The 72,089-nt window shown below is 38.4% G+C and overlaps 1 pseudogene; it reads left to right on the top strand.

Moving 5' to 3' along the window:
* The first annotated feature begins 35,608 nt into the window (after positions 1 to 35,608).
* Positions 35,609 to 40,844, top strand: LOC115986164 (annotated as a pseudogene).
* The last annotated feature ends 31,245 nt before the right edge of the window (positions 40,845 to 72,089 follow it).

Here is a 72,089-nt window from a genome sequence, read left to right as displayed (position 1 = left end):
GAATGGATTTGGTCCGATGGCTCCAGTGATGTTTTTTTCTGAATGGGTTTGCTCCGGTGGCTCCGGTGATGATGTTTTTTGAATGGGTTTGCTCTCTCATCTCTGCTCTCCATCTTCTCTCTCGTCTCTGCTCTCTCATCTCTCTCATTTTTTTGAATGGATTTTCTCCGATGGCTTTGGTGATGATTTTATTGGATGGGTTTGCTCCGGTGGCTCCGGTGATGATGTTTTTTTGTATAGGTTTGAATGGGTTTGCTCCGGTAATTATTTTATTTGAATGGGTTTGCTCCGGTGATGATGTTTTTTGAATGGGTTTGCTCCGGTGACGATTTTTTTTAATGGGTTTGCTTCGGTTTTTGATCAGTGGCTTGGGTTTCAAATCGGCGGTGTGGATTGGTTGATCGGCGGCGTGGATCGGTGGCCTGGCCTGGGTTTTTGATCGGTGGCCCGGTTTTTGAATGGGTTTGTGTTTGTGTGTGTGGCTTGGCTTTGTTGTTGGGTTGTGTTTGTGTGTGGCTTTGTTGCTGGGTTGTATTTGTGCGTGGCTTTGTTGCTAGTTTGATGTTTGTGTTTGTGTGTGTGTGGGTGTGGTGATGGGTTTGGATAGGTTGATCGTTGTATAATGGGTGTGTGTTGTGTGTTGAACCGGTGTTGGGAGAGAGGAATAAAAATGGCTGTTGAAAAGCCCAGGAAATAAGCTGAACGGTTGGGAATGGGAAGAAATAATAAAGAATGGGTTAAAAAATAATATTTTAATAAAAATAGAATTTTGGGATGTAGAGGAATTGTAAAATGGTATGGTATATTGATAAAGTGGTGTTTTAGAATGGTAAAATAGAATAGCATTGGAATTTTCCAATGCTAATGCTCTAATAACCTTGATTCAGCTGGGTGTTCTAATACACCTTTCTCCTTTCAAGCTCAAACAGAAACACACACACCGCACCCTCCTTCTACCTCTACCACAAACCAACTCTTTACTTCCTTCCCATCTGAACCTTGCCCACAGAATGTCGTGGGCCATATGGCACAAGAACAAAGCTGTAGAGCTGGGGGACTCCATGATCAACAATATAAGATAGGACCCATTAATGATCTACGGATGGACAAGCAAAGAGCTGCTGGAAGCTTAGAGCTTCATCTTTCCACTAACAGAGAAGAGCATGCAAGATGGGTGCCTTCCTCTGACCGATCCAACATGGCATTACATGCCCAATCTGTGGTAGAGATTCACATTGGACAAGCCGCCACTCCTGCCCTTAGGTCTAAGGACCTCCAACAACTCAAAATGTCTCTTGGAGAACGACCTCTCCGAAGCATCGCTCGATCTAATGGAGTGAGAGATAGTGCCACTAGAGATATGTCAGAGGAAATTCTTGATCGGGGAGTCAACAGGAGTACTGATTCAGGGCATTCTACTTCAGCTGAAACTAATCCACACATTGGTTGCAACAGCTAGCTTCCCCATAGGCACCCTGACCAAGCAAACTGAACCTTCTAGAGCATGCTATCACTTTGATGTTGGGAACCCATATGGACAGGGAGAACTTGCGACATGTGGGATGGAATTGGATGACCTCCAGGAGGGCTTTCGCCATAGAATGTGAGTCCTTTGAACCCCATCTATCTCCCAAAATGAATATTTTAGTCTAGAATTGTAGGGGGGGCCATGAAACCCTCCTTTAGAAGCTCTATTTGTGATCTAACCAAGTTTCATGTTCCTAATATTGTGGTTGTTACTGAGACCCGTATTAGCAGATCTAGAGCTAGAGAGATCCTCCGAACCCTTCATTATAATGGTATCCATACTACTGATCCTATTGGATATGCTAGGGGTATCTGGCTCCTATGACGTGAAGACATGGTTGATCTTGAAGTCCTTGCGGCCACTAAACGGGGAGATTCATGCCATATATATATATATATATATATATATATATTTATATATATGAATAAATCTTTAATAGTCAGTACATGATCTCATTAAGTTGCCTACAAACTTCAAGATTATAACTTTTAATTTTAAAGGTGGCTCTATATCCTTACGCTTTCAATGAGAATGTTAAATCTAAGGTCTAGAATATTTCGGCCACTGCTTCTCTAATGGTAATACGAGATTTGACCCAATGCAAGGAAGCATTATTGGCCTAGAATATCAATTGTGGTTATAGAGATTTGTTTGAACTCCTTTAGTACAGATTAGTTTTGGGGATATATTGTTGCGGTGGGACTTTGATAAGGAATAATAAATTGCTTAATCCAATGGTATATATGAAAGTAGTTTTCATACCTGATTCCTGTAGGATAGTAGGAAAGAAAAGGTTCGTAAGGATTAGATTTCATGCTTACTAATTAAAGCATTCTTTTGTTTAGAGCTTACGGAAGATTAAAGTGTTCAACTGTGTTCAGAAGTATTAGCAAGAGAGGTAAGTAATTATGCAAATTATGCACAAGTTTTGTCATTTAGGTCCTTAGATGTCAAGGTTTTTCAAAAGTCATATTTTTAAGTTAAAGTTTCCTAAAGTTTATTGAAAGCATTTTTATTATCATTAAAAGAGAAATTTCGAATTTTAATTAATGTTTTGAATGTCCGAATCTCATTTAAAAGATGATTTCTAAACTAAACTCTTTTTAGAAAATAATTGAGTTTCAATGTAAGTTTCCAAAATGGTGATTGTTCTTTAAATTTGTTAAAACCAAGTGATTTCAAGGTTATATTCCTATTCTCCAAATGGTATTTAAAATGTTTCTTTTAGCAAATTTAATTTTCATATTTACTCAAGAATTGTAATATATTTACATAAACTCCTCAGTCGCTATTCGTTTCCCAAGAGAGTCAAGCATCCTTTGATTTATATTCTATTCAATAATGTGATCTTTGATATGCCTCTGTATTTGAAAAGAAATTGTTAATATCAAGTAAATTATTTTATTTTGTATAAACTTTGCTTTGTGATATGTGACTTAAAATAAGTGTTTTTAGAATTGATCAGATATATCAAATATGTGTGTAAATCCGCTCACAGGATTGTATGTGAGAATATGTGTTAATCCCTCACCAACAGGGGTTAGGTGTTGGTATTCGCTTACAGGATTGTATGTGAGAATATGTAATGTGTATATGTGACACTGTGCTCTAATCAATTATCTGTATGTGTTTTCGAATAACTTTACGATTTGATCATATACATGTGTTTAGTGGTTCTTTATATGTTTGGAAAACTACATCAAATATTTTGAGTTAAATTGTGAAATCAAACTCGTGCTTTGCTTGAATCTATTCTATTGTATATTGTGTATAATTGCTTACTGGATGTGTGGTTCACCCCATCAATTACAATTTTTCATATTAAAGTTTAGTTGGGGAACAGAACCTTTGGATTGCTTCGTAAGGTGCAAGGTAGAGCGTGGGAGTTTTAGGTGAAGTCATTAATACTAGAAGTCTTAAAAGATTATTAGTTATATTTTTTTTATTCCGCTTTAGATTTCACTGTATTTTGGAGATTATTCTAAATTTGTGGAGTTTAGATTTTTTTTGTAAGAAGTTTTATTTTAGAGTATTGTTTCTTTGGAGATTTGATTTATATTGGATTAATTATGTTTATGGAATTATATAAGTTTAGCAGGTTAATCATGGATTTGGGTCGTGACATGTAGGGGGGCCATGAAACCCTCCTTTAGAAGCTCTATTTGTGATCTAACCAAGTTTCATGTTCCTAATATTGTGGTTGTTACTGAGACCGTATTAGCGGATCCAGAGCTAGAGAGATCCTCCGAACCCTTCATTATAATGGTATCCATACTATTATTCCTATTGGATATGCTAGGGGTATCTGGCTCCTATGACGTGAAGACATGGTTGATCTTGAAGTCCTTGCGGCCACTAAATGGGGAGATTCATGCCATCGTTAAGGTAAACAATTCTGACCCTCCCTAGCTCCTCTCTTCTGTTTATGGCAGCCCTAGGGTTGCTGAGCGTAAAATTCTTTGGGAAAATTTATGCTCTGTTTCTGTTCTCCATAATCTTCCTTGGGCCATAGTGGGAGACTTTAATGATGTCCTTAATGATTCTGAAAAATTAGGAGGCAATAGAGTTAACATGGCCAGAGCCACAGCCTATAGTGATTGCATGAGTTTTTGCAACATGATTGACCTTGGGTTTTCTAGGCCCATCTTCACTTGGACCAACTGTAGGGATGTCAATGGGCTTATCCAAACTAGAATTGATCGATGCTAGGCTAACCCTTCTTGGACTATTGCTTACCCTGAAGCAAATGTAACCCACCTTCCCAAGCTTAGCTCTGATGATTGCCCACTCCTTCTAAGCTTATCTAGGATGGATCACAACAAGCTACAACGGCCTTTCAGATTCGAAAAAAATGTGGCTCTCCTATCCAGGCTTTCCTACCATTGTTGAAAAGGCCTGGGATCAAGCTTCTTCCCTCGACTAAGCCGTCTCCTCTTTCATCACCCTTGCCATTACATGGAATAAAGAGGTCTTTGGCAAGCTCTTTGCTAGAAAGAAGAAAATATTGGCTCGGCTCAATGGGGTACAGAATGCTATTGCAACTAGACCATTTACTTTTCTTCTTTCTCGTGACCGGGAACTATCACAGGAATTTACAGAAATCTTAAACCATGAAGAGGATTTTTGGGCACTCAAATCCCATCTAGATTGGCAAATTCATGAGGATCGGAACACAGCCTTCTTTCATGTAAAAACCATCACTCGCAGGAGGTACAATATAATTGATCGCATGAAAAACCCCCTTAGTGATTGGCTGACCAATGAGCAACAAGTGATTGAGCACATTCTTAAAGGATTCCAAGAGCTTTATAAATCCCAATACACTGCCTCTGTTACTCATTCTGACTTTGAAATAGACTGGGCTATTGTACTTTCTAAAGAGGAATCCTCCCTTCTCTCCTCTGATGTCTCCTCCTTAGAAATTAAGAGTGCCATCTTCTCCCTAAAGCCCTTTAAAGCCCCAAGAATTGATGGCCTACATGCGGGGTTTTTTCAACACTTCTGGCCAACTCTTGATTATTCTGTCACTAAGGAAGTTAAGAACATCTTCTCTACTGGCAAGATGCCACACTACCTTAATCAGACCCTTGTTGCCCTCATCCCTAAGAGGACTAGTCCTAAGCTCCTGGGGCATTTTAGACCAATCAGCTTGTGCACAACTGTTTACAAAGCTGTCACAAAAATTATTGTCAATAGAATCAGGCCTTTCATGCATTAGCTGATTTCCCCCTTCCAGATAGCCTTCATCCCTGGTAGGAAAGGCCTTGACAACATGATAATGACCTAAGAAATCCTTCACTCCATGGGAAAGCAAAAGGGTCGCACTGGTGTTATGGCACTTAAGATTGATCTCGAAAAGGCTTTTGACAGATTGGAATGGAGTTTTATCCGAGAAGTTCTAATCCATTTCAACTTTCCCCCAAATCTTATTACTATAATCATGGAGTGCATCTCATCCACTTCTACTACGATTCTCTTCATTGGAGGCAAGCTAGAACCTTTTCTTCCATCGTGAGGGATTCACCAAGGTGACCCCATTTCACCATACATATTCATCCTATGCCTTGAATACCTTGGACTTCTCATCCATGAAAAGACTACTTGCAAGACTTGGAAAGCTGTCAAGGCTTCTAAAACTGGCTCGGACTTCACCCATTTGTTCTTCGCAGACGACCTTATTCTTTTTGGACAGGCTTCTCTCACCACTGCGAGGGCAATTGAGGATGTGCTCACTCACTTCTGCCAACTCTCTAGCCAAAAGGTCAGCAATGACAAGTCTCGGATTCTCTTTTCAAAAAACACTCACCCTACTGTCCGAGATTATATTTGCAACTTGCTTAGTTTTTTGGAAACATCAAAATTTGACAAATACTTGGGATTTCCTCTTAAATTTTCTAACAGAGGTAATAAAGATTTTGACTTCATCATTCAGAAAACCCAAGAAAAATTGTCGAGGTGGCAAGCTAACTTACTTTCCCTAACAGGTAGACACATCCTAATTTAATCTTCCTCCTCTGCAATAGCGGATTATGTGATGCAAGCGGCTTTGCTGCCAAGCAGAGTATGCCAAGAGATTGATCGGACAAATCGCAATTTCCTATAGGGATCTACAACTGAAAAGAGGAGAATGCATATGGTTAATTAGGATTCTGTCACCCTTCCTACTGATCATGGGGGTCTTAGTATACATGTTGCCTATCCAAGAAATCTTTCTCTTCTAGCCAAGCTGGATTGGAAAATTTCAGTGGGAGATAACTCTCCTTAGGTTAAGTTCTGAAGGCTAAATACCTCTCCAACCGTGCAATACCTACCCCATGGACATCTAAGGGCTCTTGCTCGTGCACCTGGGCTGCTTGCAAGGCGTCAAAACCACTTCTTGACATGGGTCTAAGAAAGATCATCAACACGGGTAATGGTACTTCGTTTTGGTATGACAAATGGTGCACTATAGGCTCAATCAGGTCCATGCTTGTGGGTCCCCTCAATTCTCAGAAAGAAAACAATTTGGTCAATGACTATGTTGCTTCTAATGGTTGCTGGAATTTGGATAACCTCTCATTCTCTCCTCCCCAATCTTTCCTGGATGTTATTCAAGCCATTCCTACTAATCCCACCTTTCTAAGCAGTGACATTATTGCATGGTCTCCTTTAAGTGATGGAAATTTCACTTTGGGTTCATCCTACCTGGTAGCTAAAGGTTTAAATGTTTTGAACCCTACTACTAATAGTCTTAACTGGATTTGGAAAATGAACACCCCTAAAAAAATCATCCTTTTTGTTTGGCTCTGTTCTCGCAATAGTATTCTGATTAGAAAAGTTTTGGGTTCAAGGGGTTTAACCATAGATCAAGCTCGCCCCCTTTGTCATAGCCATGAGGGAACAATTAACCATCTACTTAGAGATTTTCACTTCTCAGCAAGTTTTTAGAATCAGCTTGGCCTTCCTTCAAAAGTCATCAAATCCTTTGGGCTTCCCCTCCTTGATTGGCTGCACTTCAATGGTACTTCCAAGCTCACCTCTTGACGCCATAGTGTACCATGGGGAATCATTTTTTGCTTTGGGCTTTGGTCTCTTTGGCTAAATAGAAACTCAGTTGTTCATCAAAGGAACCAGGCAGCCCCTCCTAACATTAAAGAGTGCATTGCAAGAGCTACAGAATTTTTCTGCCTCACTCAAGGAGCCAACCAGCCAATCCTTAGAAGAAGTTTGCATATCTCTTGGATCAAGCCAAGCCCCGAATGGCATAAACTCAACACCGATGCCTCTGTTTTGGTAGCCTCGGATCATGCTTGTGGTGGAGGTCTTATAAGAGATTCAAGTGGTGACTGGGTGAAAGGTTTCTCTAGGAAAATTGGCACGTCTAGCTGCCTATTAGCTGAGCTTTAGGCATTAAGAGACGAACTAATTATGGCTAGAGATCTTCATATTGAAAAACTCATTATAAATGTGGATGCACTTGAAGTTATTAACCTCCTCTCTCACTCAAAAGCCACTAATCGGCTAACCCAACCCATTGTGGATTATTGTAGTAACACTTTCCAAGCTTTCCAGGAGGTCCAGCTGCAACACTGCTTTAGGGAGACTAACCGAGCTGCTGATTTCCTTGCTAAACTAGGACATAGCCAGCTTGATCTTTTTGTTTATTATGTATCCCCTCCTCTTGGTGTTATGGAGGTCTTAACTAATGATGCTATTGGTGTTTTGTATACCCGAACCACTCAGGGTGTAACTGTTTCTTTTTAATCTAATCTAATTATCTCCTCTTTACCAAAAAAAACAAAAAAATGAGAACAGTTATCTAAGATACCCTAACATGTTGGGGCATTTGGTATTTTCTGTTGTTTTGTAAGGCCACCAGTTACATTAAATTCGTCAACGCAACAAAGTACAAACTCAATATTGAAAAGATTTTTAACATGTCCTCCTCTCACTAGTGGGAAATCCCACACATTATCTTCAATTTTTTTTCCCTTCGTTAATTTCTAGGCAACTAAGAGACTGTCAGACATAATACAAAGGAAAACTCTTTATCATTGCTCAGTTGTCATACATTAATTTGTGATAGTTCAATTGACACCTACCAGGTATTTGGTATATCTAACTCCTAATATAATGGAGCCCTATTTATTAATTAGCTTCCTTGAATTTTTAACGTCCATTCTATGGATAGGAATAATGACAAATATAGTTGCAGACTTGATAAGCTCTGAGGTCTCATTGTAATTGAGTCTAGTTGTGGTCTAGTTTGGTGCTGATCCTTTTGTTTTGCCTTGGTTCCTTTTTCAACGTGTTGGCTAGTATTGTACTATTTCTTTGCTGTTGAATGAATTTCGGTCATTTCTCAATAATAATAAAAATTAAAAAGATTCTATGAATTTGAAAAGAGACTTCTTCTTATGATCTTTTTTAATTTTATTTTTTTATATGGAAATTTCCTATGATGTATTGATAGAACATGTGCAATGCATAGAAAATTTTGACCATGAGACTTAGAAATTGTTATTAGGAAATAGCCAGATACTGAAACGGTTGATACTAGGAAATCTAAAATATAAAAAAACAGCATAAAAGTCAAAGAAAAATCACACATGCATGCATTTAAGTGAATAAACAGTAAGATAGAAATAGTATGAAAGGTTAGGAAAGGAGTAATTAAGGACCTGAATACTAGTATGAAAGGTTAGGGAATGAGTAATTAAACACCGCATATTTCCATAATACTTTTTCATCCACACGTATTTTCAGAACACTTAAACAATGTTACTAGAATAACATTACCAAACGAGCGTAGATCTTTTACATTAGTTCAAGGAGAAATCTTAAAAAATTAAAAGAGAGGTAGGCAAAAGAATAAGAGCAATGTCTATGTCAGACACTCACTTACTCACAAAGTACACACGCTCACTGGTCACTACTTTAATTCAAAAACTTGTGTATATTATGTTTGTAAGTGAGTACATGCAATAGACATTTTCCAAATAATAAATTGTATAGAGATGTTTTTATGTCAATAGGGTATTATATTGCCCTTTTGCCTATAATAGTGAACTTCTACATGGTTTATGTGTTTGTTTTAGTTTATTTTCTCTTTATTTAGAGTTTTTTTAAGCCGAATTTTTAAGAGGGGCAGCTGCTTAATGAGCCCCAGGTGGTCAAAATTTTGGATAAAATTTAGCCACAAAATTGGTTATAGTCTTGGAGACTAAGGTTATAACTCCACTTAATATTTTTTTTATTGAATGTGAATTTTGATAAATCCACTATTGGATTACATTTTCTTCCTATATCCTCCATACTTGCAAAATTTTAAGAAGATCAAAGATCAATAGTTATGTAATCAATCAAATGTTTAAATTTCAAATTTTTGTAATATAAAATTATACATAAAAAATAAGTCTATAAATTGAATAGGAAATAACATCCGATTGGCATAAAACTTGATGTGTATTTTAAAAACATAAAGAACATGCAATTTAATAGTTAGATTTTCAAAATATATAGCTAAGTTAATTTGAAAATATGTATGGATATATGTATATATATATATATATATATATATATATATATGTTTGTTCGTTTAGACCCCTCAAACCAAATTGTTTAACCTAATTTATTAACCAAGTGATTACTTAGATTAATTTTCAAATCTAGGTTAAACACAAATAAATTATATCATGCAAAGCAGCAGAAAAGAAATAACATCACGACATGATGACCCAGGAAAACTAATGAAATGAACCGTTTTAAGGTAAAAACTTGAAAATGATTTGACTTAGCTATCCTCAAAGTAAACCACATCCACTATAAGAAAATTGAGATTTTTACAAAAGATTTAACCCTAAATCTAATGCTACCTCCAGTATTAACTTACTGACACGACCATGTGCAAGCTCCAAATCCACGAACTCCTTCTCTTCTTAGATTTATAGCAACACAAGCACCCTTGCTTGTGACTTTGAGATCCCACTCAAAGGTTTCAGATCACCCTTAGTAATGATCTTGATGTAGCAAATGTTCTACCAATGCTTGATTGTAGTTTTAGCTCTGGTAGATTCTTGTGTAGTTAGAAGGTACAAAACCTCTCAAATCTCACAGAGAGTAACACACAAGGCTTCTTCAGCTCTATCAAAACATGGCTAGGGTATCCCTTTTATATGTGGAGAAGTTTAGATGAAACTCTAAACGTTTTCGCGGGCTTGGGCCTGTTTAAAAATCTGCAGAAAAAAACTATGCTTGCGATTTTCGATTGGTCAGGCCTAATTCTCGATTGGTTGAGAAAGACAAAATCACACTCCCTTTTTCTGAACTCAGTTGGACTTGAACCTCGAAACACGCACATTTAAGCATTGCCTAAACACTTAGACTAGCTATGTTTTGTTCTCAGTTTGGCAACACAATACAACAATGATTCTAAATATTTAAATCTAAATCTTTAGAACCTATATATATATTAACAGGCAAAGCTCAGAAAAAGTTCAATTAGAATTTAAAATTAGAATCTAATTTTGTGTCATGTATCTAAATTTATGTGGGGATCACACCATAATTATCCACTTAAGTTTGTGCCATATGTCTACTTAAGTTTTTTAATCTTTGTACCAAGTGAGTTAATGAGTGCAAAATACTAAGAATCTAATATTAGTGAAATATAAAATTAAAAAAAAAAATCACATATACTCAAAAAAAAAAAATCACTGTAAGGGCACGAGTTGTAACGAACCACAACTGTGTTGGGTTCGTACGTAAAAAGGCTCGAACAACATCATTTATAGAGCGTGGGTTTGAAAGGCTAGGCCTTGGTCACCAAGCGGTGGGTTTTTCGTGGTGTTCGTACATGGTTAAGCTGTTTTCACCCCTGGAGTCTTTCTCCTAGAGGTGGGCTGGGAGGCTCTGGTTTTTGGCCATTTTTTCCAGCCCCCTGGCTTAATGGCTTATTTTTCCTTTTATACCAACATGCAGCCATTCTCCAATGCCCACGTGTAGGTTTGACTTTCTAGGGCAGATATTTGTCCCATCAGCCCATACTTAAAGTGGTTGGGGGTGGTTGTAACAGTTAAAGAATACGGCTCTGTCAGGTGCAGAGCATTGAATGGCAGTGAGGGTTACTTTCCCCGGATATTTTTAGATTTTCTTTCAAGCTTAGTCCTATACCGTTTTTGCCCCTCTTTCCGGTAAGATTTTGGGTCTGCCGAGGACTGAACTGTCCTCGGTTGTATCCCAAGGCTATTTTGCACTTCATATTATTGAGCTTGGGCCATAGCACTCCTCGGCTTGGGCTTTTGGACTCCCTACGAGCAAATGGGCCTGGCCCATGAATTATTGGGCCCCACAATAGCCCCTCAAAACCCTGCTATCCAACCTCTTGGTTGGAAAGAAGGGTTTTGGTAATCTCGAGCCTTTAATATGGCTTATTTAATTCAGCCTTTCATTGATGTTGGCAATTTTCCACCTGCCCAGGAAACGTACCGGTCTACGAGATGTTCCTCCTAATTTATCCACGACACGCTTATGCCGTTTGGCTACCCAAAGCATGTCTTTAATAGTTTCCCTTCACGAGACCTTTCAGATTTAATGGTTATTGATGGCGTGGAGGAGCGGAACGGGCATATTCTTGTTTGCAGATTTCCTTGGAGATCTGAACATATTAAATACCTTCCGCCTAACTCCCCATATAAAAAGAAAAGGTGAGAGTTGTTTCTCCCATACATGAACCCCTTTAATACCCCAAAAATCTAAAACCTTTAGATTCTTCCCAGAGTTTTACTTTTACCCTCTGGTTATACGTTAAGTTGTGGTACGTTTACCATAGCAATAAGCAATGAAAGGGCCATGCTCCTCCCACAAACACCATGTTCCAATAAAGCTCGAAATGGCTCGGTTAGGGCAAGGATGGCGGAGACTCAAGATTTGTCTCACTTTCCTTTCAGCCAAAATCCGAAGTAGGGGCTCGTCACGTCAACCCTTCGGCGTGATTGAGCCGAGGAGACCTATTATCAGTACCAACCGCTCTCTCATGAGCATATCTAACATGGCATCAGTGTGTTAGGAGTCAGGACTGAGGCAGGGACTAAGTGCCCCTACTTCTTCCTCTCTTCCTTTACTGATGCCTTCTTTTGCCTCTCCTTCTCCTTCTCTTCCATCACCAGATCCATCCTAGTGCTTTCCCTTCTCCCTCTTTTTCTCATTTTTCTTTTTTTTCATCTCTTCCCTCTTCTTCTCCTCCTTCTTTTCATTCATCTCCTCCATCTTCCTCATTCATCTCCTCCATCTTCATCCTCCGAGGAAGGTCCTCCTTTCAATATGGGCGCTACTTGGGCAGAATTTAGAAAGACTTCGGAGACGAGTTTAAAGAAGACCTCGGATGGTTGAATGTGTCTTATAGCGGTTGTTGTTGTCTTTCTTTATGTAGGAATTGTAATTTTCCCTCTGTATAGGCTTGTTTAAGCCCATCTTTGTACGTTGTAATACATCTTTATATTAATAAAAATTGTTATCACTTTACTTTACATGTTCTATCTCTATATTTCTGAAATGATAACGCCATGCATAGGCATACAATCTCGTGAATTCTTTTTATTTTTAAATCGTGACTGACGTCTAGGACCAAAGTTCCAGTTAATAGAAAGATTTTGCTCTGTGTTTATAAAAATAATCCGGCTTAATAATACTGAATCGGACAAATGATGCTTACCCCAAAACTAGCCGAGATGAGAACTGAATGCTCGATGCTGGGTAGGAAGTAACCATCTGAAGGCATATCACCCGCAAAAATGAACAGCCCCCTTAGGCTACTGAATAGTGGGGCGTTTCACCATCTTCTTAACACTCTCATTGGCCTTAACCTTTTATAGTATTTGAACCAAGGATTGAGTAACTTAGAATTTTTATTACGTAGCCAACCTTACAAAACTCAATCTTTTTCTCATCTAAGTAGTTGGTTTCCCCATAGGCTTGAGTCCGAGGACCATGCAATGCCTTGATTCCATCCAAAACTCAGTTTTCTCATCTAAGTAGTTGGTTTCCCCATAGGCTTGAGTCCGAGGACCATGCAATGCCTTGGTTCTGTCCAAAACTCAGTTTTCTCCTCTAAGTAGTTGGTTTCCCCATAGGCTTGAGTCCGAGGACCATGCAATGCCTTGGTTCTGTCTAAAACTCAGTTTTCTCCTCTAAGTAGTTGGTTTCCCCATAGGCTTGAGTCCAAGGACCATGCAATGCCCTGGTTCTGTCCAAAACTCAGTTTTCTCATCTAAGTAGTTGGTTTCCCCATAGGCTTGAGTCCGAGGACCATGCAATGCCCTGATTCTGTCCAAAACTCAGTTTTCTCCTCTAAGTAGTTGGTTTCCCCATAGGCTTGAGTCCGAGGACCATGCAATGCCTTGGTTCTGCCCAAAACTCAGTTTTCTCATCTAAGTAGTTGGTTTCCCCATAGGCTTGAGTCCGAGGACCATGCAATGCTTTGGTTCTGTCCAAAACTCAGTTTTGATAAGTAGTTGGGGGAATTATCCCCTCTGCCATGGCATGAGCCCCTGGTTTAAGAGAATTGGCTCCTCGGCCAAGCCCCTAGTACTATCCACGCTGCTAACACTACAAAGTGCAGCCCCTAGTGAAGAAATTAGTGAAGAAACGTAACCCCTATCGAAGAAACGTAGCCCTTAATGGGATTTTACGCTAAAACATTCCACCTGGCTGTTGGCGATGACGTGAGTGATTGTCTCGTCCAACCACCAGTGCCAAGACACAAGTCTTCCCACAAACGGCGCCAATTGTAAGGGCACGAGTCGTAACGAACCGCAACTGTGTTGGGTTCGTACGTAAAAAGACCCGAACAACATCATTTATAGAGCGTGGGTGTGAAAGGCTAGGCCTTGGTCACCAGGCGGTGGGTTTTTCGTGGTGTTCGTACATGGTTAAGCTGTTTTCACCCCTAGAGTCTTTCTCCTGGAGGTGGGCTGGGAGGTTCTGGTTTTTGGCCATTTTTTCCAGCCCCCTGGCTTAACGGCTTATTTTTCCTTTTATACCAGCATGCAGCCATTCTCCAACGCCCACGTGTAGGTTTGACTCTCTAGGGCAGATATTTGTCCCATCAGCCCATACTTAAAGTGGTTGGGGGTGGTTGTAACAGTTGAAGAATACGGCTCTGTCAGGTGCAGAGCATTGAATGGCAGTGAGGGTTACTTTCCTCGGATATTTTTAGATTTTCTTTCAAGCTTAGTCCTATACCCTTTTTGCCCCTCTTTCCAGTAGGATTTTGGGTCTGCCGAGGACTGAACTGTCCTCGGCTGTATCCCAAGGCTATTTTGCACTTCATATTATTGAGTTTGGGCCATAGCCCTCCTCGGCTTGGGCCTTGGACTCCCCACGAGCAAATGGGCCTGGCCCATGAATTATTGGGCCCAACAATCACCATACAATAAAGATCACCACACGTTTTGTCTTATTAAAAATTAGAAGAAAAAAATGATCGTAAGTAGTATTAAATTTAGATAAGAATTTTAATGTGACTAATTACGTTTATTTTTTAAGAAATAATAATTTGATTAATTATTTATATTTTTATGATAAAAATTGTGTTTAATTTTAAATGTATCTATACGTATGCATATGTTACATGCTTTTCTTTTTCGTTTAATAATTTCACTAATTATTTATATTTTATAATAAAAATTGAGTTTAATTTTAAATGCAACCATATGTTTGCATGGGTTACATGGTGGTATATATTAAAAGTCGAAGCTCAAAGAAAATCCATTTAGATTCTAAGTTGGATTTCAATTGGAGTCCAATTTTTGCGCAACATGTCCATCTATATATATATATATATATATATTTATATATTTTTTAATTTTGTGGTAAATGAATTATTAGGTGCAAAATCCGAAAAGTTTAAATCCAACTAAATTCTAAATCATATAATGAGAAGCCGTTACATATTTTAAAATTTTATGGTTTAAAAAAGGTGTAAGCCAATACCATGTATCATTTGAACCTCTTCTAAAAAATTGTATAATTTAAACCATGTAATTGTCATTGTTTTTAATTGTACACATGCATATGCATAGGGTTATACATTAGTATATTAGGTCATTCCAAACAAAAAGAAAAGGCCCAAGAAAATTTTATTTAACTAAAATCTTGAAAGAGATGTAACTTACAGCATTGATAATAAGACCGTTATACAATGATTTTAAGATTAAAAAAAAAATCATAGAAGGAAATTATAAGATTTTATGTATTTGATGCTTTTTCTCTTTGTCCATATTTGGAGTTCTATTTTTATTAGATTTCTGTATAATTTAAGTTTCTTGAAAACCACCTTGGAAAAAATTCTTGGAGATACCACTAATTTTTAAAGTATAATTGTTCTTTTATTTGGATTTTTTTTTTAAATTTAGAAGTTAATTAAAATAAAGCCCTCCAAACGCATTCCAGGAGCTTCATTTGGTTTACACCCAAAAAGAGAGGAACGTTTGTCCATCTGTTAAATTATGAGTCTCAAGGCTTGTTATCTTAAATACATATTATGTAAAGTGCTAATAATGCAGATTTGTGAGGCTAACTTTTCCTTGATTCCACCTCAGCCCAAAGCTCGCTAAACCCATCTACGGGCCATATGCATGCTTACAATATTAACATATTATTATGATTGCAGTTAAAAAATAAATAAATAATTGGCATATGCCATGTATAAAGTTTTGCAATCATGACTCATGATACTTAAGGGTAAAGATTAAGAGATTAAAAAAGTAATTACAACAAGTTAAAACCCAAATCCTTGTTTTAAATAATGGTTACATAGTAGGGAAAAACTGACCATTTGCATTGTGCAGTGATTATATGTGTTATAGTTTATGTAATTGTGAGTAATTATTGAATGATGAGAGGAAGCAAGAAAGAGAGACTATAAAGGTTTATGTGGGTACCTAAGTCCATAATGGAAAGCTCTTGACAGGTGTGGGCGCAAGTGTCTATGACCGCTCTTGGGAAGTATGCCTTGGCTTAGGGTGGACCATGGCAGAGGGTGTAAATTGAGTCGCCACCTAGTTTAGGTCTAGGAACAATATATATAACGCCCTTCGTGAAAGGACTGATCTTTACTAGAGCACGTGTCCGGAGTTTAGGTATGGGGATGACAAGGGGTTAGGCACCCAACCCCATGCGACTCGTGGGTCGTCTTCCTCTCATTGTGTTCCAAGTCTTAATCTCATTAAAGGAAAATTTAACATTTTATTCTAACTCACACACACACTCTAACATGCATTTAAAAGCAAACTACATGGCAATATCATCCTCAAGCCTAACATTCATCTATCATGGCACTAAACATGCATTTCCAAGGGCAGAAACATCACAAGGCAGATTCAAACAAGCATGCATTAAAATCATGGGATTCAACCATGCATATTTGTGTTCATCTATTATGTCATGTTCATCATCCAAACCAAATGCATGCTCATGTGATTATGTATAACTTACTTCACTTACCTCACTGCATCACAACACCTATGCATCAATGCATAATCATGTTCATTTGTATGTTTATGGTATTCAAACAATCTAAAACCCTAAATAGCATCAAAGAGATCAAAACAAATAAAACAAAACAAAACAAAACAGAGAGGCGGAAACTTAAAGATATGTAAACTAAGTTGACCAGAGACTAAACATTTTAGGAAAAACAAGAAAAGATCAAACAAGAACGAATTATGGTTTTTGGGCATGAGCATGCATGCACATCCCAATTGTATGCGTATGCACACTTCAAGCATGCATATGCATCCGCACGTATACACACCCCAAATCCTAACCTAGAAACACAGAACAAAAAAACATCGAAAACAAGGAATCTAACAACCTAGCATGCTTCAGGCATAAACTCTATGTAAACTTAAACTAAACATACATATTAAGAAATTAAAACATATATACAAACAACAAAGAAACAAAGAAAAAGCAAAGAAAAGTGAAGAGCCAAAGTTAGAACCTTTACCTCAACACTCAAACTTTTTAGAGCTTTGATTTTGACCACTCCCCTCAGTCAATCTATTCACAACCAAATCAAAATGGATTAGTAAACTTTAGAACTTGAAGATCAAGATCAGAAAAGGTCTTGATCAAGCAAAATTTGACTCGAGGATATTTTGTGAAAAACACCCTCTTCGATTCACTATTTTCTAGTGAATCTTGTGTGTGTTTTCCACTATTTTCATCCTTTTGAAAAAAGTGCTTTTTATGGCTTTATATTGTCGAAAAATAAGGGTTTGGGGCAACTTCCAGACGATGTTAGATTCGTCTCAGACCAGAATTAAGTGCAAAAAGCTTTCCTTATAGAGCTTCTGGAACCCTTACTGCATACGCATGCCCATGCATGTGTGCGCATGCCATAAGCATGCATACGCATGGCTTGAGTGTGTGTACGCATACGCATGTATACATCCGCACACTCTAGGGTTTTCTGCGGCATTTCTTTTTCAAAAATAGTTTCATTTTTCCAAAAATAAGTTATACTTTTACAAATACTTTCTTCAAGTCAATTTTCATCTGATTGGGCCTTATATACCAACCATGGGCTTTAGAGTACTACCATTATTGGGGTAGGGGGGCCCGAATCGTAAAATGTACAAAATGTGGTGTCCACAATAGGTAAATATTTCTATTAAGCTCTTGCATTACAATGAGCCCAATGTATGATTTATCTACTAGAGAACCATAGACTAACCCTAGGCCAACCACATCTAACATAAGGTTAATTTGCTTGCATGGGCCTACAATTGGTTTAGGCTACTTGGGCCATAACATGTCTAAAAAAATGTGTTCAAGTTGCTGAGTAACTGAGAGATTAAAAAAGAGAAAAGAGAAAAGAGAAAAACAAAAGCAAGAATTTAATATGACTTGTCTTAATTGCCTACGTGCGCACAAAAAAGCCCTTTGATAAACACATATTTTCTATTTAACTAATTCATATTACATGGAGAACTCTAAGCTAATTCATAACGTGTCTAAAAATATGTGTTATTGTGCTTGTTAGAATTGGATAATTCCATTTGTAAACCTTCAATGTAATTAGTGGATTCCTCCATTAAGGGTAAGCGTTAAACCCCAAAGGGTTTTTGCTGTCAAGGTTTTTCTTTTGTAACCATCATAATGTTGCTTCCTTTGTGTTTCCGCAGCTTATATTTCCAATATTGGTTAAGCGCACCTGTCAGTCAAATCTGATCATAATTGATCAGTTAATTAAGTTGGGTTAATTTGATTAAAATCGATCAACCAAGCTCTAAAAATCTAACACATATTAAGGCACTCTGACATTAATTTCTTAGGAGTGCCACAGACGTAGCCAGGGACGGAGCCAGAACATTGAGTTAGGGGGGCGGTTTTATTGTTGGTTGTGTGTAGTGATTTCAACTTTGGTTCTACTACTTAGCTACTGAGATTTATTTTATTTTATTTTTTTGTAGGTAAGAACAAAATTATTTTTATTTAAAATTTTTTTAAGGCAGGGTTATTTATTTTGGATAAAATTAGTTAATTGAGCTTAATTTTGTTTTTAGTTTTATTAGTAATTTTTGTTGTTGAGTTTTTTTTTTTTTTTTTTTTTTTTTTTGGGCTTGTATATTTTGTTTTAGATTTTAGATCTATAAATTTTTTATGGTCACTAAAATGAGGAAAATGCTAGAGCTGCAAGTTTTTTATAAATTACTTATGTAATAAGTGGTTACTAGTAAGTAAAAAAATTATGTGAGTGGTGTGTCCATATGCGAACCAATAAGAATTTGCTACCAAAAAGGTTTGTAAAAATATTACAAAAAAGTTTGTGAGTAATAGCATTACTCTTAAAAGAATTAATGATATTATTAAAGGAAATAAAATGTAATTTTATAAAACAAAATTGTTAAAATTAATACAAATATATATAATAATATTTTTTTTAAAAAAATTCCAAGGGTAGTTCCGCCTCTGGACGTAGCCACAAGTGTTCTTGTGGAATGCGTAGAATACAACTGCACATGAAGAACCTAGATTTGTAGCACTTAAAGTCCATTCTTCTTACTCAAAATCTGTTTTAAATGTATTTACTTAAAATTTACTGATTAAGTTTTTGTATATAAGTTTTACTAACATCTACTTTTCAATTGGTAATATGACTAGTCTATTTAAAGCATAGAACAATATATTCTAGTTTATCAAAGTCACTAGTATGATTTCAATTAATTATGGAAATTGCCTAACACCCTCAACCTATCCAAATAAAGACTTTAACGCAGAACTTGTTGAATTAATATTAACTAAATCTAGATGAATTTTATGTAGAAAATCTATTATCATGGTTTAAACATTAAATTTAAAAAAAGATTAAATGGTTTTAGTTTTAACAATAAAAGAGTTTTACCTTAAGAAAGGAGAGGAGAGCTAAAATCTAATTTTCGATTGTGAAGAGAGAGATAGAAAGGGGGAGATTGTTTGATGCATTGTTGTATAAGTGATTGGATGACTAAAGTTGACAATTTATTGTGTTGAAGGCTTATTTACAAAAATTGATGCTTTAAATTGTTATGGAAAATTAGTTATTAATGGTGATTTGGCACACTTACAATAATCTTCTTATAACATTTTTAGAATTTCAATCAGGTTGGATTTCTATTCAGCCACAATTTAGGGTCTTTTAAGGGTGAAAAACACTCTATGATAAATATATATATATATATATATATAAAATTATTTTTTCAGTAAAACTATATAAGTATCAAACAATTTGAGGCCTTTCTCTTATAGGGCCTTTAGGGGGCCTAATTGGCCTAGCCTCCAATGGGAGCAACTCATTTAACCTTAATATGTAGGACCGTAACTAAAAACAAAGTTGTTTATGTTTATTTATTTAGTTTGGGATTAATTGGAGAAAAATTTATTTATGTTTATTTATTTATCAATCAAGCTAAGTTTAAGCTTAAGTTTATACCAAAGAATAGATTTGGATAAAAATTTTGAGCGTGAATACTATTTCGGTGTAAATAGACAATAGAATAAGTGTATTCATATTCTTTTGAGAATAACTTGTCCCACCCTTACTTAAAAGTTATCATGGCTTTTGAGTGGAGTAGTGGCGTACTTTTGTGTTAGAACCTCTTTCTCTCTCTTTTGTGTGTATGTTTGTTTCTAGGAAAAAAAAAAAGTGTATTCATACAAATAATATACTAGAATATTCACACAAAGCTATGATACTAATTGTAACTCAAAAATCTCTATGTATACATATCCTTGGTAACACTAACAAAAATCCATTATTAATAATACATATTAGTATATTACAATCGCATAATTTTCTCTTATAATGAAACTCACAAACTCAAAATAGTGCTGTTAGCCTATTATACTCAAACAAGAAACAAGATTATAATTCATACAATGCCTTCTTTAATCCTAAAAAGTAAAAACTACCATGGACCTTTTCGCTTCCAAAAACAATCATACTAGTTGAACGTATATTTAAACATGAAAGTCTTTCAACTAATTATTTTCCGTTTGAAAGGACCACCTCAATACAAAGTCCCTGTCTGAACCAAGCTATTAGCTGTCAAGCCCTTAGTAGCATTGTTTATAATTTTATATTCACAACTCTAAGAGCATCCACAGCAGCTGTGGCAAAAATTATGCCATTTTGCCACACCAAACACCTACTTCATTATTTTACTACATTATTTTACAACATCCTATTTATCAGATGTTTTATCCTTCAATTCTATATATTAAAATAATATATACTACACATTAAAATAATATATTATCTACTCCCTCTCATTACCATCAACAACAACGGCACATCACCACTGCCGCAACAACAGCCACCAACAACCACTGCCACACCAACAACCACCACCACCCCACCATCACACACATCCCAACAAGGCAGAAACCACCAACAAAACAGGAAAAAAAAAAAAAACCAATCACCAAGCACAACCACCACCCAAATGCCAAACCAACACCGATTCAAACAAACAAATAGCCATTGATTCAAACAGACAAACATAGCCACCGATTCATCATTTCATCAAACAAACACCAACAGCAACCTTCACCGATCCAGATCATCCGTAGCAACCTTCATCAACCTTCACCCATCCCAAATCTCACACCCACAACACCGACCCAAAACCCACATCAACGTCGACCCAAAACCCACGTCGAAACCCACATCAACGCCAACCCAAAACCCACATCGTAACCCACATCAACGGCGATCCACAAATCTCAGCCAACCAACAACAATCAAAACAACAACCGCCAAAAGAGAGAGAGAGAGAGAGAGAGAGAGAGAGAGAGAGAGAGAGAGAGAGAGAGAGAGGTGAGATCAGATAGCGATGGCGATGACGATGGCTCGTGCGCTGTGAGCGGCGAACTCGTCGCCCATGTCGCTTGTGCCTTCGGTGATAATGGCCACCGTCAAACTGATCTTAAATTAAAGGGAAAAGAGAGAATAGAAGGGATCGGTGGCTGAGAAGAGAGGACCGGTGAGAGAGAACAGAGGTGAGAGAGAAGAGAAAAGAATAAAATGAAAATGAAGAGAGAGGAGAGAGAATAGAGAATAAAATATGATTAAAATTATACCATTTTTATTCCGTACCGTTGCAAATTTGCAACGGTACTATTTACATGTTGTAAAAGTTATAGGATTTGGCACATCTGGTATTTGGTGTTTTTTGTGTTTGGTGTGGTAAATGTGCCAAATATTTGGCATTTGGCACATTTACCACACCTGCTGTGGGTGCTCTAACAGTAACTCGTTTATCTGTTCTCAGTGAGAGCATCAGCATTGGTGGTGCCAAAAATTTAGTAATTGGGCACCACAAAAAATTATTTTATCTATTTTACCACCTCACTTTATAAAACATTTAATATTAGTGGTCTTATTTTAGTATTCAATAAAATAAAATAATATAACTTTTAATTATTATTATTATTATTTTACCATCTTGGCTTTCCCTCCACCATTGCAGCATGCTTTTTAGTATTGGTGGTGCTAAAAACAACAATATGGTGTTTTAGCACCACCAATACTAATGCTTTGATATTGAATTAAAAATTATTCTAGTGTAGAAATTATTGCATTTACTTATAGTATGAGGATATATTGGATGGTCACACTACTTAACTGTCTTTCTTATTTGTAGGCATGAGTCAGAATTTATCCAAGATATTGTGAAAATGATATCGCATAAATTGCGTTATGCATTTCAAAGAGATACCAAAGGCTTAGTGGGAGGAGATTCTCAAGTGAAGGAATTGATGTCGCTTTTAGCTATAGGATTAAATGATGTTCACATTATTGGGGTTTGGGGGATGGGAGGGATTGGTAAGACAACTCTTGCTAAAGTAGTTTATTGGAAAGTTTTTAGTGAATTTGAAGGAGGTTGTTTTATCACTAATATTAGAGAAGTATATGATAAGTGTGGTTTACTTCCATTACAACAAAAACTTATTTGTGATATTTTGATGGAGGAAAATGTGAATATAAGAGATGTTGATGATGGAGTGCTTATGATCAAGAATAGGTTATGTCATATAAGGATTCTTCTTGTTCTTGATGATGTAAATCAATTCAAACAATTAGAAAAGTTAGCTGGGGAGCCAAATTGGTTTGGTCAAGGTAGTAGAGTTATCATAACAACAAGAGAAGAGCATTTGTTGATGTTTGTTTTTAGACCCCTTAAAACAAAACTGAATTAACCTAGCAAATTAGCCAAGTGATTAACTTAGTCAAATTAACAAATCTAGATTAACACAAATATATCATATCATGCAAAGCAGCGGAAATATAAATAACACAATAATATGATGACCCAGGAAACCACACAGTAAAAACCTGGAGATGATTTAACCTAGCTATCCTCAAGGTAAACCTAAATCCACTATGAAAGAATCGAAGTTTTACAATAGTGACTTAGACCACTAACATCCTATTGCTACCTACCAGTAGAAACTTACTGACACGAACACGTGCAAGCTCCGAGACGACAGACTCCTTCTTTCTTGGATTCTCCAGCAAATACAAGCACACCCACTTGTGCTTCTTTAAGTTCTTATGGCAGCAACTGAATGATCATCAAGTTCTTGAACGAATCTCCTCTTGATAATTCTAAGCTTGTGTAAAGGAAAGCTCCTCACAGATCTCACAGGAGATTTACACAAACCGCAATATGAGCAACCTTTAAAACGTGGCTAGGGTTTACCTTATATACCTAGGGCAAAAACATAAAACCCTAAACGTTTTAATGAACTAGGGTTGGGTTGGAATTCTGCAGAAAAATGTATTCTTCCTGAATTTTGATTGATCGAGCCAAGTTTCAATCGATCGAACCAAGCCAAAATGCACTATCAATTCTAAATCAGCATGAATCCAATTTTACATAAAAGACACAACTTTGAGCAAGTCTAAACAAGAATAAACAACCTGTTTTGATCATGGTTTGCCAACAATACACATTAGAGTTCTAAACACATTAGTTCCTAAGTCTTTAGAACCTAACAGTTGACAAGACATAAAGTATATGAAATATATGAGCCTCGAGAATTGGATGATGATGTCGCTCTTCGCCATTTTTGTTTGAAGGCTTTTAATAAAGATCATCCTGCCAAAGATTATCTAGAGATGTCCAAACATTTTGTAAAATATGCTAAAGGCCTTCCTTTAGCTATTGATGTTTTGGGTTCTTTTTTGTACAATAGAAGAAAGCTGGAATGGGAAAGTGTAATAGATAGGCTCAAAGAATTATGAAAATACTTCATACAAGTTTTGATGGACTTAGGGAAACTGAGAAAGAAATATTTCTTCATAGAAAGAAATATTTCTTCATATAGCATGTTTTTTTAATATGAAGGACAAAGATTATGTAGTAGAAGTACTAGATTTTCTTGGCCTTTGTCCTAAAATTGGATTAAGAGTTCTTATTGAAAAGTCTCTCTTAAACATTGTGGAAATACATTTTAGATGCATGAGTTACTACAAATAATGGGTCATGACATAGTTCGTCAAGAACCTCAAAAGTGGAGCAAATTGGCTATATAAAGACATTCACAATGTGTTGAAGAAAAATATGGTAAGAGAACATTCAAAGAACTTTAGCATATACCTTATCTTGACAAAGTTAATATCGAAACAACTCTAATAATCATATATCTTGTGACTTACTCATCCCTTTTTCTTTATTATTAGGAATGTGAAGCAATTGAAGGACTTGTCCTTGAATTGGGTAATCAACATATATCCAAAGAGGCACAATGGAACCTTGAAGCCTTTTCAAAGATGCCCAACCTTAAATTGCTTATAATTCATGGTGCTCCCTTTCTACACGGTCTCAAACACCTTTCTAATGACTTAAGATACCTTGATTGGAGTGAATATCCTTCAAAATCTTTGCCATCAAGTTTCCAACCAGATTAGCTTGTTAAACTTCATATGTGTCATAGCAAAAAAGGTAAGACCGTAAGATTGTTATTTAAGTACTCCTATACAATTTCTTTTTTCATAAAAAATACTAAAAGATTCTTAAAGTTTGTGGAACCTAATCTACCTTTCTCTTATTAATTAATTAATTAAATTATTAATATTTTTCTTTTTGGCTTCTACCAGCATTTTGACAACTTGAAATCCATCAAATTGAACAATTCCTTAAACCTCATTGCGACCCCTAATTTCAGTGGAGTCCCAAATCTTGAGAAATTGATGCTTGAAGGTTGTATAAATCTATTTGAGGTTCACCCATCTATTGTAGTTCGTAAAAAGCTCACTCTTCTTAATCTAAAAGGTTGCAAAAACCTTAATTGCCTTTCAAGCAAGATTGAAATGGAGTCCCTTGAAATTCTTATTGTTCCGGATTGTTCAAAAATTAAGAGAATTCCAGAATTTATGAGAAATATGGAAAGCTTATGGATTCTTCACTTAGATAGTACTTCTATTACAGAACTTCCCTCTTCAATTAAACATTTGATAAACCTTGCTTCATTGAATGTAAGTGATTGCAAAAATCTTGTGTCTATTCCTAGCATCATTTTTAGCTTCATGTGGCTTGAAGATGTCAATGTAGCTGGATGTTTGAAACTTAATATACAGCTGGAGAACTTTTAAAGGTCTTTCTCAAAAAAAGGGAAAAATGAAAAGAACTTTTTAAGGAATCCCGCAATTGAGCGGCCTTTAAGCCTATCACTTGAAAAATGGAATCAGCTTGAAAAGTCTTGGGCTTTTAAGCCCAAATTCTAAAACTTCCACGTTTGAAAGTCTCTGGTCTTCAGATATATTGGATCTGAGAGACTGCAATCAACAATGAATCTCTGGGAATCAGCTTTCCACAAGCACAAATTCTAGTGGTGAAGGCAGCTCTAATGAAGGATGTTTGGCTCATTGTAGCTCTGGGAGTTTACCAATTAATTTGCTCCTAGGTACATGTGATCATCGTCTCTCTTTCTTACAAGTCTTTTTTGTTTTCAATTTTGCCTTCAGAATTTACTTTAGTCCAGCCCTTGATATATAGGCTGACAGCTTCTACACTCTAAATGTATCTTCCTTTTGTTTCACATATGGGCTTCCAGGATTGGTACAAAGTAGGGAACGAGCTTAGAAATGGTCTCCCGCAGTGCTGCTAAAAGCTTAGTTGATGGGTGTTAACTTCCTATTGGGCCTGTGGTAACCTTGATTTCTTTTGTCAAAGAAAGTAGGTCCTGATGCAAATGAATCTTCCATTCTTCCTTGTCCACAAGATTGTTTACAGGACACCCATGATATGTGAGTTTTTTTGTCTTTCATTGCCATTACCAGTTTCATAATAAATGTGCCATTACTAGTTTCATTCTAGTTAAACATATTCTAACAATATAGGATTGGAATTGATAGGCTTAAATCATGCAATTTTGTTTTTGACAGCTTGCCTACAAGGTGCTTGTGAAGATGTTTCAGTATAAATTGTTTTAATGAAGTTTGGCTTTTTTGCTTGGGCTTTCTCTGTTCAGTCTACTTTCTTCTTTTTCTGAAATGGTGTGTTCTTTTTTTGAATTTTTTTTTTTTCCTTTTTGCTTTACTTGGGAGTGAGTCAATTTGGAAAGAGACCCATTTTCTTCAGCTTTTATGTTTATTTTTGGATTTTTATCCATGATATATCATCTTTGGTTTTGTTGGATTTCGATTTTTTTTTCTTTAATTGTTGAAGTACTTTGCTTAGTTCGGGCTAGTTTGAAAACTTGGCTTTAAAAAACAAAGGTCCTGCTGCAATTTGAATCCTAAAGTGCAACTGCCCTGCTAAATTTTATGTCTATTTACCATAATAATCACTAAACAGATAAATAAATTAGAAACTCAGCCTCCTATTCAGATTATGGCCAGTTCATGCATGTTGAAGGCATGCTAGAGGCTTTCACATTATTTGTTTTGTATGTTATTGTAGTTTCTAAGTTCTAAATGTCACAAAATATGGTGCAATTTGATACTTGCAGCTTTTGTTGGACAACTTTCGAGGATTGAAAGATAGAGAATGTATAGCTCATGGAAAGTTGGTAACTCTAATTACAAATATTCTAGTGATGGTGGCCTGGGATTGGTAAGTCATCGTCATTCTTTCTATTACAGGTAATGCTTGTTGCTATATATATATATATATATATATTCATTTCTTTGGCATACATATACTTTTTTTTTAAAAAAAAAATTTTAACTTTAAACTTTATAGTTTAAGTTAAGTGCAGCCCTTAATACATAGACTCTGTAGTTTCCTATTAAGCCAGTGGTAACCTTGATTTTTTTTTTTTGGGTCTGAGAAGTTAGCCCATGATACAAATGAATCTTCCCTATCCACAAGATTGTTTACAGGACAGCCATAGTTTTTTTTTTTTGTCAAAATGTCATTGCTGTTACTAGATTCTTAAACGTGCAAGTGGGGAAGCTTACTATGCACCTTGTACAAATTTTACTTAAGCACTTTTGATAAACTTATATTGGGAACAAGGTAAAAGGAAATTTAATGCAAATCAACCATATATACATCATTTGCTTGTTTGATTGTAATTTTTTTTAGTTATTTGTGCCAAATTCTTGTTAACTTTCTATTTGTTTTGGCAGAAAGTTAATGCAAATCAACCATTGTATTTTTTTTTTTTTTGGTTGAGTATATCGGCCTCATTCCCTCCATACATGCACTCACCAATGGTTTCTCACTCGTCAACCTCTCATTCATGGTCAGTGGCTCCTCATGTGGTCGCTAGCAGTGATGTCTCTGCCTAAATCAAAACATAGAGTAGTGGCAGAACAAATATCCATTAAAGGTGTCCTTTTTTTTTTTTTTTTTGGGGTCTCATAGCTAAATGCATCATTGTTATCCCTTTTGTTTTTCTTGGGATTTCTTTTCATTGAATGATATTTCTGTGTTTGATGTAATGAGTTGAAGACATATATGTTAGAATACAATTTGGCTATATCATAAATAGATTAGATCATAATTTTGTAGATTACTATAATTTTGCAATACCACTAGCTACCATGATTTTAAGGTGTTCATAATGGACGTAATGTACTCCTATTTATACCTTTTGTTGGATTCTTTGTAAACTACAAGTTAACACAATAAAGATGTAGGAAGTCAAAGGTTTTCCATTATAGGTGTAGGCTGTCAAGTTAAACCATGAAAATATTTGCTTATGCTCTCTCTTTCTCTGTCTCAATTCTGGAAAAAAAAAAAACCTCTATTCTAACATACTCTTAACAATATATGTAAATGGGAGTTGGAATTGATAGGCTTAACTCATGCAATTAAGTTCTTAATTTTTCCCCCTTTTTTAAAATGCTGAGCTTGGGTGTGAATCAACTTGGAAAAAGACGCATTTTCTTCAGCTTTTGTTTTTGGTGTGAATACTTGTTGGGTTTCTTCGGCATTTATTTTATTTGGACTTTTCTCCATGGTTTTCATTTTCTCCTAGTGTTCATTTAGACACATTCAAAATAAACCCACATCACACTAGGCTCAATCCGAAAATACATCAAACGAGCCCACTCACATAAAAACCTAAAGCAAATCAACTTAAGCCCACACACAATTTAAACCCAATTCCAGCTAGTTTAGGCAGTGGTATCTTCTTCGCGGTACATAAGCTCTCGTGCGTATTGGGCTGTAGGGTGGTACAACAAGCGGGTTACGCTTCTTTTGGACACTATTTTTCCAGTGAAAGTAAAAAAATATGAATTGGATATAATAAGAAAATAAAGGTGGGTGCAAGAGATTTCCAACTGTGGAAACACAATGAAAAATAACCATGTAAATGTATTTTCATTCTATTAATTTACCATGCTCCTATTGGTTTATTCAATTTGGCCAATCCCTTGTTGTGGAGTGTGTTTTGATAATGGTTAAACAAGTTAAGATTTAAATTTAGGCAAGACTTTGGATTTACAAGAGGTCTCTCTCAAAAGATTTGAATTCATATGTTTTAGGGTTTGTTTAAAATGTTTTACCAAAAATTCGAAGTCTTACATAGTTTTTTGGGTGAGAAAGATGCTTTTTCTTTAGCCTCTTCTTATGAAATCTTCAACCATGTACCCCTCCTTATTATCCAAAATTATTTAGATTTAAGCAATTCACGCAAGAACATACCCTTACAGGCCAGGTTAGAGACCCTAATGACCATTGTTGGTTCTAATTCCATAAGTGACCATGGTCACTATTTTTTGGTTGTTTCTTTTGATGTATGATATAGGATATAAGAAAAATTTAGTCAAGGCCGGCTGAACAATAGATACAATTGATGCAATCGCCTAAGGCCCCAAATAAAAGAAGACCACCACTTGTAAAAAAGAAAAAAAATAAATAAATACACATGCACTCATAAATCATAACCTATCTAATTTTGTCGGCTCCTATTGATACTAGATTTTTTTTTTTTTTGGTTAATGTTTTGAACTATTTTTTTTTTTTTTTTTTGGCTATTTAGGACCACGATTATCTTGAGTTTGCATTGTCTTATCCCTTATTTCTCTTGTTTAATTGCTTATGTCAATTATGTTTATTCATGTACCTGTTGATAGCTTCAATTGATTAATTTTTTAATCACGTAAAATTTGTAATAATTAATTGTGTTTAGCTTAAAATTAATCAAACTATAATTAAAATTTGAGGTCTAAATAAGTTCTGGTAATTAGACAAGTGAGCTTTCAGTATTAAATGTAAATGTCATCTCTAGATGACACCATGAACGGTAAACACGTCCACCATTAATATTCCAATAGAGATGACATGATGGCAATGAAACATGTTAAGAGGAAAATGCTGAGTTTTTTTATTGAGTTGTGAAGTCAAGTCTGTAAATGTATCCGATAGTACATGAAGGAAACCACTTGCTAGAAGCCTAGAATCATACTAGCTGCAAAGGCCTTTCAGGAAAAAGATTTAATTTTCTGGTTAGAGCACGAAATATATGCCTAGCAATAGGATGCATATCCACAGACAGACCTAAAAACATGAATTAAAGCTACTGTATGTAACCAATTGAACTTGACGAATATATACTAACCGAACCAGCGGTAAAAAAACAGTAAATTAATACTCTTTTTATTTGTGGGATAGATAGCGGGGGGAAGGGAAAGTGGGATTACATACTAGTCTTATAATAATTACTTTGAACAAAACTACATGTTGATGGAAATGCCTATCATTGCAAAAGAAACGATCAATAATATGCTGCCGTGTTGCCAAGGGCCTTACATAGCTAAATTGGTACCCCTCTGTGTACAAGTGTTTGGGGTCCAAGAAAAAAATGAGTTACAAAGTTAACAATATGCCACTGTATTCTCTGTACTATTGGAGTCCTAGTACTTCTAATTCTCAGGCGCCATGTGGGATGTCATCATGCTATGTTATCTGCATGTCACTTGCCATGCCAGCAGCCTCCGCCACATCAATAGCGTCTTCTTTGGGTCTAAATTCGGCTTGACCATTAGTGTAGCCATTCTTAGGCCCTTGTCGTAGTGCTGAGAATGAGATTCATGGAGGCGAACATTTTTTTTATATGAATTGTGTTCTTAAGTCACAACATAAGTAACTTCAACAATTTTTATAAATAGCCACTTTAAATCCCTTTTTTTTTCCAAATGTTTTTAATGATAAAATGATAAGATGGATAACAGTTGCATAACAGAGCTAACTTGGCCACTAAAGTTATTATGGGAAAGGTCCAAGGAAGTGATTTGTGTGAGGTTAGGAAGAATTGGAAATGACCTTGTGAAATTGCACCCACTGAGGTACAATTTTCTCAAGGACTTCAAATTGCTAATTAGATTTGGTAAATCAATTGGGAATCCAATTTCAGAAAGACCCAAGATCTTGAGGGGACTACTCCAATTATAATTTGGAAGTGAACCAGTGAGATTTGGGTTGTAACCTACATCAAGCAAATGTAGGTTTGGGAGGTGAAATATATTTTCTGGGAATTTTCCTTTTAATTGACAATCATTAAGTTGAAGAGATCTCAAAGAAGATGAAAAATTCTTAAAAAAACATGGTGAAACTAATGACATGTCAACTTCAATCAAGAAAATTTCACTTAGCTTGGTTTGGTTCTGAATAAGCCTTTGCATACTTCGGTCGTCAAGTCCCATCATGCCATTCCTGGAGAGATCAAGTGAAACTAGTTTGGATAGATAAGATATTTCATATGGAACTTCGCCAATTAAATTTGATTTTGTGAGGTTAAGATGTGTCATGTTTGCAAACCAACCAAACTTAGATGATATTGTGGAGCCACTAAAATCGTTGTAAGAGAGGTTCAGTCTTTGGAGATGGTGAAGAGAGAAAAGACTGCTATTCGAATTGAGGTTGCCTTGAAGATGACTACAAGTAAGGTCAATGCCAATCACTTGACCTGTGATCTTACCACAAGTGATTCCATCCCAAGAGCAACAATTTGTACCATTTATCCAGGAATTCGTCTTAGGATAAGAATGAATTCCATGATATTTATCACAATGCAGTGAAAAAGAATTTTCATTGGGAACTGAAAACGACTTCTTGAATTGGATTAAATCAAAGCTCTGGTCTGTAGGGCATAATGGCATTGATGAAGGAGAGGAAAAAGAAGATAAAGATGACCATAACAACTGTCACATATTTCTTTCAATAGTAGGAAATGAGGAGATATTTTCGGTCTTAGAAAGAGGTAAGGAATGATATATTTTCGGTCTTAGAAATGAGGAGATATTATGTCTTTTTTTTTTTTTTTTTTGGTAAATCATTGATATTATGTGATTGTGTTACACAACTGCTTTAATCATTCTTTTCTTGTATATTTTAAGTGACGTACGTGAGGGGCGATTTGAAGTCAAAAGTATTTCAGTTGAAAATGTTTTAAAATATTATTTGACCTAAAAGTAATTGCCGCTCTAATCACGCATAATTTATTGCATGATTGGAACTTCCAAAGTCTTGCAAATTTATTATGCAAGGCTCTAGCGTGAACTTTGGAGGATAGAGAATAGATTGGTTTGTGGCGGAGTCAAGGCTGAAAGTAGGTCATTAGTGTTTTCCGGGTTACTTTTTTTAAGAAGGGATTTGAAACTTAAACATTTCAGTGGAAGACATCAAAAAGTATTAATTTAATTATAAGACTCTTAGCTAGCCGATGATCTTTGAGACTCCTATTGATACTCAGACACTCATAACCTACGGACTTTGGATCCGCTCATATTGAAAGATGCTACTCATGGTAAAGAGAGTTACTTAGGGCCATCGTTTTATGGAAAATATTTTTGTCTTGACATCATCTTGTATTCTTCTCCTCAAAATAAATAAATAAATAAATAATCTTGTATTTTTGTTGGCATAGTTTCCTCATAAATCACAGTAATAGTTAGAATGATGCAGTCATGCTAAAAGCACATATGTAAAAGATGCAAAGTCAAGGTCTTAAGAGTTAAAGAGTGATTGGAATTATTTATCATTGGCTATAGATGTCATTTACGATTAAGAAGAGCTGTCCATGTTTCTGCACCAAGTATTTGGTTGGTCTTGCCCGTAATGGACTCGTAAACGTACATTAGTTGCCTTGAATTTTTAGTTCAAGTCGTCCCAACGTGTGAAGACTGAAGAGTAAAGAACGGATTCATCCGACTGCCCCAGTGACCACAGGAATATGACGCCCTAGATGGGAAGTTGCCCCAGTCACCATAAGTTTGTTTTATTTATTATTTTTTTTTAGTTATAGCATTTTACTTACACTTAAAAAAGAATTTTTCAAAAAATGAAAAAATCATACTTTATGCACATAAATTCCCTTTTTGTGTGGTCCGAGAGAGGTAATTGATAGACACCATTGTCTCTAATATCATGTGCGTAGGTTGATTCCCATATATAAACTCATGACCTATTGATTTCGTTGGAAGACACTTTTCATTACTCCAAGATCCGACCACTTGCATTTACACATTTATGTTGTTTATTATTTTAAAAAGAATAAGTTGTAAATGAAAATAAGTCCATCCAAGCATTTTTAAATTTTAAGCCTAGCATTTCTAAGTACAACTACAATTCTATATAGTTTATCATTTAAACGAAATAATTTAATGAACATAAGTTCAACACAATCAAGCATTTTAAATCCCAATTTTTCTAAGTACAAACTACATTTTTTATAGAGATTTTCAATCAAAATTAGCTGATGTACCATGCAATGCATGTCTGTGCTTCAAGTTTATTTTGAAATATTTAATAAGAAATTATTTTTATGACCAATTTATAATACTCATTAAATATTATAATATTTGAGGAATAAGCTTCAATTACTTACATGTCTTTAGAAAAGGGAAAAAGGAAAAATGTAATTCTTTTTTTAAAGATTAATATAACTTAGAACATGAACCTATTAAATACATTGTAAGATGATGAATCTAAAGAGAGACCAGAGACTTAAAACAATCATTTTCACAATCAAAATCATTGGGCGTCCATTTGGATGAGAGAGAGAGAGAGAAGTCAGATTTTCAAGTTAAAATTCCAATTCATTTCCAAATACTGAATAAAGACATTTAAAAAACAAATTTATGGCAAAACCCAACTCCAAACTAAAACATTATCATTTTGAACACTTAAGAGGAATTCACAAAGCACAAGAGCACATAATAAGTCAATGGAGGGATAGTGTTTCTTGGAATGCTTTATTGACTATCTATGCTCGTCATGGCCTTAGTGAACAAGCAATGGCAATATTCTCAGAGATGTAATGGGAGACAAGACCAAGTATGTTCACATTTGGAACCCTTTTCGCAGCTTGTGCAAATACTTTTTCTCTTGAGCATGGTAAACAAATTCATGGATTTATGATTAGAAATGGTTATGAGATGGATGTTGTGATCGGAGGAGCTTTAGTAGACACGTACTCAAAATGTCGTTGTCTTGAGTATGCTCTCGTAGTTTTTTTAGAGCCAACGTCATGGGATGTGATTCTTTGGAACTCCATAATTTTTGGATGCTCTAAAAATCAAAAAGGGAAGGTGATACTTGAATTGTTTGGGTTGACGGAGGAGGAAGGTGTAAAAGCAGATCATGTCACCTTTCAAGGTATATTACTTGCTTGTATATACGAGCAATAAGTATTGTGTCATGCCTCGGTTAGAGCACTTTGAGTGTATGATTGAACTCTATAGTCAGTATAGGCACATAAATGAGCTGGAGAAATTCATTAAGAGGATGTCTTTTGAACCTACTGTTCCAATGTTGACAAAAGTCTTTGATGCTTGTATATGGATGCTTAAGGTTAGGAGAGCGGTTGACTGAACAACTTAATGAATTGTATCCTTGAATGTAACTAAAATTTCAAATCATGGACAAGGAGAGGAAGTAACAATTGTAAATGAAGATTGAAAGTCTCTTGGATTGGCCAAGTATTTTTTAGTCCCTTCTCAAATGAAAGCCAATGGAGTGTGACAGTGGTGGGGGGATGATAAGGATTTGGAAGACAACCTAGTGGATATGTGGAGAACCTTTAGGGCATCGGAGGTGGAAGGAGCTGCTATACTAGTAGAGGAAAAAAAAAAAAACCCAAAGTACTAAAAGAGAAGGGTCAATTTAGTCTACTAGCAAAACTTTTCACCGATAAGAGATTTAACGGGAAAATCATGAAAACAACTCTATGCAACCTGTGAAGCCCTAAAAGAGGTGTAAAATGTAAACAGTTAGTGACAACCTTTCACTCTCTACTTTCAACGATAGATATGATATGGTGAGAGTCGTAAGAGTGAGCCCTTGGTAACAGACTTTGTAAGTAAGTGGTTTTTTTTTTTTTTTTTTTTTTTCATTTAATTTAGTTGCGGAATATGATAATAATATAGCATGTTGTCTTTTAGCTTCTAATTGAAGAGGTTTTTGATTTCTTGAGGGGGTAGATGACTCAACAGAAGATCATAGATTTTTAACAATCATTGAACAGGTAATTACTGGATGGCCATATTGGGCGATATTGGGAAGTGTTACTCTAGGTTGTTGTTTCTCTGGGTTTCTATTTGTGCTGCATCTATCGCTTTATAAGTTGTGAGAAGGACCAATTTCTCTTGTACATGACAAGTTTTGCATATTTGGGAATGTTCTTAGAATATTTTGTAATTGAATTTTGTCAGAAATAAGTTGTTTTTATATCAGTTGGTTCTTGAATTCCCTATTGCTTCCAGTTGAGCTATCAAAGAACTATTAATATCTCGTCAAAAGACACAGTATCCATTCAACAGTGTGTTATATGATCAGAAAACCCACTACATGTAAATTTCTTCATTTCTTTGAGCCTAGCTATTTTGTTTTTGATATATTACCTTCAAATCTGCAACTCACTTTGTATGTCTATCCATCTCTTTTTAACAAATGTGATTTTGGTTGTTTAGAGTGAGTTTCAACTCATTCATGAGTTATGCTTATATGTTCTATCTGCATATCAAAGAACTAAGCTTATATGTGCTACATTGTCCACATTGCATGTTTTCCTTTCATGGATACCCTTGGGTTGTATTTTTGAGTCACCATTGGTAACAATAGTATATAAAATCTTTTTGCCTAGTTGACCTTCTCCCTATGTAAGAAATTATACTGGAACTTACTTCCCAGTTTTTTACCGAGATGTGCTAATCGGTCAAATTATAGTCCCTACGGTTAGATGACTAACGAAATCTGCTTATGTGGCAGATGGAATGCACGCGTGACACAAATTAAATTAAAATATTAGTCATCCTACATGTATAATTAAGCTTGCCCCCCTAGCAAAATCCTTCAGCCCCCAGGCAAAAAAGAAGCACAAACACAATAAAATTAGCCTACTAACAACAATTTATCAATCTAAAATCACAAAAAAAGAGTCCAACAATAGAAGGAAAATAAGTCCAATTAACAAAAGTAACCAACAAAACTTTAAAAGAATTAGACCATTAAGCCCTTAAGAAAATTTGGGAACACCAAATAGATTCAATTTAACTATTGTACTAAATTTGAAAAACAAAAACCCAACATTTGCCAACCATTCACACAGTCTGCTCCCTTCACTCAAGACTGGGTTTCAAATTAGCATATTATGTAGTAGATGGTGCTTTCTGGTGTCTCTCTTAATGTTTCTCTCTCCTCTCTCTCTTAACAGTAGTTCATTGTTTGGGTTTGTAGTTAAATGTTTTATTTTATGTTAATGTCGATTTTGGGAAATGCACAAAAGGTGTTTGTGAAAATGTTTGTTAGAAACTTTGAAGTGACGTTAAGCTTACTGGTGATAAAAATAAATGGGGTTTTTGTCAACTTTTGTTTTTTTGATATGTTTTTTTTTTGCCTCATTTTGTTTGACTTTGAGACTTAGTCCTCTAATAATGTAACTTCATTTTTTATTAGATGTTAGGACATATGTGAATCATGTTAGGAACATATATCAATGTATAATTGGCTAATCCTTTGACAAAATGCACTTTACTTGTAATTGGGTAGATTTAGGATGTGTTTAATACTTCAAGAAACATGTTGTTCAAGTCAACTATTAAAGCCATGAAGATTGGACCAAGAAACAAGTGAAGAAGGGCTATTCATTAAAACTAGGTAGATTCCTGACAGCTTTCAATAGATAATATCTATCGAGATTTAATGAGTCTCGACAGCTGCTTAACAGATGTATTTATCGAGAATTACGAAATCAGAATTTCCAGGTCTGATTTTCGGCCCATGCTGACATGTATGTATAGGGTTTCTTTTCTCACAACCCTAGAAATATATAAGGCTTATTTTAAAGGCCGTCACATAAGAGAATACAAGGGGAACAAATGCAAAAAGTGACCAAGTGCCTTATTCTCTCTAGAAGAAGCTACTGCGTATTTGCACCTTAGGGTTTTGTAACCAAGTACTTCTTGATCTTCATTGTTGATGAAGTGAAGAACTTTGCAGCCATTATCTTCTTCAAGTTGGTGAGTTAGTCACATACTGGGAGTCGTGCATTATTGGTTAGTCATGTACTGGGATCCGTGTAAAAAGGGTGGCGTTCATATATTGAAGAGTTCAGAGGTTTCGAAGCGGTAGAAGGTTTCTACTATAAGTTTATCTACGGGGATTGTAGAGTTTAGGAACAAAAGTTTTGTACTAGATCTAAAACTTCTCTTTATTATAGTAGATTGCTTTTCGGGAAGGTTTCCCCCCAGGTTTTTTACTATAAAACTAGTTTGTTTCATTGGTTTTCCTAGGTCATCATATCTTGTCTTATTTACTATTCCGCTATGCATGATATTGACATGATATTGATGTTTGTTTGTTTTAACAAGATTTATTCATAATAAATCTAATTAACAACTTGGGTTTAAAACTTGTTAATTTATCAATCGGGGTCTAAATTTCCCAACATTAAATTTTCGTATTTCTATAGAGTTCTATAATCTTCTATTGGTCTTTTCTTGTCAGATTTTCCCTGTTATTAGTTATATTTTTTGGTGGTAATGGTCACTTGCACAAATATTTTTTCTTTTCATACTTGCATTTTGGTTTCATTTAGTCGTAGAGAAAAGTTAAAGATAGCATTCGTTATGATAAGCATCTTATCTATGTTTAAACATTAGACATTCTTTCATCACTTAATGATTCAATAGATCATAAAAATTATTTTAGGTGTTATTTTACATGTGTTTGAGTTCTTGTCTAGTTTTTCTGTATTGTGAAACAGTGTGAGCAACAAGAACATTCGACTAATACATCTATTTTGTTCTCAATTCCTTTGTTTTCGTAATAATTTTATGGGTTATTGATATTTCATTTTTATATTGTATAAGCTATAGAGAAAAATAATTAGAGAAAAGAATCAATGTTTTGGATTCTAATTAGTTTACTGCTACTTACATGGTCAATTTTTTATCTTGAACATGAAAAGGTGGTTTAGGTTGAGGATTTTCTAGATAACTTGTGTGAGATGCACCCACAAAGAGATGCAAATCAAAATTTTGGTTTTTGTGTGAAAGGATTATCCAATGGTCAAATTGAAGTTGTTGGGCACATGAGCTTATTTTTGTGTGTAGTGATTTCTTTTTCCCTATATCCTTGTATATAAACATGAGCGACATGCTTGTTTATGTCTTTTACTTGTACTTATATGCCCCTTAAACTATTGAAATTCCGTTTGACTACACAGGTGGAGTAAACCCTATCTAAGCAAATTCTTAAAGGTTACCTGTTAACTAGATTGCACAGACCTACTATATAATGATTTAGTATTTGAATATTTAAATTTCTAGCCAATTCTTCTTCTTCTTCTTCTTCTTCAACTATTACATAGGTGTGAGTCTTCTTCTTCTTCTTCAACTATTACATAGGTGTGAGTGCCACCTCTATACTCAACCACATTCTCTATAGCCGAACCCACAAGTCCCAAACTCAAGTGCCACCTCTATACTCAACCACATTCTCTATAGCCGAACCCACAAGTCCCAAACTCAACTTCTTCTTCTTCTTCTGTGTGAGTCTTCTTCTTCTTCTTCTTCTTCTTCAACTATTACATAGGTGTGAGTGCCACCTCTATACTCAACCACATTCTCTATAGCCGAACCCACAAGTCCCAAACTCAAGTGCCACCTCTATACTCAACCACATTCTCTATAGCCGAACCCACAAGTCCCAAACTCAACTTCTTCTTCTTCTTCTGTGTGAGTCTTCTTCTTCTTCTTCTTCTTCTTCAACTATTACATAGGTGTGAGTGCCACCTCTATACTCAACCACATTCTCTATAGCCGAACCCACAAGTCCCAAACTCAACCCACCTCTTCTTCTTCTTCTTCTTCTTCTTCTTCTTCTTCTTCTTCAACTATTACATAGGTGTGAGTGCCACCTCTATACTCAACCACATTCTCTATAGCCGAACCCACAAGTCCCAAACTCAACCCACCAGCCCCAAAGCCTTAACTAACACCTTCTTCTTCTTCTTCTTCTTCTTCTTCTTCTTCAACTATTACATAGGTGTGAGTGCCACCTCTATACTCAACCACATTCTCTATAGCCGAACCCACAAGTCCCAAACTCAACCCACCAGCCCCAAAGCCTTAACTAACACCATCTTCACTCACCTCAAAGTGGGTAGTCTCCAAAAAGCTGTCTCCATTCTCTTTGCTACCCCAATACTTTTCCCTTATTCCTCTTCTTCTTCTTCTTCTTCTTCTTCTTCTTCAACTATTACATAGGTGTGAGTGCCACCTCTATACTCAACCACATTCTCTATAGCCGAACCCACAAGTCCCAAACTCAACCCACCAGCCCCAAAGCCTTAACTAACACCATCTTCACTCACCTCAAAGTGGGTAGTCTCCAAAAAGCTGTCTCCATTCTCTTTGCTACCCCAATACTTTTCCCTTATTCCTTTTACGCTAGTCTCTTGCAAATTTGTACTTCTAATCATGCCATTATTGAAGTCTGGAAGGTTGAGTCTCATCTGGTCACCTTCTCCCCTACACCACCAGTGTTTCTCCTGAATCGGGTGATTGAGACTTATGGTAAATGTGGATGTTTAGTTCATGCAAGGGAGCTGTTTGAGGAAATGTCTCAAAGAGATAGGGGGTGGGGGTCTTGGAATGTGATGATTTTGGCATAGACACAAGGTGGGTATCCTAAGAAGACCTTGTCATTGTTTTTAGATACGAATAGATCAGGAGTTTAGGCGAGTGAAGTGACTTTTGCTAGTGTTCTTGGGTCTTGTGGTGTAGTGTTGGAACTTTGTCTTCTGAGACAAGTTCATGGGTTTATTGTGAAATATGGGTTTTTTAGGAATGTAATTTTGGAGAGTTCACTTGTTGATGTATATGGGAAATGCTAGATTATTAAAGATGGGCAAAGAATGTTTGGTGAGAATAAAAATCCAACTATTGTTTCTTGGAATATGATTGTGAGGTGGTATCTTGAGATGGGTGATGGAAAAAATGTGTTCTTTATGTTTTTCCAGATGTTCCAAACTACTATTAGGCCCTTCAACTTTACATTCTCTAATGCACTTATTGCTTGCTTAAGTATATCTAAACTAAAGGAGGGGAAGCAACTTCATGGAGTTGCAATTAACATGGGTCTTGAAAATGATGAGGTTGTTTCAAGTCCTCTCATGGATATGTATATCAAGTGTGGGAAATTAAAGAATGCTCGTAGGGTGTTTGAACAACTATGTTCAAAAGATTTAAGTTCTTGAAGTTCAATTATGTCAGGGTATGCAATTAGTGGGAAAAGTAGGGAGGCAAGGGAGCTTTTTGATCGGATGTCTGAATGCAATGTGATATCTTGGAATGCAATGTTGGTAGGGTATACCCGTTCCCTCCAATGGGAAAGGGCTCTGGACTTGGTATTTTTTATGCGCAATGTAACTAAGGATATTGAATTTGTCACAATTTGGGTTAATACTAAATGTGTGTGCTGGACTTTCAGATGTTGAAATGGGGAAATAGGTCCATGGTTTTATATACCGAAATGGTTTCCTTTCCAATCTTGTTGTTGGCAATGCCCTTCTTGACTTGTATGGTGAATGTGTTAACTTGTGAAGTGCCAAAGTTTGGATTTACCTAATAATAAGTCAATGGAGGGATAGCATTTCTTGGAATGTTTTAATGACTAGCTATGCTCATCATTTTCTTAGTGAACAAGCAATGACTATTTTCTCAGAGGTGTAATGGGAGACAAGACCAAGTAAGTTCACATTTGGAACCCTTTTGGCTGCTTATGCAAATACTTTTTCTCTTAAGCATGACAAACAAATTCATGGATTTATGATTAGAAATGGTTATGAGATGGATATTGTGATCATAGGAGCTTTTGTAGACATGTACTCAAAATGTCGTTGTCTTGAGTATGCTTTCGTAGTTTTTTTAGAGGTAGCGTCTCGGGATGTTTGGAACTCCATAAATTTTGGATGTTCTCACAATCGAAAAGGTAGGGTGATACTTGAATTGTTTGGGTTGATGGGAGAAGAAGGTGAAAAAGCAGATCATGTCACCTTTCAAGGTATTTTGCTTGCTTGTATATATGAAGGCCTTGTTGAGTTGGGAACACAATATTTTTATTCATTAAGCAATAAGTACTGTGTCATGCCTCGGTTGGAGCACTATGAGTGTATGATTGAACTCTGTAGTTGATATGGGCACATAAATGAGCTGGAGAAATTCATTAAGAGGATGCCTTTTGAACCCACTGTTCCAATGTTGACAAAAGTCTTTGATGGTTGTAGAAAATATGGATGCTTGTGGTTGGGAGAGTGGGCTACTGAACGACTTATTGAATTGAATCCTTCAATGAAACTAAAATTTCAAATCATGGATAGGGAGAGGAAGTAATCATCGTAAATGAAGATTGAAAGTCTTTTCGGTGGACAAGTGTTTTTTAGTCCTTTCTCAGATGGAAGCCAGTGGAGTGTGACAGTGTTGGGAGGATGATAGGGATTTGAAAGACAACCTAGTGGATATGTTTGAGAACCTTTAGGGTATCGAAGGCAGAAGGGGCTGCTATACTATTGGAGGAGACAAAACCCAAATCACTCAAAGAGAATGTTCAATTTAATCTGCTGGCAAAGTTTTTCATCGATAAGAGATTTATTGGCAAAATAATAATAATAATGATAATAATAATACTTGTCGTTTGTAGAGAATGAGAAAAAAAATTAATAGTTGTTTGTAAAGAATGAGAAAAACTAGTGTGTTTTGTCTTACATGGGGTTTGAACCAAAGTGTGGGTTCATTTAATCATTGTTTTCAAATCTATTTTCTTCTTGTTTCCATTGACTTTTAGAAATTAGAAACCGAAAACAGTTTTTTTATTGTTTTTACTTTTTAGTTTCCTTTAGAAATTGATATTTAAAAATATTTTTTATTTTCTCTTTATTTTTAGTTGCAAAACAAATTTTCTAGAAAATTGGTTTTAAAAACAATTATCAAACATATCCTTGTTTACGCTAGACTTCTTTTTTCTTGGAGAATCAAATTTATACCAAACTTGATGTACCTATTTGTTGGGTGTACCAGTGATTGCCAAAAAAAGATAGATTCAGGACGATTCTAATTTAAAAGATGACAAAAATTGAGCACCCATATTAGCAAGTCAATCAAGGCATCTATATGCTTCTTGATATATACGTTTGATGATAATCTACCATTTTCTAGTGAGAAAGTTTTTGCAATTAAAAACTAAAATATTATAGTTAGGCGAAGTTGGAGAGTGAGTAGTGAGAGATTTATAGACAATGAGAGAATCAATTTCAATTGTGTAAATCCCATAAGCCGAGTTAAATATAAGTCTTCTCAACTTGTCCAAAGTTCCTTCAAAAGACTTAGTGTCCATTTGAGAATTTGCTTATTTTCCAATAGCTTATTTGCATAATGTTTATTATAAGATATAATTTTTGACTTTTTTGTAACTTTTATATTAAATGTGTTACAAAAACCTAAAAACTAGTTTCTTTATAATAATAATAAAAAAAAAAAAACTAAAAACTAGATTATTTGCAAAAAAGCTAAGACAATAAGCAAAAAGAAAAACTTTTTTCAACAATTCCTATAAACACACACTAAGAGAGTAACCAACAACTCATTTTCATGTAAGAGTAAAGTCTCTAAAGATATTTCCTGTGCCACAAGCTTTGTAACTCAACAAGTTGGTACCTCCTAGTATCTCTAAGGGAGACATCTAGAGTTCAAATCCTCTCACCCATAACTATTGAATTTAAAATTTATAAAAATAAAGTAAAATAAATAAATAAAAAAATTCCCACACTCGAAAGACCAAGATTACCCCTCCAACTATCATTGGTATTTAGTTTCATAAAGCCAAATGGAGGTGGGAACCAAAATAGTGATAATACCACTTGTGGGTTCGATTTGGCAGTGATTTTAGTAGTGTGACATGCAAAATAAATAGAATTCAATAGCTTGGTGTATGCTAGTGTGAATTAATTGATGTCGATTGGTACTGATATGTTGGAAAATAAGCCGATTGCGTGGTAACCATATATTCCGAGTTGTGAAAATGAGAAGTAAAAGCCATGGAAGGCCTTGAGAAGACTCAATAGATATCACACCAATGAAAAATGGATTGTGGTTTGAAAAATTGCACGAGATCAGGCGGTTGTATACAATACCATACTTGACCTGCCCAATGAGAATTTCATATCCCATGAATAAGCGTTTCTTTCCAATGTACAATGCATGCAATATTGATTTGATGTAGTTGAATGGTTGAAAATCAATTATTTTGTTTGCAGCTTATGAGTACATTTCCAAATGAAATAAATGATTTCTTTCGGGAGAGTTTGGATTTTCTAGATCCAAGTCCAGGAGATTTGTCTTATAGGAGAAAGAGCATGAGATGAGCTTTTTTTTTTTTTTTTTTTTTCAAAATAAAAATTAAAGCATATATTTCCAATTAATTTGTCCCCGAGAGAGAGAGAATAGAATAGAAGTGAAGATATTATAAAAAAATTTGCAAAGGCAAAAAATACAAATATAGATGAAAAAAAAAATGGGATTAAGTGTGATGATGCCAAAAATCATCAGTAAGCCACACCATACTCACGTGCTCGAGGCAATACCTGCGAAACAAAAACGAAGAAGACCCTAGGAGAGTACCGGTGTGGTACCAGCCAAATACCCTCTGAAGGTTAAGTTAGAGAACTCTTCACAACTCTAGAGTGCCAAAGCTGAGGGAAATTATGCATACCTTAGTTTGTGAGGGTTTTGGGGTTTTTATAGTAGTATAGAGTTGATACTCGTTCCTTGGCTTAGAAGATCTTTCCTTATAGGAGAGAACCTCTTTAATTTGCATATCTTAAGGAATCCTTTCCTTGTAGGAGTTCTATTAATTAGGGCTAAACATGGAGCGCAAGATATTTCCTTATATACTTATGCGTGGAACCCAAGCAAAAGACATGCTAGACCCATCAAGAATCCACTCCTTCCCTATCAACTCTTCATTCCATCCGCATCTTCTGGTTGTCTTGTCCATACGTTGATGATCTTGTGGTGCACTCGTCAGCTTTGATATGACTGTCAGCTTTACAGAGTCTTTAGCTCCGTCAGCTTTACTTAGACTACAAAGATTATCCTTATCAGCTATCGCCTACTCCATAACCCCGTCAGCTATAGCTGACGGGTTGTGAAGTTTGATTTGTAGTGTTTTTATTGTATATATACATTTTTTGAGAAACGAGACATTTATTGATTTCTCGAGTAGCCATTATTAAATGCTTGAACACGTGGTTAAAGCAAATTGGCCCCGTTTCTAGACAAGGGTGTGTTGCTTCGTCTTCCATGCATCATTCATCCTATATATATCTCACATCCTTCCTCATTTCTCCTATTTCATCGCTGTTTGATATTCAAGAAGAGAGCTAGTTACTTTGAGAACTTTGCTTCGTCATCTTGTTAACCTTGCTGCTTTTGCTACCATTCCTTCCTCAAGTCGTCATCTCTTTAGGAACCGTCTACTTGGTAAGTCATCTCTTCTCTTACTTCCTTCTTTGTTTTTCTAGTTGATCATTTAATTCTTTTAGAGAGGCCATCTACTTAGGTTCTTAGAATACCTCCATCACTTGTAGGTAAATAGATGTCTAGAGAAACGATACGTGAGTAGTCGTCAGTCTGTGAGAGAGTGGGCTAGATGAGGTCTTCCAGTTAGGTCATGAGCCCGATGAGGGCCTTTCCTGATTGTCAGAGAGGTAAGTGTTAGCCCATTCTCCTGACGAGGAAGTGGAAAGTTGTGATGTTGAGGAAGGCAAAGAAGAGGTAGATGAGGGTGAGGATGAAGGTGATAAGGGAGGACAAGAGGGAGAGGATGACGGGGACGAGGGTGAGGATGACGAGAGAACCCTCGAAGGTGGAAGATTAGGGAGCCCTGGAGATGGGCACACCCATCCATGTATCCTCCCCAAAATGTGGACTGTCAATGACTTTAAGCCAACGATGTTGGCCAAAGTTTTTAAGGATTTACAAGACCATTACCAAATCCTTAATCATATTCCAATCCGTTTGCCTGGGAAATTTGAAAAATGCTACTCGGGAAAGACTGCGGACATTGGCATGTATGATGCCATGTTCGCAGCAGAGCTAAGGTTGCCACTGACGTCACTACACCGTCAGTTGGCTAACTTCTTAGGACTGTCCGTCAGTCAAATAGCCCCTAATGCATGGAGAGTATTTATCGGAGCTGAGATCTTATGGGGTCGTCTCAGCGGCAGGAACCGTCAGCTTTCACTGGACGAGTTTTTTTGGTGCTACAAGCCTCAACACATCATCTCGTCCCAAGGGATATCTCCACGAGAAAGAAAGAACTTAGGCTAGTGTCTGACATGCCTGACTCCAACAGGAATTGGAAAGGCAGATTTTTTTTTTGTTCAAGGGATGGATTGGGTGTATCACCAAAGAAGGGGTGATTACCCGTCTGCATAAGCACATAAAGATCCTGACTGATGAGCAAAAGTAATATAAGGGTGCCATTTGTACCCTCAATTAGAAGGTGAAGGATCTGAGGGAGAAACTAGAGAAGGAGGGTCGTCAAAGAAAGAAAGAACAAGAAGCTAAGAAGGCTGTGGAAAAGGAGTTGACGGCTCTTCTGGGCCAGGTGGAGACGGCCAGGGCTAATGCCGTAGCGGAGTTTAAGGCTACACAATCTTTTATAGAATCTTGTGCCGGTTATTATGGTGATGGGTTTGAGGACTGCCTAAAGCAGGTTAAGTCTTTCTACCCCCACTTGGATGATCCCCTGTCGTCGACACCTGTAGGCAACACTATTTTTGAAGAAACTGACAACTCCATCGAGTCAGAGGAGGTTCCAAAAGATGATAGTGTCGTCCTTGCCCAACCTACCGCGGATCCTCCCGTCATCCCTGTGATCCCATCGACTGACCCTCCGAATGTTGAAGACCCTCTAGCTCAAGATGTCCAGGACCTTTCTCCTAAGGGTGCCGAGATCCCATAAGACACCTCGGCCTCCTGAACTTTAGCTTTCTTCTTTTTTTTATTTTCTTTTTTTTTATTGTATATATGATCTAATTTCCAAAAAAAATTTAATGCCCTATTGTTTTTGGGCTTTTACTTGTAGAAACTTCACTTTATTTATGGTATTTTATATCCGTCGCTTTTAGTATATGTGTGTTGCTTGCTGGTGTGTTATGGACTCGTCTACTTTTTAACTTAATAGTTTTGATTCATTCATCTTGAACTCGTCCATTTTGTGGGTTGATAAACTTTATAACAAATTCATCCACTTTGTGGACTAATAAACTTGTCTACTTATGAATCCGTCCACCTGTGGACAATAATATTAACCCATCCTTGTGGGATAAACTCGTCAACTTATGAACCCGTCTACCTGTGGATTTAACGATATTAATTCATCCTTATTTGATGAATCCATCCACTTATGGACCTAATCATGAATCCGTCCACTTGGGAGCTTAATGAAATCGTCCGCTTATGGACTCAATCATGAATTCGTCCACCTATGGACTTAGCAATATTGACTCATACTCATGGTATAAACTCATCCACTTTTGGGTGTAATTATGAATCCATCCACTTGTGGACTTAATAATATTAACTCATTCTTATGGGATGAACTCGTCCACTTATGGACTAAATCCATCCACTTATGGACTAAATCCGTCCACTTGTGGACTCAATAATATTTACTCGTCCTTATGGATGATGAACTTGTCCACTTATGGACTTAATTATGGATCCATCCACTTGTGGACCTAATTAACTCATACACTAATTAACTCATCCTCTTGTGGACTTTACATTCAAAGCATCCTTGTAAGGTGAACTCGTCCACTTGTGGACTTGATAATTTCAAGGCATCCTTATAGGATGAACTCGCCCACTTGTTGACTTAACAACGAAAGTAGTTTAGTAGAGAAAATACATAGCTTGTATCTGAATAACTCCTCTTATTTTTGGTAAACGCGTGCATAAGTAAAAGATTGTTCTTAAAAAGGATAAAAAACTTGCCCTTTGGGCTTAAAAAGTATTGTAAGCAAAAATTTAACTAAAAGAAATAAACTGGAAATAAGGAGTGTCGCTTTCCTTACTGTCTTCTACTGGTAGTATTTCCTAAGGTGCTCGATGTTCCATGGATGGTGGAACTTCTGTCCGTCCAATGTCTCCAAGTGGTAGGTGTCTTTCCTCTGCCAAAAAGTGATTTTGTAGGGTCCTTCCCAATTAGGATCGAGCTTTCCTTGGGTGTGATCTCTGGTAGAGCCCATTACCTTCCTTAAGATGAGGTCTCCAACCTTGAAGTTTCTATATCTGACTCGGGAGTTGTAATGCTTGGCCATGAGGTCCTGGTATCGTGCGAGTCTTTGTTCAACGGTCACCCTAACCTCGTCTATTAGATCAAGTTGTAGACGCATGGCCTCATCGCTCTTTCCTTCATCATGATTACCCACCCTGTAGCTTGTGAGTTCGACCTCTGCTGGGATGACTGCCTCACTTCCATGTGCTAATCGAAACAGTGTCTCCCCTGTTGGAGTTCTGGCCGTCATTCTATATGCCCATAATTTGCTTGGCCACTCTTCTGGCCATACACCTTTTGGCCCTCAAGCTGAGTCTTGATGATTTTAAGCAAGGATCGGTTCGTGACCTCAACTTGCCTGTTGGCCTGAGGGTGGGCGGGAGAGGAGTAATAGTTCTTGATTCCTGAAGGAGTCGTTGTTGAATTGTTTCCCGTTATCTGAGACCAAGACTCTAGGGATTCCATACCTATAGATGATGTTTTTCCAAACAAAGCTTCTCACGTTCTTTTCTGTTATGGTGGCCAAGGCTTCAGCTTTTACCCATTTGGTGAAATAGTCTATACCAACTATAAGGAACTTTAGTTGTCACAACGCTATCAGGAATAGGCCCATGATGTCCAATCCCCATTGAGCAAACGGCCACGAGGCTGTCATTGGGGTGAGTTCTTCCGTTGGTTGTTTGATGATGTTGCTGAACCTTTGGCATTTGTCACAGGCTTTGACATAAGTCTGGGCATCCTTCTGCATTGTAGGCCAATAGTATCCAGCTCTAACTAGTTTGTGCACCAACTACCGCGATCCTGAGTGGTTCTCACAGATCCCTTCATGGATTTCTCTCATGACGTAGTTTGCCTCTTCGGGGCTTAAGCACCTTAATAATGGGCGGGAGAAGCCTCTCTTGTACAAGACGTCCTTTATCAGAACGAATAACACTGCTTGGACCTTTAGCTTCCTTGCAGCTTCCTTATCATCTAGTAATGCGCCGTGTTTTAAGTAGGAGATTAATGGTGTGGCCCAATTGCTCTCAGAATCTATCTCCTACACATCGACGGGATCTATTAATGGTGAAAGCTTAACAAAGGAGAGTACCTTGTCGGGGATGACCATATGTTCTGCTGAAGCGGCTTTGGCAAGACCGTCAGCTTGCTCATTTTCTCCTCTAGGGATTTGAACAATTTTAACCTGTAGGTCGTCTACCCTTTTCTTTACTTGCTTCAGGTACCTTTTCATCCTTTCAAACTTACATTTGTAATCCTCGTTTACTTGGTTTGTGACGACCTGAGAATCGCAATGAATAACCACACTTGCGGCCCTTGCTGCTTTAGCGAGATCAAGTCCGACTACCAGGGCTTCATACTCCGCTTCATTGTTGGTGGTAGGAAAGTCGAGATGAACCATACATTCAATATTATCTCCTTCTGGAGAACGAAGTACGATACCCGATCCACCAGCTTGTCTGTTGGATGATCCGTCCGTATGTATACTCCATTGAAGATGCTCGTCTACCCCTCAGCCTTCCCTATTCATGAACTCCGCAATGAAGTCAACGACAATCTGCCCCTTAATGGCTGTACACGGGTGGTACTGTATGTCAAACTCACTTAACTCTATTGTCCATAATGCCAATCGCCCAACAGCTTCAGGGTTGCTCATTGCACGTCGTAAGGGCTTGTCTGTTAGGACAATCACTGTGTGGGCTGGGAAGTACGGCTTGAGCTTGCGGGTTGCCATAACCAAAGCAAAGGCAAGTTTCTCCATTGGTGGGTACCTTTCTTCTGCACCACGAATTGCCCTGCTAGCGTAGTACACGAGCTTTTGCACCTTGTCTTCTTCCCTGACTAAGGCCGCATTAACGACAGCCAGAAAGACAGCCAAATAAAGGAACAATTCTTCTCCTGGTTGTGAAGGACTTAATAACATTGGGGAAGAGAGGTAGACATTTAGATCCTCGAATACTTGTTGACATTCGGCAGTCCACTCAAAAGATTTGTTCAGCGTGCGAAAGAAGGGTAGACACTTATCTGTTGCCCTTAACACGAACCTATTCAGGGCGACTACCTTGCCATTGAGACTTTGTACTTCTTTTACATTATTTGGGGAGGCCATCTCTACTATGGCCCTAATCTTGTCCGAGTTGGCCTCGATACCTCTTTGAGATACCATAAATCCTAAGAACTTTCCTGCCGTTATCCCGAATACACATTTACCCGGGTTGAGCTTCATGATGTAAGAGCGAAGGGTGTCGAAGGTTTCCCTGAGATCCTCTAAATGGTCATCCTCCCTTTAAATTTTTACCAGCATGTTGTCAACGTAGACTTGGACATTCCTTCCTATCTGATGTGTGAACATCTTGTTCATGAGCCTCTGATATGTCGCGCTTGCGTTCTTGTGGTCAAACGACATCACTTTGTAGCAAAAGAGGCCTTGGCCGATAACGAATGAAGTTTTCTCCTGATCTGATTCGTCCATTTTGATTTGGTTATATCCTAAAAAAGCATCCATGAAGCTCAGTAGTTGATGCTGGGTTGTAGAGTCTACTAGGACGTCGACCCGCGGGAAAGGGTAGCTATCCTTGGGGCATGCTTTGTTCAGGTTTGTGAAGTCTATGCACCATGACCGACGGGTCGATTCTTGGCATGTCTTCATGCCTCCAAGCAAACATGTCTCGATTATCTTTGAGAAAAGTTGTGAGCGTTTCTAGCAGACTATCGGGCTAGCGAGGGTACCAATCCTGGTTGTTCGATCGGGCTTAGAGTCGTCGAGATGTATATCTTCAAGCCTTTCCACGGGCTCCGCCACCGTCCGATGTTCTTTAATGTTCATGGCCTGGAGATGATCGTCCATCTCCATCATAGCTATGTAGCATTCGCGTGCAGCCACCTGATCTCCGTGCAGCTCTCCTATTCCATAGTCGGTAAAGAATTTGATCATTAAATGGTAGGTCGAGGTTATAGCCTTCCATGAATTGAGGGTAGGTCGTCCTAGGATGGCATTGTAAGTAGATAAGTAGTCGACCACAGGATGGCATTAGTGTTCTATCGGGGGTAGTCGCCGACCGTTACGGGTAATGTAACTGCACCAAAGGGGAATACCCTTGTTCCTCCAAAACCAATGAGTGGAGCGCTCGTCGGAACCAGTCGTTCTCTATCAATTCTCATCTGCTAGAATGCTAGGTAGTAGAGGATATCAACTGAGTTGCCATTGTCAACCAGGACCCGATGTGTGTTGTAATCCCCTGCCCTTATGCTAACGACAAGTGCATCGTCGTGCGGGTGATGGAGATGTCGAGCATCTTTTCTGAGAATTCGATGACGGGGTTGTCGATCTGTGCCATCTTCGGGATGAAGCCTGTTAGCTGGACATTTTGAATCATCCTGAGGAAAGACTTACGAGCCTTTTTGGATGAACTAGAGGCCGCAGTGCCTCCTACAATCATTCTTATATCCCTTATGGGCAGCCTAGGATGTTCTTTCTCCCGATGTGGGACCTACTCTTGAGGTGGTTCTGTTCTCTCCTTGGTGACGAATCTTTGCAACTTCCCTTACCTAATGAGAGCTTCAATCTGTTACTTCAAGTCATAGCAGTCGGCGGTGTTGTGACTGTGATCACGATGGAAACAGTAATACTTGTCTCTAGTCCTTTTATTAGGGTCTCCCTTTAGCTTGTCAGGAAAGGTTAAGGTTCCTTCATCCTTAATTTGCATCAAGATTTGGTCGATCGGGGCAGTTAACGGGGTGAAGCTTATGAACTTCCCTACGGGAGGCTTGGAATGCCTGTCCTCCCGCCATTCTCCAGTCCTTGCCATCTTCCGCCCCCTATCCTTTCGTACGTCTTCCTGTCTTTCCCTTTTCTTAAGCTTCTCTTCTCAAGCCAATAGCGCGTCTTCTGCGTTCATGCACTTAGTCACCCTGTAAAGCACATCAACATAGTCTTTGGGTCGTTCTTACACAGAGAAAATAGGAACTTACCCGTCCGTAGTCTATTCATGAATGCAACCACAAGTATCTTGTCGTCGGCTTCGTCAATCGAGAGGGCCTTCTTATTAAAATGGGTTATGTAAGATCTCAGTGTCTCGTCTTCCCATTGCCTAATGTTCATTCGGCATGCAGTAGACTTCTTATACCTGTGTCCCCCGATGAAATGCAAGGCTAACTGGGCACTTAACTCCTTGAAGGTACTGATAGAGTTAGGTGTTAACCTGTTGAACCAAATTCTTGTGGGTCCCTTGAGTGTGGTAGGGGAGGCTTTACACATGATCTCGTCTACTATCCCTTAAAGGTGCATTAGGGTCTTGAAAGACTCCAAGTGATATAGGGGGTCCTTGGATCCATCAAAACTTTACACCTTCGGCATGCGAAACTTTGGTGGAAGGGGGAACGAATTGACAGGTGTAGTGAATGGCGAGTCGGTTCAATGGACCAAGTCATCGAGGTCGCTAGACACTCGTCCTCTGGGGGCGTTCATCATAAGGTCCATCCGTTCCTCCATCATTTGTATCTCTGCAACCGTGTGAGGTGGAGCCATATCTGTGACGGATGGACGGCTCAATTCCTATCATTCTAGTCTGCTTGAGGCGTTGCTACCCTTTTGGTCCCTTCTTTCAATGCTGGTGCCTTCTTGGTCTTCCTCTTGACTGTTAAGCCCTACATTCTTTTGGCCCAGCTGCTCTTCCAGATCATGGTTTTGCTTGGTGAGGCACTCCACGGCAACGGTGAGAGTTTGAACCTGTCGAGTGAGTAAGTACCATGCAACCTTTTGTCTGGGAAGCGATAGTATGGCTTATAAGTCACAACCTCTTCCCACAGATGGGGCCAACTGATGATGCCAAAAATCATTAATAAGCCACATCGTACACACGTGCTCGAGACAATTTATGCGAAACAAAAACAAAGAAGACACTAGGAGAGTACCGGTGTAGTACCGGCCAAATACCCTCCGAAGGTTAAGTTAGAGAACTCTTCACAACTCTAGAGTGCTAGAGCTGGAGGAAATTATGCGTACCTTGGTTTGTAAGGGTCTTGGGGTTTTTATAGTAGCATAGGGTTGATACTCGTTCCTTGGCTTAAAAGATCTTTCCTTGTAAGAGAGAACCTCTTTAATTTGCGTATCTTAAGGAATCCTTTCCTTGTAGGAGTTCTGTTAATTAGGGTTAAAAGTGGGGTGCAAGATATTTCCTTATATACTTATGCGTGGAACCCAAGCAAAAGACATGCTGGACCCATCAAGAATCCACTCCTTCCCTATCAACTTCGTCTCGTCAACTTTTCATTCCATTTGCGTCTTCTGGTCGTCTTGTCCATGCATTGATGATCTTGTGGTTCACTTGTCAGCTTTGATATTACCGTCAGCTTTACGAAATCTTCAGCTCCGTCAGCTTTACTTAGACTACAAAGATTATCCTTATCAAAGTGTATCGATTTAATGACTAAAATAAAATATGTCGGCTGAACGGGAATAAAACATAATTGATAACTATGATTTTTCTACTTTAATAGTGAAAGATGATGTTAATTGTTGACTAGAAAGAGCTTCTGGATTATTTCTCAAAACCAAAATCCTAATTTTTATAATGCTCATTATTAAATAAAAATATAAGTTTCTAGCACCTGTGTGCAACATTTCTGTACCAATATATATGTGTGTGTGTGTGTGTGTGTGTGTGTGTGTGTGTGTGTGTGTGGGCACTCGAGGACCAAGGAAGGATGCAGTAAGGCGTAGTTTTCATTAGAGGAGCACTCAAAGTCCAAGGAGAGGGTTTGCCCGAAGATAGGAGGAGAAGAGATAAAATACCTACTGGAAATCTGAATGGAGGGAATAGTGTTTAAATTGAGGATTAGAGTGGTTGAAGGAAGCTTCCAGTGAAAGTTCACCTAACTCCTCCACATTGAATGACTGGCAACAGCTGTATCGGCCACATTAATGAGGAAATGATCTGAACAGTGGAATTCACAGCTAAGTAGCTCCTTCTACCATCTTCACCTGAAGTTTAAGAGGACAAGTGTCTAAAGGAGAATCTGGAAGATGGTAAATGAAAGGCCAGGATGTAACAAGCTGGGGAGTATATAAGAGAGAAGGAGCTCCCAAATAAAGGGGATCAGAGAAAAAAAAAAAGAATACGTGGAGGAGAGAAATTAGAACAAGAGCATTGAGAGAAAGAGAGTGAATAGTGTACCATTCTGTGTAAGAATTGCCTCCTTGAGTAAGCTTGTAATGAGCCCCATATATACATAAACTCTGATCTTCAGTCATTTTTGCCCTGTTATTGTCTTCGGGCTAATCCCCCTCTCCTTTTTTTTAACCCACTCTCTTACAAATATCTATTGATTTGGGCCTAGTTGGGCTGCACAAACTTCATTGTTCTAAGTGGGTTTGGACGCCTGATGTTTGAGTCCTTACAATTGGTGCCGTCTGTGGGAAGAAGTGTTGTTGCAGGTGTGCCCTGAATAGTTATGGCTAACTTGGAACAGAATAGGGAGGAATCCATAGGCTCACAAAGGGAAAACTAGTTTCTCAATCTGGAGTGAATGAGAGACAGGCACTGTATACCGAGTGTTATGGTAGAGTCATATCATAATGAGCGTACAGAAATGAGTCATTCAAGGACTAGAGCCATGTTTTGCGTGATCAGGAGACGCGAAAATTACAGCTTGAGATAGACCAATTGTGCAGGAAGTTGCGGCAAAAGGGGCAAGACAGAAGGAGTCCATTATCGCTCGTACCGCCATAGGTCAAGAACCCCATCTAGTGAGTCCTTTCAGCATCCTCACGCCAGCATAGACTGGAAAAAGGCAAGTACACGTGTGGACAAGGGTCATCTCACCATGACATGGGGAATGACGCGATGAGTAAAGTGCTACGACAAATCTCGAAGTCACCCTTTGCTTGGAGAATTAACAAGGCCAGGCTTCCCCACCAATTTTCCCAGCCAACCTTTACCATTTACAAGGGAAGGTTTGGCCCTGTGGAGCATGTGAGTCACTTCAATCAGAAGATGGCAGTTGATTGTGGCAATAAAGCCCTCATGTGCAAGGTTTTCCCCTCTAGCCTCGAGCCTATGGCTATGCAGTGGTTTGATGCTTTGGAAGAGGGGTCAAAAGGTCCTTTGAGGAGCTAACAAGGGCATTTGGTGTTAGGTTTGTAACATGCAGCAAAGTTCCCAAGCCCTTAGATTCTCTTTTATCCATGGCAATAAGGGAAGGAGAGACTCTTAAGACCTATTCAGACAGATATTGGGAAACGTACAATGAAATAGATGGAGATTTTGAGGACATGGCCATGAGAACTTTTAAAGTAGGGCTCCCGACAGAGCATGAGTTGAGGAAGTCATTGACAATGAAGCCCGCCCTTAGTATGCACCAGCTTATGGATCACATTGATAAGTATAAATGGGTGAAGGAAGATCGGACCCAGAGAAAGGGCAAAGCTAAGGTGTTCCTATAGAAAAGGGATCCTCGAGGAGGAGGTATCATAATAACCATCCTAGAAGGGATTTTCCCAATCAAACATCATCTACAGGGGCTCAAGTGGTTAACTCATTGTTTAAAGAGCCAGTCTATCAGATACTGGGAAGATAAAAAAATGAACCATACTTCAAATGGCCCAACAAGATGGGTGGGGGTCCGTCCAGGAGGAACCAGAGTCTTTACTGCCATTATTATCAGGAGAAAAGGTATACAATAGAGGACTGTAGGACTTTGCAGGATCATATGGGTCAACTGGTGAAGGCAGGGAAATTAAGTCAGTTCTTGCACCAGCCAACAGGTCAGGTCGGGCATTCAGGAGTTGGGTATCAAAGGGATGGAGCTCCTTGGCCAGCATTGGGCATAATTAATGTGATTTTTGCTAAGCATAGGGGTGACACTGGGACCTATTCGGGGATCATGTTTGTGGCTATGGGCCCTGAGTTAGGAGAGAGGGATCGGGCACTTAAAAAGGCCAAGGTGGTGACCACACCCACTTTTGGATTTTTTAGAGGAGGATAAGGAGGGAACATTCCAGCCACACGATGATGCCTTGGTAGTAACCATTAGGATTGGTGGCTATGATGTAAAAAGGGTCCTAGTAAACCTGGGTAGTGGAGCGAAGATCATATACCCTAACTTGCATAAAGGGTTGAATCTAAAACCCGAGGACTTGGAGAAGTACGACTCGCCGTTGGTGGGCTTTGATGGGAGGTTGGTAGTCTCCCGTGGGATGATAAGGTTACCTATGCAAGCGGGGGACGAGGAACTACAAGTTAGTTTCATTGTTGTGGAGACCTATTCCCCTTACACAGTTGTCTTGGCCAGACCATGGCTTCATGCTATGGGTGCAGTGCCATCCACTCTCCACTTGAAAGTTAAGTATCCCACACAAGGAAGAGTAGGGGAACTAATTGGAAGCTAGGCAATGCCTGGTGGTAGCCATCACACAGCATCTTATGGATCCTGCCATGGGGAAAGAGGAACGAATCCCATAGCAACTAAGGGGTCCCAAAGTATGGCGAAGGACCAAATCGCAGGGGTATTGTCCGAGGAGTTGGGAAAGGATTATGATTGGACAAATTGAAGAGAAGTTCTTTCAAGTGGGGTCTCAGTTGCCGTCCTTGGAAAAGACAGCCTTGGTGAAGTTCTTGGAGGACAATATGGATGTGTTTGCCTGGAGTACCTATGACGTACCTGGGATTGACCCTGAGTTTATATGTCATCAGTTGAATGTGAAGCCAGAGGCGACCTCACGAAGGTAACCACCTCGGTGTTGGCCAAAAGAACATGCTGAAGCAGTGAAGGTGGAAGTGAACAAACTCAAACAAGCTAGGTCAATCAAGGAAATCTTTTACCCAGAATCGTTGGCTAATACTATAGTAGTAAAGAAGAAAAATGGAAAATGGCTTATGTGTGTAGATTTCACAGATTTGAATAAAGTTTGCCCGAAGGATCCTTTCCTTGTTCCTCGGATTGACCAATTGATGGATGCAACAATTGGGCATCCTTGGATGAGTTTCTTGGATGCCTTTCAAGGGTATCATCAAATACCCCTAGCATTATCCAATCAGGAGAAAACTACTTTTCGTGCTCCCACTGGCAATTACCATTATCGGGTAATGCCCTTTGGCCTTAAGAATGCAAGATCAACATACCAAAGAATGGTGACACGGATGTTCGAGTCATAGATTGGGAGGAATGTGAAGGCGTATATTGAAGATATGGTGATAAAGAGCAAACAAGTTGCAGAGCACTTGGCAAATTTGGGGGAGGTGTTTTCAGTTTTAAGGGAGTACAAGCTGTGCTTAAATGCATCTAAGTGTTCTTTCGAGGTAAGCTCGGGAAAGTTTTTAGGCTATATGATCACACACTGAGGAATTGAAGTTAATCCTGATTAGAATAAAGCCATTAACAGCTTGCGCCTTCCTCGGAATCCTAAGGAAGTGCGAAAGTTAACAGGAATGGCAACAGCTCTGAATAGGTTAATCTCTCAGTCAGCAAACAAATGTCATCCATTTTTCTAGATGTGTGTTGGCCTTTGAGGAGCTTAAGCAATATTTGTCACGCCCTCTTGTCCTTTCCAAGCCCGAGAAGGAGGAAGTATTGTGCATACTTGGCAGTCACAAATTATGTCGTTAGTCTAGTTCTCATCAGAAATAAGAGTGGGGTACAAAGACTTGTATACTATGTTAGTAAGTCCTTGCAGGAAGTTGAGACACGTTATTTACCTCTAGAGAAGGCAGTGTTGGCTATTGTACATGCCAAAAGGAAGCTTCCGCATTATTTTCAGGCACATACTGTGGTAGTGCTAACCTAGCTTCCATTGCAAGCATTCTTATGAAAATCAGATTACACGGGCAGAATTGCTAATTGAGGGACCATGCTGAGTGCCTATGATGTCAGATATATGCCTCGTACTGCAATAAAAGGACAAGTCGTAGCAGATTTCGTGGCAGAGTTTACAGAAAGTGTAGTAGATAAGGGAAAAGGAATATTGGAGACTATGACAATCTCAGTCTCTGTTATCCCTACCTGGGAGGTGTACAATGATGGAGCAGCCAACCAAAGAGGAGCCAGGGTAGGAATTGTATTAATAACCCCTGAGAAGTTAGTGATGGAAAAGTCATTACGGTTGGGTTTCCCAGCTATGAACAACGAAGCTGAGTACGAGGCTTTGTTAGTTAGAATGGCGATGGTTAACAAATTGAAAGGAGAAGTCATAGAGGTATATTCAGACTCACGATTGGTGGTGGGCTAGGTTAATGGAGAGTTTGAGGCTCGGGATGAACGCATGTAAGGATATCTTGTTAGGGTTAAACAAGCTCCAGTTCAGTTCAAGGGCTTTACTCTAAAGCATATCCCGAAGGGACAAAACTCTCATGTAGATTCTTTGGCTATGTTGGCAACCTCTCTGGGGTCAAATATACCTTGAGTCATTGTTGTTGAAGATATGGCTAGTTCTAGTCTTTTGGAGAAGCCCTTGGTTAGGGTACATAGTATCCAAGTTGGGCCAAGCTGGATGGACCACTTGATTACTTTCCTGAAAAAAAGGATTGTTACCTGAGGATAAGGGCGAGGCAAAGAAGATACATAGGAAGGCTCCTAATTATTGGTTGTCTGAAGAACAAAAGTTGTACAAACGTTTTCATTCGGAGCCATTTTTATTGTGTGTACATCCTGAGGTAGTGGAGCCCTTATTAGAGGAGTTGCATGAGGGAATATGTGGGAGTCATACAAGAGGGAGGTCTTTGGCCCACAGAGCCCTTACCCAAGGATATTGGTGGCCGAGCATCAAAAAAACTTCTCAGGATTATGTGAAGAAGTGTGATCAGTGTTAGAGATATGCCCTAAATATTCACCAACCAAAAGGGGTTTTGAACCCACTTTCTAGCCCTTAGCCATTTGCTCAGTGGGGCTTGGACATAGTGGGGCCATTTCCTCGAGCCACAAGAAATCGAAGATGGCTCCTTGTCAGGACAGACTACTTTACTAAGTGGGTAGAGGCTGAACCTCTATCCAATATCAGGGATGTGGATGCTAAGATGTTTATATGGAGAAATATCATCACCAGGTTTTGAGTCCCACATACGTTGATCTCGGACAATGGTCTTTAATTTGATAGTAAAGCCTTCTGAAGATACTGTGGGGAATTAGGGATCAGGAATAAGTATTCTACTCTAGCTTATCCACAAGGGAATGGTTAGGTCGAGGCTATAAATACGGCCATAGTATCTGGGTTGAAGAAAAGGTTGGATGACGCTAAGGGAAGGTTGCCTCATGTGCTGTGGACTTATCGCACTACACCCCGAAGATAAATTGGAGAGACTCATTTTTCAATGACTTATGGGACAGAAGTAGTAATCCCTATTGAGTCAGGGTTCCCAACCCTAAGAACTGATCAGTTCAGTGTTGAGGAGAATAATCACTTGCTCTCAACCAATTTGGATTTGGTTGAGGAAAGAAGAGAAGTAGCTGTAGTGAAGATGTCATATTATCAGCAGAGGCTTAAGCAAAGATATGACAAAGGAGTGAAGCTAAGGCCACTAGCCCCGGGAGATTTAGTTTTGAGAAAGGTGGTAAGGATCGCAAAGAACCCAACCTGGGGGAAGTTGGGTCCCAATTGGGAAGGCCCATACAGAATAACATCAGTGGTTGGTATTGGGGCTTATTATGTGGAAGACTAGGATGAAAATGTAATTCCACATCCTTGGAATGTAAATAATCTACGACGTTATTACTATTAATGATATGAAGTTCTTTTTATTCATAAATGGTTCATTTATGCCTTGCTGTGGTTACAAGTTATGTGGTAGTTACTCGACGAAGAAATTTCTAAGTGTTAAACAGAACCTCAGTCTTGTTCGACTCCTCGGGTCACAAGCCTTGGGTAAATTAACCTATACAAATAAATTTCTAAGTGTTAAACAGAACCTCGATCTTGTTCGACTCCTCTAGTCACAAGCTTTGGGTAAATTAACCTATACGAAGGAACTTCTAAGTGTTAAACAGAACATCGGTCTTGTTCCACTCCTCAGGTCACAAGCCTCAGGTAAACTAACCTATATGGAAAAATTTCTAAGTGTTAAACAGAACATCGGTCTTGTTCCACTCCTCGGGTCACAAGCCTCAGGTAAACTAACCTATATGGAAAAATTTCTAAGTGTTAAACAGAACCTCGGTCTTGTTTGACTCCTCGAGTCACAAGCCTTGGGTAAATTAACCTATATAGAGAAATTTCTATGTTAAACAGAACCTTGGTCTTGTTCGACTCCTCAAGTCACAAGCCTTGGGTAAATAACCTTTATGAAGAAAGTTCTAAATGTTAAACAGAACCTCAATCTTACTCGACTCCTCGGATCACAAACCTTGGGTAAATTAACCTATGTGGAGGAGGTTTGTAAGTGCTTACCAAAATCTTGGTTTGGTTTGGCTTCTTGGGTCACAAACCTTGGACAAGCTAACACTTATGTGAAATTTTCTAAGTATTGAATAAAGTCATAAATCTTGCTTGCTTCCTCAGGTTAAAGGTCTGTTAAGGTCTAAAAACGTTATGACACCAAGGCCTAAAATAACATGATGGGTGAACTCCATGGAAAATGATATTAAAAGGGTTGAGCTCATCACAAGAGAAAAGGATGGCAAGCCAAAGTCCCTTAAGAAGAGATTTAAAGCCCAAAACTCATGAAGAGACAGGCTTTAGGGCTCACGAAGCGGAGTGAAGGAAGAAAAGGAAAAAAAAAAAAAACCAGCCTGCCAAGATCAGAAAAAGGGAGTCCAATGGAAAAAACTGGATCGGGATACCCAGAGGTTGCCAGGGGCTTGGGATCCTCAGGAAGTGCAACACAGCTAGGATGAGATTGAGACAGCTCAAAGAGAGCAACAAGAAACACAAGGAACGAAGAATAGATACGTCCTTCTCAATCACCTAATGATGCAGAAAGGAACCAGAAGGCTTGGAGAGTAACAATTCATGAAGAAGGGGCTGGTGCCTCGAGCAACCCAAAAAGAAGAACTATAAAGGGAAGTAGCTGGGAAAACCTTCAACCTGGTAGGAACGAATTCGGCTTACTTGGGAAAAATGACAAAAAGAATGACAACCGAAAAGCTGAATCTAAAAATGTAAGGTTTAGAAGCCTTAAAGGAAGAGAGATTGGAGGTCAGCCCTCTAAGGACACCCCAGAATAGAAAGTCAGCAAGAGGCTTTTGGGGAAATAGCACCAAAAGAAGAAAACTATGAGAAACAAGGCAAAGACCGGTCATTAGAGTGGCTGGCACAACAGAGGCTCTGGTACCTAGGGGAGCAAAGGAGGGGAATCAGTGGTACCCCGAAATCTTAAAATGACACTATAAAAGGGGAAAGCAGCCAAAATTGAAGGGGCATTCAACAATAGTGAATCATAATAGAATCATTGAGAAAACTCTGTCAAAAACTCAAAGAAAGTAGTAAAAGAAAGAGAAATATCGCCTGATATCCCAAAAATAGCCACTATAGAACATACTTGGATTCAAGGAGATTTAAACTTTGCAAGTCTTAGAGGCTTAGATAGCCATCTAAGTTTGTAATTTTTGTTCTTATTTGGACCTTGTGATACGTCTTAGTGAGCATATTGTAATTTACAACTAAGAAAAATAATGAAATATTTCACAATGTTTTAGGGATCCTTAAAAATTATTTTGTCTCTCTTCATTATATTATTCCTTTACTTTTTCTTGTTGTTCAATACATATATATTCTTACTTGCTAGTACATACGTATTGTAGGATTCATGTTTTGTGCACCACTTGATTTGTAAACAGCCCACTTAGCTGTGGTGAACCAAGCCTAGTCCCTTTAAACAATAACTAAACGGCCTAGGGTCCTTGCTTCAACTTGGCTTGGACACTATCCAAAAAGGGACCTTCACAAGGTCCAAGATAGATTGTTCTAAAGTAAGGTAAGTGTTGCTTGAAATTTTTACTAAGTGTCAAAGTATGGTTACAAATTGCCCCTAGTGTCAGTCTAGTGACATTCTCATAGTTCATGTTAGATTGAATAGGATAGTGAGGGAAATTAATTAAGTTATTCAAATGTTAGTATATGATAGATAATATAAAAAAGAAAAAAAGAAAAAGAAAGGGAAATAGCAGGAGGTATACATAGACAAATTAAACTTAAATAGATGAAAAATTATAAAATAAAGGTTGATTGTCTTCATTGAAGTTTTGGAGTTGGATTACAATAGAAGGAAAAGGGGGCATCAACTAAACTTAAGCCCAGTTACAAAACTGACTAATTGTCTCTTAACCTAGGATTAAGTTACGCTGAAGCTTTTTTCTCCTTCCCTTCCTATTTTTCTTTCTCCTTCTCCTTCTTCTTCCTTTTCAACTGTCCCACTTCAGTTGCTTCTTCTTCCTCCACGTTCACAATAGCTGCTGGAGATGGCTACTCTTGCCCTTTCACTGTAGCAGGTGAGGCAGCTGGAGTAGTGGTAGGCTGGACCGAGGTAGAGGCAAGGGCAGAGTGAAGATCGGCTGAAGGCTGAGAAAGGCTGGGAGCCAAGCGCAAGGCTGGAGGGTAATATACTTTATCAGGAGCCCTAAGCTCTGATTCAGTACTAACCCCAACTGCAGTGAGGGCCTAACCCCATACCTTAAGGCAAAAGGCCTGAGTGATGTCCCTGAGTTGGGCAGTCAGACTTTGTGCAGCCTTAGCCTTCTCGGCATCCTTTGCCTCCAGCTATTTGTGCAATTGTTTGACCTTCACCATGGTCAAGGCCAGCTGGTTTTCAGCCTTCCTTTAAGCCTCTAAGGACTCTGCAGCTTGTTTCTCGTAACTGGCCAAGGTAGCTTCGACGTTCTTCCGAGACTTCTCAACCTTGGTCAATTGGGAGAGGGTCTCTTTCAGCTTCTTCGCAACCTCTGCATGGGCCCTCTCAGTTGTTTCCAGCTTGCCTTCAGCCTCACGAGCCTAACCTAGGGCGTGATCCACCCATTCTTCAACCATAAAGGCTGCTTGCATAGACTGTAAGATTGTTGTGGGTTAGTATCTATACATATGTTGTATAAATTTATGAAAAGAAGAGGATGGTTATATACCTTGGCAAGGTCTCTCTTCAATGACAGGAAGACCTCACATTTTTTGAAAGGACCTAAGCTCCTGCATGTCCTCGGGTAGGCAAAGAGCTTTTTCCAAACATTCAGCCACAATGCCCGACCTACCCTTTTAAGGGTCCCTTAGATTGGCATCATCCATAATGGGACTCCCCGAGCTCAGAGTGAATGAGGATCTCCAAGCAAAGGGTTTTAGCTGTTGCTCCCCCCTCAGAGCTTTTAGAGGTCCCAAAGGGAGCACTTTTTTTCTGTTGGGCCCTAATCATTCAGGCCTCTTTGGCTGGGGGCTGCTGTGAAGGATGAGTGATTTCCCTTTCCTCAGCACCCTCAGGGCCCTTACCTCCTTGGCCCTTTTTTCTCTTTTTGTTTGCAGCGTCACTAGAGGATGCACACGTGGGAGCAAGAGTTGGTGGTCGAGGCACCACTGGAACTGTTGGGTAAGCACCCCTAGCATGGGCTGTAAGCAATGCCAGAAGATCTGGAGTCTTCTTCTCGAACACCATTCCTTCTAGGATGTTGGCTTCTCCTTGGCTGGTGCTGACTTGGGCAGGAAGTAAACGGCATTGTGAGGTACTGGGAAGGTCTTCAGGGTTTACTTGTTGGTAAAAAACCTTGAAGTCCTTATCTATCACTTCTTAGACGGGTTCAAGAGTGGGCTCCTTAGTTTCTTCGTTCGAAGGTATGGGAGGCTCTTAATAGTAAAGGAGTCTGGTTACAAGTGGGGTTGGAAGTTGAGCGTCTTGGGTTCTAGCTGGAGGAGGGTCAGTTAACAAAAAGTTGGGAACTGCTATGTCAATTAAAGCTAACCATTTGTCTTTAGCTCTAATTACATTCTTCGGGCTTTGGAAGCGTTTAGAGATGGGTTCAAGCTTGAGGATTATATGCACCGCTCGGAGTTGACCATCTTTGTGTAAGAAAAATTCTGACCAAGGATCTGTTTTAGGTCGGGAAAGTTCACGAGTTGCTTGGTCGGGGCGGTGTGGTGTTCGTCTGCCGATAAAGAAGCAAACATGAGTCACAAGTTAGAGAAAAACCTTGTAAAAATTTTTCCTTATATAAATTTAATAATCCTATACACATCTATTATTTGTGGGAACCCTACCTATTTCCCCTTCCTAGGTGGGACAGTGAAATCCATCATGCCAGTCTCCCAAGACGATAAGGAAGTCCTTGTCCATCCTCTTGTTTGACTTAGGCATACAGGATATTAACCTAATGGATGGGACCCTACATTTGATGTAGTATATGGTTTCCTTCCCTTTTTGGTAGTTGTATACCCAATTCACGTCATGCCATGTGAGGTTAGTCCCCATTTTACGGTTTATCATATCTACGCTACCGAGGACCATAAAAATGTTGGGGGAGCATTATGTGGGGGTCAACCTATAGTTCATCAGGAAGTCTTTAGTGACCCCTCCCTTAGGAATTTCCATCCCGCTTTCTATAAAGGTGGTCATTGGAATCACTACTGAGCCAGGAGATCTATTCATAACCAGCCATTCTCCCAATTCACAGTGATGGAGTTCAACACCATTAGGGATCCTGTATCGAGCCCTAAAGGCAGCCATGCCTTCAGGGGTATCTACTAGCCTAGCAAATCTACTCATGCAAGTTTATGGTGTAGAAAATAAAAAATCTATGTGCAAAAGAATATGAAACCAAACACACCTACAAGCAATAGAAGAATCTCTCCTCGTGCTGCTGCTTCAACGAAAATTTGCCAAATGAGTAAATGAGGTCAAGCCAGCCTCAACCTCTCCTTATATAGGGGTGAAAAATGAGCGGTAAAATTCCCACTCATAAATGTAGGAAAATGTTGATCATAGGATCATCATCACACCGTAGAACGTAGGGGAACAAGTAGCCGCCTGACACAATAAATACAAGATCGTGGATACCGAAGCATCAGGAACGTGTTGAAGACAAGTGAAGAGACGTTACCACGTGGAAACGTGTTTGGCACGTATCAAGTGGGATATATGACTAAAACCTTGCTTTTTACCTCAGAGTCAATAGCAAGGTTTTAGGGGGGCTATTGTGGGCGCTCGAGGACTGAGGAAGGATGCAGTAAGGCGTAGCTCTCACTAGAGGAGCACTCATAGTCCGAGGAGAGGGTTTGCCTAAGGATAGGAGGAAAAGAGACAAAATACCTCTTGGAAATCCGAATGGAGGGAATAGTGCTAAGATTGAGGATTAGAGTAGTTGAAGGAAGCTTCCAGTGAAAGTTCACCTAATTCCTCCATATCGAATGACTGGCAACAGCTTTATCAGCCGCATTAATGAAGAAATGACCTGAACAGTGGAATTCACAGCTAAGCAGTTCCTTCTACCATCTTCACATGAAGTTTAAGAGGACAAGTGTCCAAGGGAGAATTTGGAAGATGGTAATTGAAAGGCCAGGATGCAACAAGCTGGGGAGTATATAAGAAAGGGGGAGCTCTTAGATAAAGGGGATCAGAAGAAAAAGAATATGTGGAGGAGAGAAATTAGAACAAGAGCATTGAGAGAAAGAGAGTGAATAGTGCACCATTCTGTGTAAGAATTGCCTCCTCGAGCAAGCTTGTAATTATTTCCATATATACATAAACTCTGATCTTCAGTCATTCTTGCCCTGTTATTGTCTTCGGGCTAATCCACCTCTCCTTTGTCTTAACCTACTCTCTTACAAATATCTATTGATTTGGGCCCAATTGGGTTACACAAACTTCACTGTTCTAAGTGGGTTTGGACGCCTGATTTTTGAGTCCTTACAATAGGTAAATTTTTTCTGAATAACGACATATTTATTAAAGATGAAAAGTCGGAAATAGATATATTAATTATTATAAACCGGTATGATTTAGAAGTTAGGGTGTGTTTGGTTAGAGTTGAAATAGAGTGGATAGAAAATAATGAAAAGAAAATGGGTTTGTGTGTTGTTTGGTAATGAAGAAAGAAAAAGAAAACTTTTTGGGTGGAGCCTAGGTATTTTCTAACCGAGCCCACACAAAACTTGTCTCTTCAAAATAGAGAGAAAACAAGCATGAAAAGCTTGTTACTTTTGTAATTACCATGTTACTTCTCTTTTGTTTCTTCTGCTCAGCAGTAAGCCCATGTGAAGCAATCAAACAACTCTGTTCAAATTGTTCTTTGCCCAGGGTTTTTTTTTCTTTTTTTTTTTTTTCCATGCCACTGATGTATCATATATAATATAATATAATATGTAGGGGCGTTAAGCCCAAGAGCCCATATTTATATATATATTGGGTCAGGGGCCTAATCCGAGGACGTTAAATAATTCGAGGACAAGTAAACACTTTCATAAGGATTCGTGTTAGTAAGTGAAGAGGTGAAATCCGGGTAAGGTCATCCAGAAGGGTGGTCCGAGGAAGAATCCCTCATCGGTTGAGCAAAGCCGAGATCAGAGGATGTGGTTTGCCATCAAGAGTAATATTCTAGATCATTCCATGAATGAGGATAAGTATTAGGAAGGAACAGGACAAAGAAAGGTCATGAAATATCAAAGCTGCTACCACCACATTAAATGCTCTGCAGCTAACTCTCTAGCCACATTAATGAGGAAGCGATGCCTGAACAGTAACTTTCAGCCTTACAACTACTACCTAAAGACTTTAGGAAGGTGCTGATGGAACAAGGATCAAGACCTACAATCTAATCTGCACGTGGAAGGTGGAGATAAAAGGCGAAGATAGTATAAAATGGAAGGGAGACTCTGAGATTAAGAAAGAAAGAAACAAAAGGAAAAACACTGTAGCAATCAAGAATTGTATTTGTAATCAAACTTAAGAGAAATATATAAGAACTGATCTTCTCGGACTGTGCCGAGGACAATTTTCTTTAGTTTAAACTTGTCTATCTTCATTCTCTTCTCATCTGAATCCACTCTAATGGTTATCTGATTCATTAAAAACCAGTTTTCCAACCCACTCTCTAAAAATTCATTGTTTTGGCCTTTTTGGATCTAAGTCCATCCACCTTTGGGCTAGAGACTCAAATCTGGTACTTACAATTGGTGCCGTCTGTGGGAAATTTCTGGTGTTGTGGTGAGTCTAATGTTTAACTATGGTAGGTTCAGGTCCCTACCAAGCAGAATCTATGGGGTCTCAGCGTCAAGATCACTTCCGTGATCTTGAACAAAGAAGGGACCGGGAGGGGAGTGTGCAAACTACCCATACTACTAGGAGCCAGTCTCGGGGTGGGAGCCGCATCTCTCATTAGAGAAATGCTAAGGACATACAGTTAGAGATTGATCATTTAAAGAGGAATTTGCGCCACAATCGGAGAAGGCGAACTCCCTCCATTTCTGATTTCTCTTCCGATGGTGAAGAGGGTGGTAGTTATCGACACAAATCAAGGACTCCTCCCAGTGAGTCTTTCTCGTATGATGAAGACTACCACCATGAGCACAGAAATAGTAGCTCATCTTCCAAGGGCTTAGGAAATGATGTAATGAGCAAAGCATTCAACCAAATTTCCAAATCTGCATTGCCAATACCACTAGGAACGAGGGCATACCACCGAGGATTGCAAAACCCTACGGAACCATCTAGAGCAACTAGTCAGAGAGGGAAGGTTACAGCAGTTTTTATATCAGCCCAATGGGCAATGAGACCAATCAAGGTCAGGGGCTCAGGGGAACGCTTCTTGAAGGCCCCTGTTAGGCACAATTAATGTCATCTTTGCTACACCTGGGAGGACTGATTCTCATCCTTCCAGGGTAATGCCTGTAGCTCTGCTACCAACCGAGAACTCTAATTCTAAGTCGAAGAGGGCTAGAGTGGAGATCTAACAGGAGCTGAGTTTTTCGGACGAAGACAAGATGGGAACCATCTAGTCATACGATGATGCTTTGGTGGTCACCCTCAGGATAGAAGGGTATGATATGAAGAGGGTGATGGTAGACCAGGGCAATGGTGCAGAGATTATGTATCCTAACTTGTACAGTGGGTTGAACTTAAAGCCTGAGGATCTGACAACCTATGATTCACCTTTGGTGAGATTTGATAGGAAAGTTGTCATCCCAAGGGGTCAGATTAGATTGCCCGTGTAGGCAGGTTCAGAGGTGGTTAAAGTGGACTTCATTATGGTGGAAGCATACTCTCCCTACACAATAATTGTGGTCAGACCTTGACTTCATGCCCTAAGGGCCATTTCTTCAACTCTACATTTGAAGGTGAAGTATCCATTAGGGGACCAAATTAAGGAGCTTGTGGGGAGTCAATCCATGGCTAGACAGTGCCTCATGGCTGTAATTATGCATCAACCTGCAGCTGAGTCCTCAGCCTCTGTTGAGGGGAGCTCATAGCAATCAAGGATTCCGATCCTATCTAAGAATTTGGTGTTGGGAGAGGCAAAGTGTGAAAGGTTGGAGGAAATTGCTATAGATGGCAATTCGGAGAAGTTTTTTCAGGTTGGAGCTCAGTTACCTCCTCGGGAGAAGGAAGAACTGTTAATGTTTCTTAGGAGGAATATTGATGTGTTCACCTGGAATGCCTATGAAGCTCCTGGGGTAGATCCAGAATTCATTTGCCATCATTTGAATGTCAACCCAGCTGTCCTCCCTAGAAAGCAACCACCTCAGCGCTCATCTAAGGAGCATTCTGACGCTGTCAAGGAAGAAGTGAACAAGCTTAAACAAGCTGGGGCTATTAAAGAAGTGTTCTATCCTGAATGGTTGGCTAATACAGTAGTAGTAAAGAAGAAAAATAGGAAGTGGCGAGTATGTGTGGACTTCACAGACTTGAACAAAGCCTATCTGAAAGACCCCTTCCCTATGCCTCGGATTGATTAGCTAAGGGACGCAACTGTAGGCCATCCTCGAATGTGCTTTTTTGATGCCTTTCAAGGGTACCATCAGATACCTTTAGCCTTGGATGATCAGGAGAAAACAGCTTTTGTCACCCCTATTGGGAATTACCACTACAAGGTGATGCCCTTTGGTCTGAAGAATGTGGGGTCTACCTATCAAAGGATGATGACCAGGATGTTTGAACCACAGCTAGGGAAAAACATTGAAAATTATATAGAAAACATGGTGGTCAATAGTAAGTTGGAATCTGAGCACATTAATGACCTCGGGAATATCTTTGAAATCTTGAGGAGGCATAAGCTGTGACTTAATGCTTCTAAATGCTCTTTTGGTGTCGAGTCGAGGAAATTCTTAGGGTACATGGTTACTCATCGTGGAATTGAGGTCAATTCTGACCAAATTAGAGTAATTAACAATTTACAGCCACCTCAGAACCCCAAAGAGGTCCAAAAGTTGACAGGAATGACTGCAACCTTGAAGCGATTCATCTCTCGGTCAGCAGACAGGTGTAGACCTTTCTTCCAGTTGTTAAACAAGTGGAAGGGATTTGAATGAACTGAAGAATGTGTCCTAGCCTTCCAGTAGTTGAAGGAATATCTATCTCGTCCTCCCATTATGTCCAGGCCCGAGGTGGATGAGGTTTTGTTTGCCTACATCGCAGTGGCTTCCCATGTGGTAAGCTTGGTGTTGGTACAGGTTGATAGTGGTGTGTAGAGGCCAGTTTATTATGTAAGCAAGTCACTACATGAGGCCGAGGTCCGTTACCTACCACTGGAGAAGGCCATTCTGGCAGTGGTGCATGCTACACGTAATCTCCCCCACTATTTCCAATCGCGCACAGTTGTTGTCCTAACCCATCTCCCGCTTAGATCTCTACTTCGAAGTGCTAATTACACAAGGAGGATTGCCAAGTAGGGTACGATCCTAGGGGCTTTTGATATCAAGTATATGTCTCACACCTTTGTCAAGGGTCAGGTCCTCGCCGATCTTGTGGTTGAGTTTGCTGAAATCCCATTAGAAGAGAGAGTAGAGAAGCAAAACATGGATGAAAAATTGGTTGGTTCGATCTCCTTACAAGAACCTTTGTCCTGGAAGGTATACGTTGATGGTGCGGCGAACCACAGAGGATCTGGAATAGGGCTAGTCCTGATATCACCCAAGAGGATTACGATTGAGAAATCCTTGAGATTGGGCTTCTCGGCCACAAACAATGAAGCTAAATATGAAGCTCTACTGGTAGGGATGACTATGGTTCAGAAAATGGGTAGAAAAGTAGTTGAAATATTCTCTGATTCAAGGCTGGTTGTGGGCCAAGTTCAAGGAGAGTTGGAAACCAGAGATCTTAGAATGCAGGAATATTTGAACCAGGTTAGACACTTACAGTCTAGATTTGAGTCTTTTAATTTGTCACAAATCCCTAGAAGTAGAAATACACATGCTGACTCTCTTGTCATGCTGGCAATCTCCTCGGCTCAAAGTTTACCTCGGGTAATCCTTGTAGAAGACTTTTGTAAACCTATTAAGGTAGAGGGAGATGGGGTTCATATTCATCAAATAAGGGTGGGTCTTAGTTGGATGGACTCTCTTATGCTATTTCTTAAGGAAGATGTCTTGCCCGAGAGTAAGTCCGAGGCCGACAAGGTACGAAGGAAAACTCCTTAGTTTTGGCTATCTAAAGACTAAAAGTTGTATAAATGCTCTTTTTCTGAACCATATTTGCTATGCATACACCCTGAAGTAGTTGAGCTACTCCTAGAATAATTACACGAAGGGATTTATGGAAGCCTCACAAGGGGTAGATCTTTGTCTCATAGGGCCCTTACTTAGGGATATTGGTGGCCAAATATGCAGAGGGAAGTACAAGAGTACGTGAAGAAGTATGATCAATGCCAAAGATTTGCCCCAAACATTCACCAACCTGGAGGGTCCTTAGTCCTCTGTCTAGTCATTGGCCTTTTGCTCAATGGGGCTTAGATATTGTAGGGCCTTTCCTTAAGGCAGCAGGGAATAAGAGATATTTATTAGTCGGCACGGATTACTTCATCAAGTGGGTTGAAGCTGAACCATTAGCAAATATCAGGGACGTGGATGCCAAGAGATTTGTTTGGAAAAACATTTTCACTCGGTTTGGGATCCCTCATACACTTATCTTAGACAATGGACTTCAATTTGATAGTAAAGCCTTTAGGAGGTACTCTACGATCTGGGAATTACAAATAGGTATTCCACCCCAGCTTATCCTTAGGGGAATGGACAGGCCGAGGTTGTCAATAAGGTCATAGTGAGTGGACTCAAGAAGAGATTGGATGATGCGAAGGTCAGACCACCCCGCGTAGATCAACAGGGGAGACACCTTTTTCAATGACTTATGGAGCCAAGGCTGTTATTCCTCTAAAAACTAGATTCCCCACACTGAGGACGAGCTCTTTCACTCCAAGCAGCAATGATGGGCTATTAGAGATGAGCTTAGACTTAATTGAAAAACAAAGAGAAAATGTCATGGTCCAACTAGCCTATTATCAACATAAGCTCAAGCAAGGGTATGATGCCAACGTGAAGCTAAGGCCACTGGCACTTGGAGACTTGGTGTTAAGAGAGGTTTTGGGTACTACAAAGAACCCAGCCTAGGGAAAGTTAGGGCCCAACTGAGAAGGATCATATCATATCACATCAATGGTTGGAATAGGTGCATATTATTCTGAAGATCTAGAAGAAAAGGTTGTACCACGCCCCTAGAATGTAAACAACCTGAGAAGGTATTATTATTAATGAAAGCTTTTTTTACCATATTTGAGTTCATTACAGTGTGCACCATGCTTTCTACTATTTGTTTGAATATCAAATAGAACCTTGATCATGCCGGTCTCCTCGGACCACATACCTTGAGTAAATTGTAATTCTAAATTATTTTCCTAAGTATCAAACAGAACATTGGCCATGCCTGGCTCCTCGAACCACATACCTTGGGCAAATTGATATGTTAAATCATTTATCTAAGTATTAAACAGAACCTTAGCTATGTCTGACTCCTCGGACCACATGCTTTGGGTAAATTAATACTTCCCGACATCTATCTAAATGTTAAACAAAACCTTAGCTATGCCTGGCTTCTTGGATCACATGCTTTGGGTAAATTAATACTTCTTGACATCTATCTAAGTGTTAAACAGAACCTTAGCTATGTCTGGCTCCTCGAACCACATGCTTTGGGTAAATTAATACTTCCTGACATCTATCTAAGTGTTAAACAGAGCTTTAACTATGCCTGGCTTCACGGACCACATGCTTTAGGTAAATTAATACTTCCTGACATCTATCTAAGTGTTAAACAGAACCTTAGCTATGCTTGGCTCCTCAGACCACATGCTTAGGGTAAATTAATACTTCCTATTATTTTCCTAAGTATCAAATAAAATCTTGGTCATGCTTGGCTCCTCGGACCACATACCTTGGGTAAATTGATATCTATTAATCATTTTTCTAGGTGCTAAACAGAATCTGAATTATATCTGGATCCTCTTGAATAAGTTAACACTCCCTATTGATTATTTAAGTGTCTGATGGCGCCAGCCCTGCTGAATGATAGAGATTTTCATTAAAGTGACATGATCAATTGCATGCTTGTAAGCATCACTTAAAGCATTTGAAAGTATATCCATGATCTATTTCAGGTCTGATTATTGTATCCAGGTCTTTTAACTTAGTAATGGGAAGAAACTTAGATGAAGTCGGACATGAATTGGTGTCTTACCATTTATATACATAAATGGAGTTGTATCTCATTTCCATATTAGCTAAGTGTTAAATAAAATAGAAACTATATCAACACTTGTGTGAGAATCATAGAAATAAGGAAAATGTTCATAAATTTCATTAACTAAAGCCTCAGAAAGAGGCAGATTGGATACAAAGAGGTAACACTAATTACAAACTTTGGAAATAAAAACAGTAGCTAAAAAGATTTAAAAAAAAATTAAAAAAACAGAGAGAACTACACTGGAAGTTATTTCTTTTTTATTACAATCTTTTCTTTGGGAGGGGCCTTGATAGGCTGAGTGAAGTCTAACATGAATTGGTGTCTTACCATTTATATACATGAATGGAGTTGTATCTCATTTCCATATTAGCTAAGTGTTAAATAAAATATAAACTATATCAACACTTGTGTGAGAATCATAGAAATAAGGAAAATGTTCAAAACTTTCATTAACTAAAGCCTCGGAAAGAGGCAGATTGGATACAAAGAGGTAACACTAATTACAGACTTTGGAAATAAAAACAATAGATAAAATAAAAAAATAAAAAAATAGAGAGAACTACACTGGAAGTTATTCTTTTTTATTACAATCTTTTCTTTGGGAAGGGCCTTGATAGGCTGAGTGGATGCTACTTTTGAGGCCTCAGGGCCCTAACTTACAAGATCAGCCTTAGCAGG

This window comes from Quercus lobata, chromosome 4 (assembly GCF_001633185.2).
Source record: "Quercus lobata isolate SW786 chromosome 4, ValleyOak3.0 Primary Assembly, whole genome shotgun sequence".
Taxonomy (NCBI): Eukaryota; Viridiplantae; Streptophyta; class Magnoliopsida; order Fagales; family Fagaceae; genus Quercus; species Quercus lobata.
Note: the sequence above shows the minus strand (reverse complement) of the source record. Positions and strands in the feature narration are given on the sequence as shown.